General features: G+C 42.6%; 6 protein-coding genes across 8 annotated transcripts in view; 5 read left to right on the forward strand and 1 right to left on the reverse strand.

Moving 5' to 3' along the window:
• The first annotated feature begins 6,889 nt into the window (after positions 1–6,889).
• On the forward strand, positions 6,890–24,662 carry tnrc6ba (trinucleotide repeat containing adaptor 6Ba). Its single transcript, XM_063893347.1, has 22 exons — positions 6,890–7,177; positions 9,403–9,492; positions 10,457–10,478; positions 10,959–11,429; positions 12,009–13,961; positions 13,998–15,152; positions 15,289–15,453; positions 15,573–15,769; positions 15,919–15,993; positions 16,160–16,387; positions 17,446–17,571; positions 18,816–18,986; positions 19,446–19,559; positions 19,641–19,845; positions 20,183–20,344; positions 20,498–20,644; positions 20,787–20,930; positions 21,106–21,198; positions 21,282–21,497; positions 21,797–21,864; positions 22,112–22,251; positions 22,365–24,662. Exons 2-22 carry the CDS (start codon positions 9,436–9,438, stop codon positions 22,909–22,911), a joined length of 6,456 nt encoding a protein of 2,151 aa, XP_063749417.1. The 5' UTR covers positions 6,890–7,177; positions 9,403–9,435; the 3' UTR covers positions 22,912–24,662.
• A 2,048-nt stretch (positions 24,663–26,710) lies between these two features.
• On the forward strand, positions 26,711–37,177 carry csnk1e (casein kinase 1, epsilon). The gene is given in 12 exon segments (XM_063894032.1): positions 26,711–26,973; positions 29,201–29,298; positions 29,777–29,887; positions 30,326–30,474; positions 32,370–32,598; positions 33,216–33,386; positions 33,613–33,761; positions 33,847–33,907; positions 33,910–34,044; positions 34,493–34,638; positions 34,982–35,043; positions 35,500–37,177. Coding segments are annotated over 10 exon segments (1,260 nt in total). The 5' UTR covers positions 26,711–26,973; positions 29,201–29,222; the 3' UTR covers positions 35,015–35,043; positions 35,500–37,177.
• Positions 37,178–37,877: 700 nt separating this feature from the next.
• Positions 37,878–51,306, forward strand: tmem184ba (transmembrane protein 184ba). 2 transcript variants are annotated; one of them, XM_063893617.1, is made up of 10 exons: positions 37,878–38,205; positions 38,303–38,346; positions 41,196–41,432; positions 42,226–42,391; positions 44,994–45,084; positions 45,183–45,350; positions 46,154–46,323; positions 46,640–46,834; positions 47,053–47,079; positions 48,035–51,306. In XM_063893617.1, the coding sequence occupies exons 3-10, from the start codon at positions 41,196–41,198 to the stop codon at positions 48,265–48,267; spliced, it is 1,287 nt and encodes a 428-aa protein (XP_063749687.1). In that variant the 5' UTR covers positions 37,878–38,205; positions 38,303–38,346; the 3' UTR covers positions 48,268–51,306. The 2 variants fall into 2 exon arrangements, with proteins under 2 accessions (XP_063749687.1, XP_063749688.1); XM_063893618.1 differs by lacking the exon at positions 47,053–47,079.
• A 2,567-nt stretch (positions 51,307–53,873) lies between these two features.
• On the reverse strand, positions 53,874–60,110 carry maff (v-maf avian musculoaponeurotic fibrosarcoma oncogene homolog F). The gene is made up of 3 exons (XM_063893284.1): positions 59,979–60,110; positions 55,977–56,059; positions 53,874–54,944 (listed from the first exon to the last, which is right to left on the reverse strand). Exons 1-3 carry the CDS (start codon positions 60,064–60,066, stop codon positions 54,501–54,503), a joined length of 615 nt encoding a protein of 204 aa, XP_063749354.1. The 5' UTR covers positions 60,067–60,110; the 3' UTR covers positions 53,874–54,500.
• A 1,894-nt stretch (positions 60,111–62,004) lies between these two features.
• Positions 62,005–65,136, forward strand: tomm22 (translocase of outer mitochondrial membrane 22 homolog (yeast)). The gene is made up of 4 exons (XM_063894147.1): positions 62,005–62,303; positions 62,821–62,939; positions 63,107–63,224; positions 64,085–65,136. Exons 1-4 carry the CDS (start codon positions 62,214–62,216, stop codon positions 64,157–64,159), a joined length of 402 nt encoding a protein of 133 aa, XP_063750217.1. The 5' UTR covers positions 62,005–62,213; the 3' UTR covers positions 64,160–65,136.
• Positions 65,137–65,649: 513 nt separating this feature from the next.
• dmc1 (DNA meiotic recombinase 1) overlaps positions 65,650–69,549 on the forward strand; it is a 4,264-nt gene continuing 364 nt past the window's right edge. Inside the window, exons 1-13 of one of the 2 annotated variants that reach the window (XM_063893436.1) lie at positions 65,650–65,999; positions 66,633–66,677; positions 66,776–66,922; positions 67,056–67,123; positions 67,535–67,587; positions 67,700–67,741; positions 67,841–67,913; positions 68,185–68,276; positions 68,378–68,451; positions 68,649–68,763; positions 68,898–68,958; positions 69,037–69,153; positions 69,509–69,549. The exon at positions 69,509–69,549 is cut by the window's right edge and continues 364 nt beyond it. In XM_063893436.1, the coding sequence (XP_063749506.1) occupies positions 65,937–65,999; positions 66,633–66,677; positions 66,776–66,922; positions 67,056–67,123; positions 67,535–67,587; positions 67,700–67,741; positions 67,841–67,913; positions 68,185–68,276; positions 68,378–68,451; positions 68,649–68,763; positions 68,898–68,958; positions 69,037–69,153; positions 69,509–69,549 (991 nt within the window). In that variant the 5' untranslated portion in view covers positions 65,650–65,936. Of the gene's footprint in view, positions 66,000–66,632; positions 66,678–66,775; positions 66,923–67,040; positions 67,124–67,534; positions 67,588–67,699; positions 67,742–67,840; positions 67,914–68,184; positions 68,277–68,377; positions 68,452–68,648; positions 68,764–68,897; positions 68,959–69,036; positions 69,154–69,508 lie in introns of both variants that reach the window. The other variant, XM_063893435.1, reaches the window with a different exon arrangement.

Consider the following 69,549-nt stretch of genomic DNA (forward strand, 5'->3'; position numbering starts at 1 on the left):
TGTCTCCATGCTTTAAGTTTCAGACAGCTCTTTATTTTTCTCATACTGCCTGTGCTACAGCACCTCTTTTCACCCTCTGTCTGAAACCAGAGCCCAGTCTGCTCTGATTGGTTAGCTGGTCAGCTCTGTTGTGATTGGTCAGCCGCTTACAGATGTCCCGCCCCTTAGCCTATCACGTACAATGTCTTGGAGTGCTAGCCAGTAGAAGCTTTGTTCCTGTAGAAAACAAAGGAGTCGAATGGAGGTATTTCAGTCAGGTGTGTGAGAGAGAAACTCCCTCTTGGGGGAACACGGGGATTTTAGCCTTTGCAGACCATTTACATGCATTAAAACCTATATAACACACTACAGGAAAGGGAAAACTCCATAAAGCATAACAGGGCCTCTCTACGGAAGATTGCTGCACTGTATGTAACATTGCACACTATATAAGGAGGAGACCCGCTGTGGTTCTTCCTCTCATTCCTTCCATTTGTCCTTCTCCTCGTCTCCCCATCCTCCCCCTTGGCTCGGGGTGAGGAATGCTACCCAGTGGTGGCCGGGCATCGAGCCACGAGGACACAGAGATGAGAGGAGAAAAAGGGATCAGAATAAAGAAGCCGGAGAAAAAGAGAAGATGAACGAGCACTGCATTAAAGACATTTCTCTCCCATAAACCTCTCTGTTTATAGTCCCTTTCACAGGCGCTCACTCTCACTCAGGCCACAAGATACCCACACAGTTTGACCACTACTTAAGCACACACAGCATTGACAAACACACACACACACACAAACACACACACACACAGCTTCACAGTGGGAAATGAAATGCCATATCTTAAAGGTAAGTGAGGACGCCTGCACTGCCGCTGCTGCTGCTGCTGCTGAGGTGCAGAAATGAAAGATTTGCTGAGAAAGCCAAATCGACTCCACCCTGCCTTTTAAGCTCTTATTTCTTTTGGTCGTCTGTGTGTGTGTGAGGCGTGGAGAGGCGTGTGTGTGCAGGCAATATACTGTAGAGGGATTTGTGTGTTTGTGTGTGGGCATCTGTGGAGAAATACTGGCAGATGTAGCTCTAGACTGCGGGTACAGAGGGACGGATAGAGTGTGGCTGCAAGTTTAGAGCAGAAGAGCCACGCATACAGTCCTTCTTCTCTTCCATTCTCTCTATTTCCTTTGTTGTGTTGTCTTTATTAGTTTGATTTAACATGAATGTTCATCTCTCTTGGTTCTTGGAGCCTCACTGAAGTCAACACACTCCAATCAGAAGTGTTAATTACATACATTTAGATCATTAAGCCTCCTTTTGAAAGGTCACGGACTGATGAAAACAAGCACATGGGGAATAAAGTAGGGTGTAATGCATTACTTGGTGATGTGTTTTAAAGCAGGGATTCCTTAATTAGGATTACAGGTAATTGTGCAGTTAACAGGGGGTAAAAACTACCAGTAGGAGCCCTAAGAGCCCGTTTCACCTGTTAGGTAAAGTGCTACTTGCAGCTAATTGTGTATTGCATTGTTTTTTGCATATCACAGTGGTAGGTACTTTTTATTCCAATATATACATGCATAGTGTAATTACAACTTCAGGGTCCATGACGTGATGCTATTGGGTGCAAGATGACTTTGGACTCCCATAGACTTACATTGGGAAGGAGATCGATGGATCATTTTTCTTTTTGCATCACAATCCCTGCAAAATGACTTATATGCATGTTTACATTTCGTTATCAAAGGGCTTCACCACAGACACGCTGAGGCGGACCAGAGTCAGGTCGTTGTTGTGCTTGTCCTACGGGCCCTGTGCATGCGGAAGATCAATCAATCAATCAACACACTTTATTTGTGTAGCACTTTCTATACATAAAAGGTAACTTAAAGTGCTTAACAAACCAAACAAAACCAATCCCCCCTCGCTCTCCATAGACAGAGCAATACAGAGTAGTACAAACACTTGAAATCACTTAAAATGTGAAATTGAGACGTGATGAGTCTTTAATTTGTGCATGCAAATTAAAAAGTTAATGATGTGCGTGTTCCAGCTGCAGGACTAAGGACATGCCAACTTAAAATGCATGCAGGTTAGTGCAGATTTTAATTATTTTCTCCCCTCAAACATTTCCTCACAGCTTCTCTCTGGCAGCCCTCAGAGGCTCATGTCCAGCAAGAGATCATCACTTAGCTATTCAGGATCCTTATGAAACACTGACAACCAACCACAGATATCTGGAAGCATTTAGAAAGTTGTATAATTAGATCAGTGGCTTTAGGCTGCAGTGGAAAAATGTTCACGGTAATGACAGAGAAGAGACAAGCGCTGGCAACGCACGGGCACAGCAGCTAATACCACACATCTTAAGATAATTAGAGAATGGAAAGGCCTTTTTTATATTCCTTTGCATGCCTCCTGCACTATTTGATTAATTGAGAATGCAAGAATGTGTGTTAGTCACTGTTTAGTCTTGTGTGTTAACCCCTGACCCGACCAGAACACCTCTGAAAACCTGCAGACATCTGCTTATCTAAACTGAGCTTACACACTCGTTCAGACTCCAGCCGTCCTTTTTCCTCCGTCAGAAGCCAAACTCGGCGAACAGGAGACCTCTTTTCAGACTCAAACAGGCCGGACAGGCATTTCCTGTGGGCGCCGGGACCTGGGAGCAGAGACATTCTTGGGCCAGGCACCTCCACTTCCTGTCTCTCCTTGACACACAGTCTCTCACTATATTTATTTGACGCTCTTATCCACAGTAGATTAGGTTTAAAATCAGAGATTACTTAGCTGAGTGCAAGGTCAAAGTCTCAGATAAAAGAGGGAACAAAACAATCCTTAATGATATGATCTGAGACAAATAAATGAGTGGCGTTAAGATATAGATAATGCGTATAAAAGCAAATAAACACAGTAGAAATGTCATAGAAGTTCATTTAAGAGCAGGTATGAGTGTAGAATAAGGTATATATGTGTTAAAAACTGGCAAACAGTATTATATAGTAATGTTTTTTCACTTTCACGTGACATTCTTTCAGTCCTGACCATTATCACTAAATATTTATATATTTCTTTACAGTTTTTACTTTTGAAATGTGAGTTTACGTTTTGCCTCTTGTGGTTTTTTTTAGGAGAAAAATATAACATTATTTCTTTTATTTTTTTCACTTTTCTGAAAACTAAAGTGGTAATTTTTCACAGAATAGGATATTTTAATTGTTACCAACGATGTTGATTTAAATGCAATTTTTATTTATTATTTTAACATGTTTTAAATCGTATACTCTTTCCAAAATGTATTCCATTAGCATGAATGGAGCCGAAAATAGAAGAAAAGAAAATGACCCTATTAAAGCAAAAGAGTCACACTCTAAAATAAATACTTACAACTGTAGATAAAGTTTAGATATCTCCAGAAAACAGCTTTCCATTTGCATGCGGTTGTTTTTGCACTGCTTTAAGTATTGGAAGTCAAAATAAATAAACCAAAAGCTCAAATCCTCGCCTCTCTATTTGCTCCTTGTGTCTTTTTTTAACAGCTGCCTTCACCGGATAGAAGCTTTCATGCTTTGAATGTTGGGGACATTTTTCAAGTGTGTATGTGTGTGTGTGTGTGTGTGTGTGTGTGTGTGTGTGTGTGTGTGTGTGTGTGTTTGTGTGTGCATGTGCATGTGTGTGTGTGTGTGTGTGTGTGTGTGTGTGTGTGTGTGTGTGTGTGTGTGTGTGTGTGTGTTAACATGCATGTTTATGTGCACTGTGGGGTGTTGGAGTGAGTGTGACAATCACTTGTGTCTTCCCAGGGGTCAACAGCTGCACCCAAGTGTTAGACAGCTGGAGCATGTGGAGGACAGTGTGTGTGCTGTAGGGGGGTCGTCGTAAATCTGAATACATACATATGTTAGTTATAGGTAGAAGTGTATTAGCATCAAATATACTTACAGTACCTAAAGTAAAAGTACTTGTTATGCGGAATATCCCATTTCAGGATCATGTACTGAATGGTACTGGATTATAATTATTGACACGTAAACCTACTACAATCCATCCTCACTGATTTGTTTATCATCCACATCTTTAATCTATCAAATACATTTAGAAGGGGAAAAAGAAGTCACTTTTTTTTTGTGATTTTATCGATTGGATCTACCAATCATTTTCTGAATGAATCCTTAATCATTGGTTTATAACTCAGGGTCACGGGTTCCTCAACATTGCAATTACAAGACACAAAACGAATCTGAAATGACAACAATAAAAATAGTCTTATGGGCTGGGGGATGAAACTGTCTCTGACTCTGGTGGTTTTATGTCCTGATGCTGCGTAACCGCCTGCCAGACAGATGGGGGTCTCTGATAATCCTTGGGGCTTTCTTCCTGAGCCCCTGGGTGTAGAGGTCATCCATGGATGATATAGTCCTGGTGAACATTTCCCAGTTTTACAAAAAATTCCCAGTTTGGGATAAATAAAGTACTTCTGATGTGCTGTGAATATGATATAAAACTGAGAAAAGCAGGACATCTCCGTCTTTGAGGGGCTGAAAAAGAGCATTTACTGCGATTGTTCACATGAAAAATGACTTTAAACTTTGATTATGCATTTTAATTTAATCTCTGTCAGCAGTATTTTGCTTTACATGGAAGATATTTGAAACCCAGTTTGCAGCTGTGTGTTCCTGCTGCCCTCTAGTGGCTCATTATGAGCATGACACCTCTTCACATACAACCGTAGGTGGGAAGTAACTCAAGAACATTTACTCAAGTACACTTTTGAGGGACTTGTACTTGTGTATTTACATGTTATGTTACTTTGTACTTCTTCCCCACTACAAGTCAGAGGTAAATAGGGTTATTTAATACATGTAACAGGCTTCTATTGGCTAGCGCTCCAACACATTGTACGTGATAGGCTAAGGGGCGGGACATCTCTAAGCGGCTGACCAATCACAACAGAGCCAGCCAGCTAACCAATCAGAGCAGACTGGGATCTGGTTTCAGACTGAGGGTGAAAAGAGGAGCTTCAACACAGGCAGTATGAGAAAAATAAAGAGCTTTTTATTAAAGCATGGAGACATGTCCCAGTGGAGGAACTAAATACTGATACCTCAATTGAGTACATACTCCTATATTCCCTTGAACTTGCTGCAACACCTGATTCATGTCTAATGTTTGCTTAGCTGCCGTTTTTCATTCAGCCTGAGGGTCTGGTTCGCTCCTGCTCCAGTGTTTCTGCAGGAATCATCTGCAGCGTGTACATGTCACACAATCGGCATTCAAAGTATGCGAGTAAAGGACTGCGGTCACCGCTATGAATCATAAACAAAGCAACAGCTGTGTCATCCTGCAGTCACTTCTGCAAAAAAGTCAGTTAAGCATTAACTCCGAAGTCAATCTGAGGTCAATTGGTTTTGTATGAGATGAACACGTTCCTCGTTTTTTGTTTTTTTAAATAATTGACTCGAGGTAGTCGAATATTAATCCTCGTAAATAGGTCACATTTTAAATTAAAGTCTAATTTCATTATCATCATTACATGCAAAGGGATTAACCAAGCCAATTGTGATTTTCGTCCATTTAGATTTGAATTTCCTGCAGTGTTTCAGTAAAGCTCATAATGTTCTTGAGCATTCAAAGTCACTTTAGAGGCTGTTGTTTGCCCTGTTCTTTTTTTAATACGTGTTCCTGTGATTAGCATATCTCATTGAGGTTATTGACACTTTTTTCCAATGATGTGAAACAAACATTGCAGAGAGACCCTCATCGCCACAGAATTCTAGATTGTATGAGCTCCACTAGAAAGGTATTTGCCTAGCACTGTCTGTTTTGTCGTGTTCTCCACCCCACCTGTACCCGTAATCACAACAGGTGTTTGCCGGTGGGCGTGGTTAATGGCTGCTGCTGTTGTCGGCTCCGTGGTGATGGAGCCAAGGGAGGAAGTTGTAGATCTTGAAGCCCAGGAGGCTGCAGCGGCTCGGCTCATCCGCCAGCAGCGCCTGGCTCTTCACAAACACATGTGGGTGCAACATGGCGCATGTCTCAACACCTAATATGTTACTAATGTCACTCAATTCCTCCTTTTTATCCAGGGTTGTGTACTTATTTGTCTTTATTTCTATTACTTATGTGTGCTTTTCTTCTCTAAATGTAATAAGTAAGCTTATTCTTTATTATTGCATGCCTTTTTTTTTTTTTACCTGCAACGCCACTTTTTGCTGTAACCCTGCAGTATAAACCCGGAAATGTTGAGTACCTTGGGTTTTTTTAGGTTGCTGAAGATGAAAAATCAATTTCGGACCTTTTTATTATAAAAAATGGCAGTTTTTACTCCCCTTAATCTTAAAAATCGACCCAAGTTCATCAAAATGTGTCCACTGGAAGTACAAATATGGCCAATTTCTCGTAAACACTGCCAAATTTGATCCTATAAATGTCAGAAAATTATTAAACCTGCTCAAATAAAAGTAAAACAAGTATTGGCATAAAATTATAAGTAGCAACAGTAAAAGTAGTCATTGTCTGATTGGTCCATTTCAGAATAATATCTCTGATATGTTTTATAATGATTGATCATTAAAGTGTTCTCAGAGCTGGTAAAGGTGCAGCTAGTTTGAATGGCTTTGTATACTGCAGGGTAGCTGCTGGATTTACTCCAGGTGAACTACAGTCAGATTTAAGGGCTGATTATATTTCACATCAGTAATCCTAATCTGTAAAGTAACTTCAATAAATACATGTAGAGGAGTAAAAGTACACGCTGAATTGTAGTGAAGTAGAAGGACAACAAAAATAAATACTCAAGTAAAGTACAAGTCCTAAAATGCATGAAATGTAGAGTTTAGTTTTCCAGCCAAAGTGTATGAAGGTCAGAATGCATCCCTCTCTCTCTCTGCAGAGCTGCCATTGGAGGAGACGCTTCATACTGAGCAGCAAAATGGCCGCCCGTCAACCGACTGACTCCACAGCGCTTTGAAATTTAAATTCTTCTGCACATTAGGGTTTACACTATTACAACGTTAGTACTTATTTACGAACCTGTAGCTTGTACCACGCGTGTATTTTTTTCATCGTCTGCCTGCCACTTACTTGACTGTGTCGTCGCTGTTTTTGTCGACGAATGCCTCAAAAAGCAAGAAGAAAAAAAATCGCACTGAAGCACTTTAGCTAAGCTAGCTAGCAGGTTAGCTTCTTTTCATATGTGATTCCAGAGGTGAGTACACGTGAACTGGGCATATGTGTAGTGCTTATCAGCGTGTTTAACATCCCGTTATGTGTATTTATGTACATTTGCATGCACAATATCTGCAAGATAACTGTGAATGAAATGCTACTGCGCGAGCTGTAACCGTTAGCCTGGCTACTTGTAGCTTCTGTAACTTAGCTAACTGAGCGATAGCACTGATGTAGCAGCAGTTACTATGGTTAGCAGAGGGCGATTTGTAGCTCAATGCTCGGTGTATTTGCTTTTACTGACCACTGTGTACATGCATAACATTATTAACAATACTTACATTTGCTTGACAGCTGGTTTATCTTGTTTATTTGGGTCTTTTTCTGTGTCTGCGTTATTTTTTTTGGAGCTAAAACCACTCCTTAATGTTAGCCATCGACGAGTAACCAGCTGCTGTTAAACCTGATTAAACTAAATACAATATACAAAATGTGGTTGGATAAAACCCCTAACTGGTTTGTAAAGCGTGCATTTCAAGCACCTTTAATCATCTGTCCTTTCGTTTTCCTGACGATTTTCCATGTTAAGCTAGTGGTGTAAATTAACTAAGTACATTTACTCAAGGATTGTACTTGGGGACAATTTTGAGAGACTTGAGTATTTACATTTTTTGCGTCTTTGTACTCTACTACAATTCAGAGGTAAATAGAGTATTTTACATCGACACACATGAGTATCATAATTATCTGGTTGAGAGGCCTGAGGTCAGAAAGGCTGCCAGTTTCACTGTCTGTGAATCTGCTTGTGTGTTATGATTTAAAGCAAAAACGAAACCAAATAAAGACAGACTATCAGGGCGTAGCACTACAGTAATGCACGACTGTGTGTGTAACCTGGTAATCTGAGTTTAAATATACAGTTGGATTGTGGTTATTTCCATGTTTTAATATATTGTTTTATCTAATTGTTCCTCCTATCTCGAGTAGGTCGTTAGTGTATAGCAGCACATAGGGCCAGGTTATGGAGACAGTCAAATATCACAATATTTTTGACCAAATACCTCGTTATTGTGATGCTTTCACAAAATCAGTAAAAAATAATCACCAGAAATAATGTGGACGTATTAACTAGCCTAAATGGTTTAAAGAAATAATAGAAAAGCAACAAGTCTAGCAAATTAAATTACATCTCTGTACTGTAATGCTGTCTTTAAAGCCAGAAAAAGACGAGCGCATATCTAGTCTGGTATTACGAAATTGAAATAATATCCATATAAAACTGTGCCCTACCAATGGTAGCTTTACTAACCGCCCACTATTTTAAGCTTCTGCAAATTATGTTTGTTGTTTACCTTCCTAATGATCATTTTGCGGTAGTGGCTGTAGCAGGGAAGCCTGAAGGAACAGGATGTATGTGTCGGCAACATGGCGACTTGCTCACTAGATTTAGCACCTGGTGAAAGTGACTTTTCATTGATGCAGCTTTAATTTCTGCTGGTTTTCCAGTAGTGTAACAGTATTTCAAATCAAGTTAAGCCTTGCTGGCTTTCCAAATGTTACCTAACACAACTTTGACCGTAACAGAAAGACTAGGCATTAATTAAATATGTTTTATTAATATATACCGTCGCAATTGATAATTACAACCTTGTACTTAGTCAATCTAACCCTAGAATAACACAAGAGTTTATCAATGTTTATCCACATCCACTCTTATATTGTGGATCCTTTTGATAATGCAGTATTTGGTGGTTTTGTTTTGCACACCTGTTTGTGTCACAGCTGGTTACAGAGCTTTTTCTCAACCTCCATTTTAAACACAATCAAACCACAAACTCTGGCTGTCAAACCTTCAGCCGGTCACTTATTATATTTCCCACTGGAGTCACTCTGCTGACAGCATTGAGTTGGCTGACTAAATCAAGCCGCTTGTAAACCGTTTAAATTGATTGAGTCTGATCAGCTTACGGCCTCCTGCATGCGTTTGATAGGGATAATTACTGTCTGTTGACCACATGTCCAGCAGTATTCTTAGCTCTAACACCTGATGGCTGATTCATCCGATCAAGCGTGCCGTTTCATTGTTGCTTACACACAGGGATGGACGCTCACGTGGCCATGATCCATGTTATCTTTTTACCTTGTTTCTTGCCGCAGTCATCACTAACTATTGGCCGATGTTTTTTGAGCTATACAAAGCAGCACTGTGCGATTTTTAAAATGGTGACTGTGTGACCACATTTTGAAATTCCTTTTGTCCTCCAGAAGAAAGGAGAACCAGGACTGGAGCTGTAGTTCATGGAAGACAAGAAAAGGAAAAAAGACGACAAAAGGAAAAGGGAAGCCTCTCAGAAGGTGAGCATGTTCAAAATGACTTCCACGCTCCTAAAGCTGGGTTGGATATGATTTTTAAAAATGTGGTGGCGTCGTGTTGAACAGCAGTTCGATAAGCTTGAAAACAGCACTATTTTCCTGTAATCTTCCTAATTTCTTCATAAATGGGGATGTTCATTTTTGTGATACTACTGTCTTCATATATTCCAGTTTAAAAGCTTTATTTCTGAGCCCTTTACATTGATATAAAAGGGAACTGATCCCATTATGTAGGAACCTCGATGTGTTAAGTCCAATCACAGAATAATGTGTGTATAGGTGAATTTTTAATAACGTTTCTACCAACCACACCTGTAATTGTCGGCAATAGATGATTCATTTAGTTGCACCTAACAGAGTAGTTGTTGTTAAGCCACTGCTTTGTACCAGTTGCATTGCTTTTATTCACATCCATATACTGTCATGTGTTGGTAAATAACAGTCACATGTTTTATAGTGATATACATGTGCTTAAAATGTTGTGTATTTGTTATACTATTGTTGGCAATTCAGAAGGGAGGTTTTTCATTCTCAAAAAACCGTTTTGACAAATCACCTATTAATTTGTACTAGAAAACATACATTTGCATTGAATTGATTTAAAAATAATCTGTAGAACCAGAACAAGTTTTAGGTTTGGTCCCTGTTTTAAGAGTATGATTAATAAAAGATGTTGAGACGACTAAATCCTTACGCTCTACATTAATGTTTTCATTGCGTCTGTCAGTGTTACGTGAAAGGACAAAACAAGTCTCAACAGCATGATGTACTTAATATCTTGGCAGTAGACTCTAAAGAAATATTTCATTTTGTGTTTTCTCTTGTCTTATATTATTTGAATCTTTCAACAGAGCAGGTTGATTTTTTACTGAGGTTTGACATTCGACTGAGTGGTGTGTTTTGCTTTTTCGGGTTTAATAATGAACTTTTTTTTTTTTTCATTTAGGTCACAGAACAAAAAAACAAAGGTAAGCAGCACAATAATTTATGTGTACATGTTTTGACATCGAAGCCACTTATTTGCTATTTTTCTGGGCCAAATGGATTGTGATAGTTTGCAAATTAGCCACAGTTACCAAAAGTAATGCTGGTTAAAACTGCACGGCTTGTCCTAACTGGCTTTTGCAACACTTGTACGTTAAAGACAAAGTGAATCAGTCGTTAAACCAAAGCATCGGCATCGGGGAATTATTTAGGCATCTTCCCTTTCCTTATCTGTTTCTGACCAATATATGGACAGTGCTCACATGAACAGGAAATTAAATATGCACTGTTCTCTTGAGATGCATTTCCTAGCTTTGCTATCAGGGACTGATTTTAAGCATGTTCTGTTTCCTCTGTTTCAAACCAATAAATGGACAGCGCCTGCATTTACAGGAAATAAATCGTGATTTCTTGAGATGTATTTGGTTATATGCTTCTTAATTTCACACTCTTCCTTCCTGCAGTGCCAGACTTGACCAAGCCGGCGGTTGTCCAGTCTCCTGCCACTCAGAGCAGCTCTGCCTCCCCCAGCCCTGGACCCGCCCCCTCTGCCTCCCCATCCCCAGCCACCACCTTGGGCCCTGGCAGCGCTGCCACCCCGTCACAGGGCGGCAACAATGCCAAGCGCCTGGCGGTGGCCAACGGACAGCCCACCTCCAACACCATTTCTTCCTCCACCGCTGGCGGCCCCGGCGCTGCTGGAAACGGCAGCGCGAGTAGCGGAGGCGGAGCCCCGGCGCCTCAGCAGCAGCAAGCACGCTACATGCCGAGAGAAGTGCCGCCGCGATTTCGCTGCCAGCAGGACCATAAAGTGCTACTGAAGAGGGGGCAGCCGCCACTGTCCTCCATGCTGCTCGGAGGGGGAGGAGGCGGAGGAGGAGGAGGAGGAGGAGGAGGGGGGGACGGCCCCAATGCAAACATGGCTGCTGTCTCAGGTATTTGTTAGCAACGCTGAAGGTCACTTTTGGAGCTGATGTATTTGATTACACCGCGATGCACAATAAAGCACCACAGGAAGTCAGTTCTGCTCGTGGCCATCAAACTCTTTTACCAAACTGGCACGAGGACTTACTTAACAAATGCACCTTGGGCAAAGAATAGCACCTACAATGGTTTGGCTTATTAAGAACTAAGTATTCCTGCTCTTTTAGTTTCTATATTCATGGCTGAATGCACTTATTGTCGATTTGGATAAGAGCGTCATGTTAGAAAACTTTACTGTGCAATGCGAACTAATGTCGGGCTGTATAACTCTAGCAAATATTAAACTATTTAGATGGCAAAACATCACAACACTTTGGCACTATTACTGTATTACACTGGACACGCTTTAGTATTGTTACACTACTTAATAAATTGTAATTTGTATCTTTTTATATAAATATTTAAAAAATATATTTCTAAGAAGCAAAACAATTCCCCTCAGGATAAAACATATTTCTGATATTGAGATTTATTTTATTATTTCTTCCTTTCCGTTCCTAAAGTTTCTGTCTTTTTTTACTTTGTTTCAGATCCTGGTGCAGCTGCCTCCTCATTGGCCCTCAACTCATCATCAGTTGCTGCTTCTACTACTACTTCTAATTATGCAAATTCCATGTGGGGGGTGACCTCCTCTCAGGGCAGGGAGAAGGTGATCGTGGATGGCAACGACCTGGAGGAGTGGCCCAGCATTGCCGGCAATGATGGTGGTGGAGGGGCTTCCTTCACCGGGGCCGGAGGGGGGGGTGGCAGCGGCGGCGGCAGCAGCAGCAGCAGCAGCAGCAGCAGCAACAACAACAACAACATAATGCCTGTGAACAGCATCAGTGCCTCTGGCAACCAATCCTCACCCACTTCCTCGTTCTCTTTGCCCAATGAATGTATGCAGTCGTCCAACGGCGTGGCGTGGGGGACGGCTGCCTCCCAGGGTCATCTCGCAGGAGGGGGTGCAGTAGCTGCAGTCGGGCCCCTGCTACAATCGCCCTCCTCACTTTCCAAAGCCTCCGCTGTGCCGGGGAGCCATGAAGCCAGTGGCCCCGTGGACGGCAGCAGCGGGATTCCAGGTGCCAACTTCAATCCAAATGCCAACCCTTCGGCCTGGCCAGCCCTGGTGCAGCAGGAGGGGGAAGGAGCTCCGTCTTCCTTCCATCACCAGGGCCCCGGAGGGTCCTTGTCTGCCAACAACCCTGCCTCCCTGGGCCTGGGAGGAGGCGGGGCAGTCGGGGTGCTGGGGGGTCACCCACCTTTATCTGTGAATCAATCAAGCACCCATCAGCGGCAACTTCACCAAATGCAATCCAGAGACCGAGAGATGGGTGGGGGGAAGTGGGACAGCGAATCAGCGGGACCAAAAATCGCCGGTGGGGGGGAAGGAATTGGGGGAGGAATGGACCGTGGAGGAGGCGAGATGAGTGGGGGAGACCACGGCCTCGCCTCCTCCTGGAGAGGCCAGTCTTCTTACCCTGCAGCTAACTCCAAAACGGGTGCCTCAAGGACTGATGGATGGGAGGGGGGCGGAGCTGGTGGATTCGGAGCTGCTGAAGGAGATAACGGAACCTCGAGTTGGGGGTATCCGAGTGCCACTAGTGGGGCGAGTGCTTGGGGTAGTGCTGGGAACAGCAGTCAAACCTCTGCGGTATCTCAGGGAGGGTGGGGGTCATCGGGAGTCGGAGGTGGAGGTGGAGGTGGAGATTGGGGAGGGAGTTCAGCTTCTGCTGCTAGTGGAGCTAATTTGGGAGGCGAGGGGGTCGGTGGAGTCTGCAGCAGTAACAGCAGCAGTAGTGGGGGCAGCACAGCCGGTAATCCCCCCGCCCCCCCTTCATCCTCCTCCTCATCCTCAGCAGCCGCCACTACTATGACCAGAGCTTGGGACAATCAGAAGGGGGAGGGTGAAACGGGGGAGTGGGGAGGTGGAGGACAGGGAGCACAGGGGGGATCCTCGTCCAGCGGCGGAAATTCCAGAAGTGGGAGCGGGCGAAGTCACAGTCGTCCTCTCCAACCTGCACCTAACGCTGAAGCTGCCTTACAGACCCTGCTCAGCCGGTCCGATCTGGACCCCCGGGTCCTGTCCAACACGGGCTGGGGCCAAACGCAGATCCGACAAAACACGTCCTGGGACTTTGAGGAGCACGGAGGGAAGAGTAAAAGTGGATCGTCGTCAGCTACGGCGAAACACGCCTCCTCCGCTCTCGGTGGTTCCTCTCAGTACTCGGGTGGACCCAGGACTCTAATCAATGAATCTACGGGGGGTCCGGGGGTCAATCCTTCCCTTGGTCCTTCCGCAGGGTCCTCCGGAGAGGGCTGGGAGAGCAGCAGCAACAGTAGCAGTAGTGGGGCCTCTCTTTCCGGGAGAGCCCCACCGCCACCTTCAGGCCACAACATGAGGAACCTTGGCGTCTCACAATCTGGGCCCACAGCGGGACCTGGGATGGGGTCCGGGGGAATGTCAGGACACAGCCAGCAGGGGAAGGCTACAGGCTGGGGGGGTGGGGGAGGAGGAGGAGGAGGAGGAGTAGGAGGAGGAGGAGGGATGGGAAGTGGGGATGGGCAGCAGGCTAAAGGCTGGGGGAGTGAGGAGTGGAGGGATGGCAGTAGAGGAGGAACTGGAGGAGGAACTGGAGGAGGAGGAGGAGGAGGAGGCTGGGGGGATCCTGGGCAACAGGGAGACCCGGCGAGTGCAGGCTGGGGAGGAAACAACAACAAGGAGGAGAAAGCAACAGGCGGGTGGAAAGAAATGGGAGGGAATGGAGGAGGGAGTGGGTGGGGTTCAGGACAGAAGGGGGGGCCAGGTAGGGACTGGGGAGAGCAACAGTCCAAATCAAATAGCGGAGGAGGATGGGAGGACGAGAGGAAGAGTGGAGGAGGAAACTCAGGTGGTGATTCGGGTTGGGGGAGCTGGGATGAAGGGGCTCCTCGGAGAAACTATGGAGGAGGGATGGGAGTCGGTGGCGGCGGTGGAATGGGAGGCTCCAAACCCCATCAGAGTTGGAGTGGAGGAAACAAAATGCACCAGATGCCAAACAGCCAGCCGGGCCCCGTCCCGCAGGCACAACTGCAGCAGCAACAATCACAGCCCCGCAATCAGCATCCTCAGAGAGCGATGGACCAAGGGGCCATGCAAGGGGGCGGTGGGAGAAAACCCATCTCCCAAGCCCCGAATCAGAACCAAAGCTCAGGCTGGACCTCGGGGCCCATCCCTGGCGGCACCGGAGGAGGAGGAGCAACAGCAGCAGCAGGAGGAGCAGATGCAGGAGGTGGATCTGAGCAGAGTGGCTGGGAGGAGCCGTCACCGCAGTCCATCAGCAGGAAGAATGAGATCGATGATGGAACATCAGCATGGGGAGACCCAACTCATTACAGCTACAAGCCCGTCAACCTGTGGGATAAGAACAGCGCCCCCGCCGGGCAGCAGCCACCACCGCATGACCAGCAGCCTAATGTGCAGGCTCAGCAGCAGCAGCAGCAGCAGCAGCAACAACAACAACAACAGCAGCAGCAGCAACAACAACAACAACAACAACAACAGCAGCAGCAACAACAACAACTGCAACAGCAGCAGCAGCAGCCGCAGCAACAGGCACCGCCAATACAGCATCAGCCTGCAAGACAAGCTGCAGGGCTCGGAAGCAACAGAGACTTCAACCCTGCCCATGGACCTGCAAAAACTTCAGCTATTGGTAAGATAGTATTCAATCTGACCTTTTATAATGTCATCAAACTACATAAAGAAACAGTGGCGGCTCAGTTAAGGGTTTAGGATTAACCAACATGACGCTCCAGGTGGCTCCATCTCACCCTGTCTTCTGTGTGCAGGTCCGTCAGGTTGGGGTGGTAATTCTCCAGCTAGCCCTTCAGTAGACAACGGCACGACTGCGTGGGGAAAAACAAATGATGCCCCTACCGGCTGGGGAGACCCTGATGATGCTGGAGGGAAAACAACGGGCTGGGGAAACCCTTCTCCCAACCCCATCAAACCTGGTAAGAGAATCTAATGAAAACTAAAGATGATGCATTACATGTGAAACATTATCCTGCTTATTAAGAGACCAGTAGCAGAAAACACAGTGGTATTCACTCTGACGCCTTTCCTCCTACAGTTTCAAAGTCTATGCAAGAGGGCTGGGGGGATAAAGAGGTCTCTGTGGCGGCGTCACGTCACTCGAGCTGGGAGGATGAGGAGGAGGGAGGCGGCATGTGGAACAGCGCCGGATCCCAGGGCAGCGGCTCGTCTTGGGGGCAGGGAAGCAACGGGGGCTGGGGACAGAGCCACCAGGGGAAGAAGCCCAGCAGCAAGGTGGGTGGAGGAAATACATCTTGATAATAAAGGAAACAACAATATTTATTTAAAAATCCTTGGGTCTTGCAAACCTTCCTAATCTGTCATTTCTCTTTTCAAACTCCTGTAGAACTTCATTGTTTGCTCATGTGATATTTGTTTCTTAGGGTCCAATGAAGCCAGGTGGAGGGGACTCCTGGATGAGTCCCATCAACAGACAGTTCTCCAACATGGGGCTTCTGGTAAGATCTATTATTTTTTAGAGTTTAATATCTGGTAATGTGATGTTAATTTCTTTTATTTAGAAGGTGAAACATGAAAATCCCTCTAAACCTAGATGCTGTGGTTTAGACTCTTTTTAGACACTACTTCCTACATTACATTTATTCTGTGATTTATATCTGACAGAACGATGATCCCAGTGGCCAGAACATTGACTTGGCTCCGGGTTCCCTGCAGGAGAAGAAGATGGAAGCGGAGAAAAGAGCCATGGGGATGGGAATGAACATGAACATGAACATGAACGATTACAACGGAGACATGAGGAAGGTCGGGAGAGGAGGAGGAGGGATGGGTTATCGTCCACCTGGATCCAAAGAGGCAACACCTGGAGACGCTGGATCGTACTATGACAAGGTAACGCCTCACTGCCATCTTTATCGGCTTTTTGTCTTCTTTGTCTTTCTCGTCTAGATAACCTTTTGTCCTTTCTTACTATTCCATGTTGTGATTCTACCTTCTCTTCCTGATCTGCACCATTCCCTCCCTGTTTCAAACTTCCCCCACCCACCCCTTCACCTCCACTTAAATTGGTCTCCCATTGGCTTGTCACTGTGACAGACCATGCCTCTGACCAATCAGGATTGGTGCCTTGGGGAGGAGGGTCCTTGCTCTCTGTACTCACCACCCACTGTCTACAAGCCCCATTCCCTCTTCAACCACACTATTCCCTTTAGACAAGTAAGATTACCTCTCCTCTTGTTTCTGTCCTGCCTTTTCTTTCTGTGGGTTCAGTGTACTTTAAGTTCTTGTGGATTTTGAAAGATAATCTCGCTATAAGAGTGGTGCAGGAATGAGTCCTCAAACCAGGAATTAGTTATCATTTTAGCACTTCTGGTTCCCTCGTCCAAAGGGCAAAAGGTATTCAGGAAAGTGCGTTGGTTTGAAGCAGGAAATAAGGCCTGTGGTTAACACAAGCTTATACCTGATCAGGTTTTGTTCTACGACGTGGCAAAATACCCCCCTGAAGCTTGTATGACTACAGCGTTTGCTATCAAGTGTCTAAGTCAGACGACTAAATGTCATCACACTAAACATTAGCCTTTAGCTTAGCGGTGGCTACGTGAAGTCATGTGACCGTGATGTAGTTCCTTTGTAGCCCAACATTAGCTCTTTACTTTGTGCTGATTTGTGTTAATATGTGGAGACTGTCCTGCTGAACAAGTATCATAAACCTTTGTTTGCCAAAGATCTTACTTTCTGCAATATTCTGAATTCCCATTGCTTTTGTCAGGGCACCAGTGCAATGCTTACCTCAGGGTCAGCCTACACATCCTCCCTGCACCGCTCTATTAAACCCCTGATCTGTCGTCCTCCAGTTTGTCGTGTTTTGTGTCGTCTGTACGTCTTGTCATGTACATTTCTCCACTGCTGTGCGTCCTGTCATGGTTTAATTGTTACGTCTTCGATCACAGGGCGGTCACAGTATCTTCGGCAACAGCGGAGGGATGGCTCAGTCAAGACACCCGCCAAGTGTGCCACCCTTAAACCAGTCCCCAGGGATACGAGCGCAAGTGCCTCATCAGTTCCTGTCACCTCAGGTACCTTATCATTAATGAGATCAGTCTGTGTGACACACACACACACACACACACACACACATGCAGCATGATAGTTCTTGCTGTGCACACACAGACTTTCCCGTCAGACTTCTATTAACTGATAATAGAGCTTTAGATTAAAGAGAATTGTTGAACATATTTATCTATGCTATCATTTATAGATTTATCAGGATTAGTCAGACTTAAATAATCACAATATTCCAAGAAAACTACAATTGGTGCATCTCTTTTATTCTGTGATCAGTATTCTTCACAGCTCTACGTATTTCACAAAGGAAGTTTGTGGGTTGGCTGACAGTGTTCAGCAGCGTTGGTTTTTAATCGAGTCATCTTCACAGTTTTATTTTTCTGCCAAGTAATCAATTTAAATAACCTGCAACATGGAAATGAGTTCAACTTGTTGCAATGCCTCCATTCCTGCAGCTCCTGTTGTTAGGATCGTCGTTTACCTCTACGTAGAGGGGAAATGTTTCAAGTTTCAAGGTTTTATTGGTCATATGCACAGCATATACAACGTATATGTTGGCAATGAAAATGTTATGTCCCATGCTCCTCCAACAGCTCAACATACATGGTGCAAATAAGATAAATAAAATAGTGCAAAAAGAGAGAAGAATATTTACAATATCAACAATACAGATTTGAGGATGTGAAATATATACATATGTGGAATACATTGAGAGTATTTAAATACTTTACACTGTTGAATGAGGAGGTATGGACAGATGCATATATTACGTATAACAGATGTATATGGCAGATATGTATAATATATAGATATGTGTACTATAAACAGATATGTATGGCAGATGTGTATAATATATATATATATATATATATGTATGTATGTGTGTACTATAAAAAGATGTGAGTAGACATTCACAGAGCTCAGGAGTTCAGCAGTCTTATAGCCTGTGGTATAAAACTGTCTCTGAGTCTGGTGGTCTTGGTCCGGATGCTGCGGTACCGTCTGCCAGACGGCAGCAGACAGAACAGATTGTTGCTGGGGTGATGGGGGTCCTTTAATATCCTACCGGCTTCTTCCTCCACCGCTGGGTGTAGAGGTCCTCCATGGATGGCAGCTCCGTCCTGGTGATGTGCTGAGCAGTTTTCACCATCCTATGCTAATCGGGGGGTGGGAGCGCTAAGCTAATATGGTCGCTAGTGGTTACAGCACTGAAGCGTTTCTGTGGTAACAGGTGTGCTGTGTTTCTGGTCTCCAGGTGCCAGGCTCCGTGCTGAAGCAGATGCCACCGCCCAGCGGGAGCGTGGGGGGTGTCGGCGGCGTGGGAGGAGTGGCGGGAGTCGGGGGAGGTGTGTTCCCTCCACAGCTGTCTCCCCAGCATATTGCCATGCTCAGCAGCATCTACCCACCGCACATCCAGTTCCAGCTGGTGAGAATCAGCACCTACACATCTCTCAGTCATTGCAGAGGTCTGCTGAGGCCAGGGAGAAAGGGAGGAATTATGACGTCATTTCTCAGTCCGGCACAGTGTGGACACAATAATTAGAGAAACAGCTGGGTTTATGTCTACGACAGAAGATGTGTAGCTTTTTTGCAGACTTTACATCATGAGGGAGCTCATACCATCAGAAGTCTTAATTTTAATTCCACAACTGTCAAATAAAACATGAACACTTTGTGATAAAGATACAGAATCTCTTCCTGGTAAAACTAAACTAAAAACAGCATAAATCCACACCAGCTGCGACCATGTATGCAAATGCATCCACACGCTTGGAGAAACGAAAGCATTCTTGTGGTGTCTGACCACGTGGGACTGTCATTGAACATCTTGAAAATTTGATTTGCATCTCACTCGTCTTGTTTCGGTTTGTCCGTGTTTATTCAGGCCTGTCAGCTCCTCCTCCAGCAGCAGCAGCAGCCTCAGCAGACGCCACAGCAGCTGCTGCAGAACCAGAGGAAGTTTCCACCAAATGTGCGGCAGCAGGCTGACCCTCAACAGGTAAACATTGAACTCACTCCTCTTATCAGTTCTCAACTTCCTCCTTCCAGCTGCTGACTTGGTTTTGTCGTCTCCCCTCAGCTGGCCCGGATCATGGCGATGCTGCAGCAGCAGAGGCAGCAGCAGCAGCAGCAGGTCGGAGGTTTAGGCGGCAGCTCCAAACTCTCCCCCTCCCATCACGGTGGGGTTGGCGGTCCCAAACTGCCCGGGGCCGACTCCCTGCCCCATCCTGGCCTGGCTGCATCTGTGGCTGACCTACACCAGAAAAACCTCGGACCTTATTCCGGTGAGTGCTTATTTACAGAATATTATTTATTAAAAACACATGTTGTGTATTTTCCTTTTCTAAATTTCAAAGGTTAAAGTTGCAATGTGTAAGACACAGCCAGGTTTTTAGTTAAAAACTTTGAAAAAATGTACTTTCACCATGGCTGCGTAGTCCATTGATTTGATTGAAACAGTTGTACAACTAATATCATAATCTCTTATTGCCCGTCTGATCGTTGGCTTTGTTTTATTTCTGTTGATGAATTTAGAGAAGGTTGCAATTTTATTTATCTGAGCCAGCAGCTGTTTCCATCATTTGGAGAGACGTAACCCTCTGTTTGGGTCTCTGTGAGTAGGCTTTGGTTCTGGGGTGAACCTCCCGGGTCTGGACCTGGGCGGCTCTGTGGTGGGGGGTCCTATGAAGGACCTGGGGATCCAGCAGTCCCGCTTCAAATGGATGATGGAGGGCCACTCGTCCCCGGACACCTCCTCACCTGAGAACGCATTCCACAAAAACGGTGAGATCCCTCTCTTTGTTGAGTGGCTTTGACGAGACCTGATATGAAGGCACGCTGAGGCAGGATCTGCGAATAGATCAGAGGAGAAGTCGCACATTGATTTAAAACCATCTGTTCTTCAGTGATGTGTCAAACATTTTCACCACCACACAGGTCCCGTCCCCCCTATGAAGATGCCGGGGGGTTCGCCCTACTCTCAGTACGACATGATGGTTGGAGACGGGCTGGGAGACAACTGGCATCGCACCCCCGGAAACAAGATGGGCCCGAAGCCCCCCCCCACGCCCAGCTGGCCCCCTGGTGAGTTATTAAAGTCGGAGAGATAACCTGAGCTAAAGGATCCCACAGGGTTAAACAATAGGTAGAGATGGACCAGTCAGTAAGGGTAATAGTGCTTTGTTAAAACTGACTTTAAAGAACCACTTGTGTGTTTCCTCTTCAGAGTTCCAGCCGGGTGTTCCCTGGAAGGGGATCGACCGGGTCGACCCTGATACTGACCCCTACATGACCCCAGGGAGCATGATGGGAAACGCAGTGTCCCCCAACCTTAATGATAGTGAGCACCAGTTGTTACAAGACAATACTGGTGAGCGTCTCACTTTCTTATTGTATTTACAGAGTTTGATTGCACCATATCCAGCAGATGGGTGGTTTAGCTTCTTGATTTGATTGTTTGCTATAAACAATTGTACTTCAAGCAAACAAACAAGTATCCCTAGTTCTGAATGAGTGACTAACAAAGTTGTTTGTCTGTTTTGCAGATTCCACCCCTCCCCTCAACACCTTGCTGCCTTCACCTGGTGCCTGGCCCTACAGTGCCTCAGACAGTCCCCTCAACAACGCACACAACTCAGGTAACCTCTCACTCATTCTGCTGTATTTCACTCCCAGTATAAAACCCCTGCAGAGCCTCATTGACTGTTCTGTCCTCCTGCAGCAAAGTACACAGACTACAAGACCAGCTGGCCCCCAGAGCCCATCGGACACAAGTCCTGGAAAGCTAACCGTGGCAGCAGCCAGATGTCCCAGATGTCCCAGATGTCCCGCATACCTCCAGGCCTCGCCAGCCAAAAGCAGCCATCGCCTTCCCCCTGGTCCGGAGGAGCACCTCGCCTGGCAGGCCGCGGCTGGGGCGGCGGCTCGAGCTCCACTGGTAATGTCCCGACGCTTTTAGCATGTTTATTTCATGCTGTCCCTTGCTTGTTGAAACATCTGATTTAAAATGTTCACAGGAAGTAAATCAACTGTAGAAAGAACTCGGCGCTCTTTGGAACTGAAGTATCCATTTATATTTGATTTGTAAGAGTATAAAAAAGCCTCCGTGGAAGCACTAGGAAAAGTAATTCATCATTTATTACATTTGAGAAGCCGAGAGGGAAAGCAGATGTGTTTACAGGGAATGTGGAAAACTCTCATTCACATTTCCTGTTTGTTCTCTTTTTCCGTCTGTAGCCTCGACCTGGAGTGACGGCAGCTCCCGGGAAAGCTGCTGGTTGGTGCTCAGCAACCTCACACCGCAGGTAAACACACTCACTCACACACACACACACACACTTTACAAAAACAACTGCTGAAATGCTGTGAGGGAAGGGCGAGCAAAATTCAATTCATGAGTTTAGGGGCTATGCAAATGCAGCTAAAGATTAGCCCCTAACCCTGTAAAGAATAGTCTCATCTCCAAATCCAAGAGAAGTCTCTGCCCAAATATCCGCTGACCTGCTGAATCCCTACGAATTATAAACTATTGTCCATCTTGTGTTCCTGCAGATCGACGGCTCCACTCTTCGCACCATCTGCATGCAGCACGGCCCTCTGCTGACCTTTCACCTCGGCCTGACGCAGGGCACCGCTCTGATTCGCTACAGCTCCAAACAGGAGGCCGCCAAGGCCCAGAGCGCGCTCCACATGTAAGACTAGAGTGTTCTAGTGTATTTTGCACATTTGAGTTGTCCAGAAATATTTGTTTATTTGACGCCGCACACCATGAAAGAGATACTGACAGACCTTTTTTCTGCATTAGGTGTGTTCTGGGGAACACCACCATCTTGGCGGAGTTTGTGAGCGAGGAGGATGTGGCTCGCTACATTGCACATTCCCAGGCAGGAGGAGGAGGCAGTAACGGAGGAGGAGGAAACGCTGCCAACTCTTCAGGCTCCGGGCCCACAGCCTCCTCAGCTGTGGGGGCCAACGGTAACGGAGGAAGCTGCGATAGAAGTGGTGGAGGAGGTGGAGGCAGTAACGGAGGAGAAGGAGGAGGAACAGCAGGAAATGGAGGCACGGCTTCCAGCTCCGGGTGGCAGAGTCTGGACAGCACAGGCAGCTCATCGGACCAGACCTCCACCCAGGGGCCCGGGTTGGGCGTCTTCTCCCAGTGGAGCAGCAACGGGACCGTGGTGGGCGGGGCCGGAGGCGTGGAGGCCGGAAGGCAGGGTCTGTGGGGGGGGATGAGCGGGCCCGGGTATCCCAGCACCAGCCTCTGGGGGTCCCCGGCCATGGAAGATCGTCACCAGATGGGCAGCCCCGCCTCACTGCTGCCGGGGGACCTGCTGGGCGGGGGGGGCGACTGACACATTTTTAAGTTGTGATGTCACACTCTGTATTTATTTACATGTAGAGATGACATGAATAAAAGCTACATTGGTCACCCAGCAGTCAAACTACACACACATTCGTTAAGCCGCTTTAACTTTAAATGAAGACAACAGTAAAACTTGAACTTGGAAATCCATTCATCTCTGTAACTGGATAGCTCTTCGGTCTTTTTACTCCAAATCCCATTGTTCAGAGACCCGATCACTCAGGCATGCACTGTAGACAGGCTCAGCCAGAGTCGTACAAGTTTAGCTATTGCTGTTTTTAGTGTGCCACAATTTACTTTCTTTTGTATTACTATGTAATCTCAAAAAAACAAAAATGTCAGACTTGCAGACTGAGCCCTCATAGACCTGGCTGGCGTTCTTCAAAGTTCTCATGTTCGGAGGGGAAGGATCTGGAGTTTGTAGAGGAAATTTTTTGGGGGCACAGCGCCACACTACTGAGTCAAACGGACGATCAGCAAAGAGAAGAAGAGCGTCTTTTTTTAAGTAGGTACCGACACCTTGGTGGAAATATGCCATCAACATGGGACCCAGGGTAAAAAAAAAAAAAATCAAAACAGAAACAACATTAGCCAAACTTGCACTATATGCCTCTGGGTTTGTTGTTGACACATCCGCCACAGATCCCTCCATTCTTTTTGAAACAGAGCTACAAAACAGGACGACTTAATGTTACAACAGCAGTGGCCTTGGCTCACAACCAGCGGCCACGTCAGCAGCCTTCACACCGTTCATCAGTTCCACACTGCTCTTATATTTGACAAGCAAAATTGTATCTCCTCATTGATGTACGTCGAGTGTTCATCTTTATTTTCTGTTTCTGTTTTAAAAGAAAAATGTGAGAAACTTTGTGGAAATTCAAAGATGTCCTCTTTTTTTTTTGCCCTTCAAACACTGACCTCGCTATTGTATTTTTTCTTACTCGAGAAATCAAGTTGGTTATTATTATATATTGTCATGATGTTAATGATGACTCCGATCACTTATTTACTCGCTGTACAAGGTGCCCTCCTGCCTGCCTGTGTGTGCATGAAAGGAGTGATGACAGTATGACCGAATGGAGGAGGATGTGATGAAGATGATGATGATGGTGATATCGGGAGTGTCTGTGTTATTGCTACAATGTTGAATGTTTTTTTTTTCTTTCTTGTCCATGAGATTCATGGTGTGTGCGTGTGCGTGTGTGCGTGCGCTCTTGAACACTTATTCTGCTCCGGTCAGGGAAGTGAATTAATCTGACGGCTTACATTTGAGAGAAAGTGTGTGTGTGTGAGTGTGTGTACATGTGCTCGACTGTTTGGATATTGTAATAGCTAAAAAGTTCAAAAACATTGGCACTATTGCATACGTCTCTTAAGTTTTTCGTGCATTTTTTTTTAGCAGCATTTCGTTCCTGTTTGTATTTTTCTTTTTTTTTCTGCCAATTGCAATAAGAGAATATTTTGTTTTTAAGACGAAGTAACCAACTGAAGGCATTTCTATTAAAAATGCCAAATCCTACCATACCAAGCTGAGCTGGAACAGTGTTTTACAGACACGTTAAAGACATTACCTGTGATGTTTTACTGTTTTTCTTTTTGTTTTGTTATGTATCAATTTAAATTAAGTCAGTCTTTATTATCACTCCTGTTCAGGATGTTTTCATTTATTTCAGATGTTACAAAAAGGAGAGGAAATTAATTTAAAGCAGAAAAGAACAAGATAATAAAGGTTGAATTGAAGTCTGTGGTGGTTTGTTTTTTTGTTTACCTACACGTGTTTACCTACAGGATGCTATTCATAGATTCACCTTTGCTGTTTCAGGTTAAATGAATGATTTAACATGTTGTTCTGTCCAATAGGACTGCACAGTCAGCTTTGTGCCATACACTAAATAGCACAATGTCCTGGTTAACTATAATGTGTGTTTTGGACCCAGAACCATATTTTAAATCTCCTTGTTCTTGTTAATACTGCTAGAAAACATGTCAGGTTTTTAAGCAGTACCTAATTTGTCATCCCATCCCACAGTCATGTTTTATTCAGCTTTAGGTTAAGTCATTTTTGAAAAGACTAATGGAAGTAATTATAATGGATACCCTCAAGTTCAACGTTTGCTCTCTGATGTACTGCTATAGGAAAGAGTATTTTTAGGTTGGCAAACTTCGACTGACCTGGGTTTAGAGAGGAGTTTTAAGCATTTCTTACAATACCTATAACTTAAGCCAGTCCCATACAGCCTGCAATATTTAGTTTATCTGGGAAGTCATTCAGAATAACTAATACAAATATGTATATAACAATCAAAACAGAACACACATTGTAATTGCAAGCTTGTTATTTATATACACTGTAATGTATAATAAGATTTGCGTTTAAAAAAAAACATGTATATATTTGAATACACAGAAGTACCAGTATCTCATCTGCTTCTTGTCACAATTGAACTGGTCATTTTATTTCCCAATGAGCTCTCAAGAAGAAAATGGGATTCTGCTGTAAAGGTAAGATCATTTCAAAACGAAAGACTACTTATTTTTGTTACGTGCGTGTTGGAAAATACACTCGAAAGGTTTATTTTTCTTAGTGTATGTTTCAATGACAGTAAGCTAGCTGTTAGCATTTATGCTAAATTAGCGGTTTGTTTGCTAACGCCTTCTTCAGAGGGATTATTTTTAAACCATATTTTAAATATATTGTATATTTGTCCTTGTGCTAAATGTTGTTATATTAGCTCGATTTTAATTTGTCTATAAAGTGTCTTTGAGCACCTGACAAAGCACATTGTTATTTTTACTTACAGGTAGTCATGGCAACTCGTTTTAGCCCAACAGACGTTGAAGGAATTAGCCTAATGTAGCTAGTGCAAGCTAAGCTAATAAGGGATCGATCCACTTTTAGCTGAGATGTTATAATTGAGTAAAAGTAGTAACACAACAATGTAAAAATACACAATAAGAACAATTAAACGTCTTTGTACTCTAATTGAAAAAAATATGGGCAACAAAATATACTTAAAATACAAAAGGTTCTCATTCTGCACATTTCGGGATAATGTATATTATGTTTTTATTTATAATGATGTGTACATTCATGCCACTTTATAATTTAGCAGCCAGCTGGTTAAAGGAGGACTTTGTTTATTACACTTTTACTATAAATGCTGCCTCTCAGCACTGCGGTCAAGCCTCGGAAAACGCCTGGGCTGTAAAAACTGCCTTCAAAATAAAAGTGCTTACTCTTACTTGTCAATAACAAATATACATACCTAAAATATTCATATATACTGGAGCAAAAATTAAGAAATATGTACTAAATAAGGAAATCCATAATCATTTACTCCCGCATTATACGAATCCTTTCTCAAATTAAAAACTTAAGGATACATATATGAAGACATATCTGATCATAATTGAACTTTGCATTTCCACTGGGTGACTAATTACAATTGGTGTTGATAACAGGCCATCACAGCAAGTCACTCACATTCTGATGTACAGTTTCAAAATAAGACACCTTTGAAATCTCACATATGAGCTATCGTCCGTCTGTTTTTAGATAAGAATGAAATAACAACTGTCCATTATCAAATACTCATTTCACTTCAGGGTGAAATGAGAAGCAGCAGCTTCAATTGTAGTGGTGCGCTTGTGTGCGCTTCATTCATGCCTGCAGTAGCGGCGCTGTGCCTTTAAGAACATCCGGGTATCTCCTCCAGTCTGTGCATGACATCATTGATATTGTCAATGGTGTAAATGAGAGAGAGAAGGTGGGGGGGTGTGAGGGGGGAGAGAGAGAGCACAGCAGTGAGAGAGAAGGACCTCAGTGTCTGCTTACGGCATTTTTCCTTGTGAAAAACAAACAAATATCCTGACAGAGAACCTCCTCGTGGCTTCAGTCTTCTGTATTTTTTATTTGGAGGGGGTTCGTTTTTTTTCGGAAGTGTTCGGGTTCAGGTCTCCGAGGTTATGTGCCGTCCGAAGCCGCTTTGGAGCGTCGCTGTCCGGGGTCCTGAGTGAGACACAGCCGGCCACAGGAGCCTGACATAACCCGGTGAGGAGGAGGAGGAGGTGGGGTGGGGGGGTCCATGTTGGCTAGTCAAGGTGTCTGGAGGCGTGTGTGTGTGTTTGTGTATGTGTGTGTGTGTTAGTCAAATAGGAATGTGTGTGTTTGTTAAGCAGTCCTACCTGTGCATTGAGGGTGCGGTTTTAGGAATTATCACCACATTTGATGGTCATTCTGGGATGTTTTCCCCACCATTCCATATTCTCCATTCTGCTGTGCTATCTACTGCAAATGCATGGCTCTCTGAAAACATCACGCCTGTTTTTTTTTGCAGCGTTTTGCAGCATTCTCAGTTTTGTAACACAGCAGCTCTGAGGAGAGATGAGGTAAAGGGTTTGGTAATGTGCAGCAGCCTTTATTTTCCGCTGCACAGTGCATGTATAGAGTGGTGTTAAAGCAGCCAGGCAGCAGTAGCACAAGTACAATGATATAATGCATTTACAGATCTATTACAGTGGTTGAATTACAGTTATTTCCTCACTTTTAGACCCTGCATGGTAATGTGCAGCATTTTCCCCTGCACAGTGCAGTGTGGATGGGGTGTAGGTCTTCAATGCAGCCTAAAAGATCTCAGTCAGCATTTAGTGCAATGTCAAACCGGCTTGTAAATGTCGGAAAAAAACAAACCCCTCACTTTTAACCCCGGCTCTTCAGACGGGTACAGAAAACATGACTCATGCTAAATCCGTCAGGGGACTCCAGTCCAAAAAAACTGGGAGTTTATGCAAATGGTTATCCACAGGACCAGACTGCCTTGAAGTGCTTTTGGAAGAGAGTGTGAGATGCTGATCCCCCCCCCCCCCCCTTTCCTACAGAATAAATCAGGTTACACAACTTCACACTTTAGCTAAACTACCAGAATGTAAAATGTATTCCTCTGAAGTCGGATGTTTCTAACTTAATAAAACATGGCCAACAGAAGCAGGGTGGTCCTGCTGCTCCTGGAGCTTTAATTACAACATTGAAATCAGACCCTACACCTGTGCTAAGATACCGGCATCAAGTAAATTAGAATTCAAATAATGGAATTCATGGATTTTGTAATACATTTGAATGCTGGTTCTCAGGTTCTGCATGGTCTTGCACCCTAATATCTCTCTGATATGAGTGTGAGCTACAGTCGGACCCCTCAGGTCTTGTTTAAGTCTCACTTATTTATTATTTGATTTTAATTATGTGTGGTATCCTCTCATGGCTTATACTCAATGTAGTAGTTGCCAGTTTGAAATATTTTCATTTTTAGTTCCTACTTTCTTTATGTTTTTAACTCCCATATGTCTTTTATTTGATTTGACTTTATGTTTACTTATCTCCAATATTTCATCAATAAAGTAAACATAGTGTTTGTGTTGCTCTCGTGTAGCGGGTTGCTTGACTTTTTCAATAAATAATATAATAATAGTGATTCTATTTTAATATTTCCTGTCTTATTATTCTTTATTTGCTAGTTGCTGATAACAGTTTTTTAAATGTCCCCCTGTTTTTACTCACATGCATCATTCCTTTGTGTTCTTTCTGTATTTACTTTAGTTTCAGGTTGTATCTCTGCACATTAGATAATAACAATCAACACTTGCTTTTGGTTTCACTCGACATGTCTTATCAATTCTAACTAGTTGGTAACTCATCTTCGTCTTAATTTTTTAAATTCTTACTTCTTTATAGTTTAAACTATCATTTTATCTATCATAACTATCTTTTATCTGCCTTTTTTTAGTGTGTTACCTTACAGAATCCACATGTTGTTATTGGCTTCAACTTTTGTCGTTGGTAACACATTTTGCTTTTACCAGGAACTCCATGTGCTACAAAAAAAAAATGTTCTCCCACTCTGCATAAAGTCACATAAAGTCACTTCTTATTTGGAAGTGAGCAACATTTTCATCCCTACTTCCAGAGATTTCACTCTGCCCTACGTTTCTCTGCTGAGCTTCAGTGATTTGTGCTTTTTTATTCTCGTCTCTGCCGTTTCCAAAAGCTTCCCTTTTCACTTTCTTTCATGATTCAGCCGTCCCAGGGCTTTGAGTTTAAACTCTGCAGCTTTGCACCACTGTCCTTTTGCTCTATTGATCACCTCTGATTGATGACAGCTTTGTGTGTCTTTATCTGTGTGTGTGTGTGTGTGTGTGTGTGTGTGTGTGTGTGTGTGTGTGTGTGTGTGTGTGTGTGTGTGTGTGTGTGTGTGTGTGTGTGTGTGTGTGTGTGTGTGTGTCAGTGAGTTGAAAAGCTCAGGAGCCATGGAGCTGAGGGTGGGGAACAAGTACCGCCTCGGGAGGAAGATAGGGAGCGGATCCTTCGGAGATATTTACCTCGGTGAGAATTCACGCTGTTTCTGTTAACCTGAAGTAGAATCAGGTTTATTACCAAGTAAACACGTACACATGGGAATTCACTTTGATGCATGCATAAACACAGTAAGATGATTCAAGCTAGGAAATCAGGGCAAAATAAGAACTGTTATAAGTAACTGCTTGTGTTTTTTTTTACCAATATTTATTTTCTATTTTATTTGAATATGAATTGCTTATTTTAACTTTTTTATTATTTTATTTTATTTTATCCCTTTATTGCTTATTCTTACTTTACTTCCAATTCTATAATTCATTTTTTAAATTATATTATATATTTATATTTTATTTATCTATTTATTTTATTGATATTAGATTATATATTTTCTTATATTCATCTATTTATTTCCATTTCATTATATTTATTTACCTATTTATTGATTTATTTCATTATATAAAGGAGAAACCCCTGGAAGTGCTCTGATTGTGATTTGTCCCACCAGGCTCTAACATCGCTACAGGAGAGGAAGTGGCCATAAAACTGGAATGTGTGAAAACCAAACACCCACAGCTCCACATCGAGAGCAAATTCTACAAGATGATGCAGGGCGGAGGTAAGGAGCATGGCAGGGTTTTTGAAAGCTGTACTACGGGGCGCCGAGAGGGAGCGGAGAGTCTAAGCCTTAGACTCTAAGGGGTTATTTAGAGCCGCTCAGGGGAGTTATGATTGCAGCGTGTCAGGGCCTTAGAGGTGCATTCAGGGTCAATCGAGGACACTGAATGTGGTCTGTAACTGGATTTAAGGAGAATTGAAGACAGTTTAGAGTTTTTGAGAGACATGTATTAGCATTGAGAAGTAGTTTTGGCCGTTGGAAGGTGATGAAGCTTACATTCTAATAAATGAATATGTCTTTTATTATCCATGGAGGGGAGAATTTATAAATGCTAAGTGAGAAAAGAAGATGAAGAACTATTTAAATGAAAAGGGAATTAGATAGACTGTATGTTATACTTACTAATTCTCTGATCCCCCCCCCCCCTTCCTCCCTCAGTGGGAATCCCGTCCATAAAGTGGTGCGGGGCTGAAGGCGACTACAACGTGATGGTGATGGAGCTGCTGGGCCCCAGTCTGGAGGATCTGTTCAACTTCTGCTCCCGCAAGTTCAGCCTGAAGACCGTCCTGCTGCTGGCCGACCAGATGGTGAGACACACTGAACGCAACACACTGTAAACCCCCCCCACCCTCACCCCAAGAAATAATAAGCTAATCAGGGTTTTTCCTGAGATAGAGAGCCATTTATTACCCAGCTCTGAAGCAGCTCATTACTCTGAGAGCTTGTTGAACTGCAGTGCTTTCCTTAATGGAGTCTTTATAGAGAGGTTCCTAAGGGCATCTCAGGTGAAACAATACTCAGACAGTGAGGGTAATAGAAGATGGAAAGGGACCCTTTAAAGGGGCCCCATTATGCCTTCCTGTAGTGTGTTATATAGTGCATGTAAATGGTTTGCAAAGGCTAAAATCCCTGTGTTCCCACCAGAGTGAGTTTTCTGTCCCAGACACTAGTACTACTGCGCTCCAACACATTGTACATGATAGGCTAAAGGGGCGGGACATCTCTGAGCAGTAGACCAATCACAACAGAGTCGGCCAGCTCACCAATCAGAGCAGACTTGGCTCTGCTTTCAGACAGAGGGTGAAAAGAGGAGCTGCAGCACAGGCAGTATGAGAGAAATAAAGAGCTTTTTGAACATTAGAGCATGGAGACATGTCCCAGGAGAGACGCTACATACAAATATGACCCTGAAGTAAGTATAATAAGTGTTTTAATTAATGACCAAGTTATGTTTTACCTCGGAAGGCGGGTTAGTGTTCTGTGTATGAAAACATATATAAATTTGATCGGATTAGATTTGTAGAGAGCATCGTGCAAATAAAGACTTGATTGGATGATGAATGGCTTTTACTCATCTTGTTTGGTGGTAGATTTGCGATGCTGGAAGCCTTTATATCCCATAGTTATATGTGTGTTTGCTCTAAAAGTGAAAGAGAGTTTTAAAGGCAGTCAGTCTCGTTGCCCAGTGAAATAAAAGTTGAGTCATTGCTATCGATCAATAACCCGGCCAGCCTATCAGCAGATATCTAGAGGTCCTTTAATGTTATGAGACAGTTAATGTAAGTTATTGCTGCTTTAGAGGAGAGGAGGGATGCTGCAGCAGAGAGGGCGATTAGAGAAAGAGGTCAAGATTACGCAGAGAAAATGGGACAAAAAGAACAAATGTGAAGAATGACATATGAGGGATTAAAGAGGCTCATAAAATCCAGCACACTGACCCCCGCGCCGAGGATTAGGCCGTCTTCTGGATCTCCCGCGTCCTAGATTTCGTTTGACTTTTATGGAGGAGCTGTACGGTCAGAGATAGCTAGAGGATAAGCTTTGTCTTCGAGCCGGGAAACAAGCTTCAGAGGTTTAGAAATATTCCACAATTTCAAATTATCCACTTAGTTCCAGATTAAAAATAAACCACATATTGAAATCTGCGTAACCTCCCAGCCCGGGGTGGACTTTAGTGCGAGGAAAGGTGCACATTTAGACAGCTGTGGTCTTTTTAAATAAGATTGAAATGCATAATCAATACCCTTTTTTCCAGGGGTGGATAGAAACAAAGTACATCTACTCAAGTACTGTACTTAATTACAATTTTAAGGTTCAGTTTATGCTACTAAATACTTTTACTCCACTACAATTTAGACGCCAATATTGCACTTTTTACTACTCTACATTCATTTCAGAGTGTTTAAATTACCTCCACATTTACCAGCTGTGACAAAAACACATCACTAATCATAATAGTATCTCAGTTACTCACTATATATAAGATTCGGAGATGGTTCATTACACAGAACGAGTACTTTTACTACTAATACTTAAGTACAACTTGATGCTGATACTTTTACTTGAGTAAGATTTTGAATACAGGAATATTTCTTGAGTAAAAAGTGCTTCTTAGACCCTGCTTTTCCCCCCAATATAAAGCACACACAGCTCTAACTCTCCTTGATCCACATCCTCTTCTCCAACTCTCCTTTCTCTCCAGATCAGCCGGATTGAATACATCCACTCCAAGAACTTCATCCACCGAGACGTGAAGCCCGACAACTTCCTGATGGGACTCGGCAAGAAGGGCAACCTGGTCTACATCATCGACTTCGGCCTGGCCAAGAAGTACCGGGACGCCCGAACGCACCAGCACATCCCGTACCGCGAGAACAAGAACCTGACCGGCACCGCCCGCTACGCCTCCATCAACACACACCTGGGCATCGGTAAGATGTCACACACAGAGGGTAGCCTAGATATGTGTGAAAGTGTGTCTGCACAGCGAAATGTCAGGAGGATTTGAGCAGGGTAGTTAATGACCATCGATGACTACATTTTATAAAGACTTCCAGCAAATCTACCAGCAAGCTATATCAGCATATCATTTATTCTAAATTGGGAAAGTATTTGCTAACTAAAAGTACTTACCTATCTGAAAACTTAAAGGAAGAGGGGTCATTTAATTGTGATCCATTTGAACAGCACTTTCATTTCTTTTGATTTGCATTTTAAGAGTTATATAGTTACAGGAAATACATATCAAACTGAAATACATTAAATAACTTAATAAAAAACCTCAAAAAAGCTGACAAAAATATAATAACAGTAAAGAATAAATTACATAAATTAAAAATGAATAAATACAAAATATGAAACAGACGATAAAAATAAAAATGACCTCCACGTTTTTTAAGTAACTTTTTTTCTAAAATGCATCTTTATTGAATAGGACCGGACTCTCTGAACATCTTTCTTAAGCTTTCCTTGTCCTTCTCACTCTTTCTTTATCTTTTCTTCTTCTTTTTGTATCTAACACTCCCCTCCCCCCTTCTGTCCTCCACAGAGCAGTCGAGGCGAGACGACCTGGAGTCCCTGGGCTACGTCCTCATGTACTTCAACCTGGGCTCTCTGCCCTGGCAGGGCCTCAAGGCTGCCACCAAGCGGCAGAAGTACGAACGCATCAGTGAGAAGAAAATGTCCACCCCCATCGAGGTGCTGTGCAAGGGATACCCCTGTGAGTGAAGATATAAACAATGACAAAACAGAAAGGCGACTTTAAAGAGTGTTTTTGCAACATTTCTGTCGCATTCCTTCTCAAAATATGTGCAGAATCACTAGAATATAAATGGCAATCATGATTCGCACCCCACTGACTCCACTTTCAGTCAAATTCCTTCTTACTGTACACACTCTGTAGATAAGTTGATTCTGACTCTGATTTCTCTCCTGTGTTTCTCCAGCTGAGTTTTCCACCTATCTGAATTTGTGTCGCTCGCTGCGGTTCGACGACAAGCCGGACTACTCGTACCTCCGGCAGCTCTTCAGAAACCTTTTCCACCGACAGGGCTTCTCCTACGACTACGTCTTTGACTGGAACATGCTGAAGTTTGTGAGTGGATCGTACACATTACAAACTCCCATTGTCCACTGTCTACCTCTCCATCACACATCTGAACTCTTCCTCTGTGTTTCAGGGGGCGAGCAGGACGACGGAGGATGGAGACAGGGAGAGGAGGGAGGGAAAAGAGGGTGAGGAGCGAGCGGAGGAGGTCAGAGAGGAGCCGGAGGTCGAGCTCTGCCGCCCGGACCAAACCCGGCAGCAGCCAACCGAGTCAGGAACGAGGCGGACCCTGCGCCCTCCAACCCAGCCCCGCGGGGGGTCCAGCAGTCAGGTCAGGAGGGGGTTTGTGCTTTTGGAGAACCGGAACACACGGAAAACACAGCCATGTTTTTGCAGTGTGTCCCTGCCTGAAGTACTCTTTGGCGTTAAAGTAAACCCCTCTGATTGGCTCGTTTAAAGTCAAAGTCAACACTACGGTCAATTTCTCCGTGTGTGACACAAACAGGGAGATCTACATGCCGTTTCTCCCCGTCCCGCTGTTATGTAGAGTTGTTTCCTCTCACGCAGGTGCAGGAATTACAAGATGTTGGCTTTTTGGCTCTAGTCTTTGCAAAGTCTTCAAGTGCAATTTTCTGGTCAAGGCACAGGGAACGTGAGGCAACGCACCAGTCAGCAACTTCAAATCTAGATTTCTGAATGTTGGTTGGGTGTGTCCGTGCTTTTAAATTAATGTGTGTGTGTGTGTGTGTGTGTGTGTGTTTGTGTGTGTGTGTGAGCAGGAAACCGCTCTCCTCAGGCGGGGAGAGCAGAGCGGGCCGAGCGAGAGAGGAAGGTGGCCATGAGGCTGCACCGCGGGGCTCCAGCTAACGTCTCCTCCTCCGACCTCACTGCACGCCTCGACCAGTCTCGCTTAACTGCCTCACAGGTAGGGAGAGGGTGGCATTACGTACAATTTGAAATGCATAGTAGCTACAGAGTCCAGCAATAGATGGGGGAACACAAAGAGACACAGAGGGAACACAAAGTAAGGGCAAAACAACCACAGAACAATCACAAATGTGACATAAAATGACCATAAATAGAGACAACAAAACCAAGGTAAACAACCATGACGTCTTTGTGTCTTGCTCCTTTGTGGGAGAAGAGGTGGGGCTCTTACCTGTCTGTGCCCCAGGGCAACCTTTATGAGAGGAAAACCCCTCTTAAACTATTAACAGAACATACTTATATTCATATTCTGAAGCTTTTTATCCTTCCTCCACACACAGGTCAGTGTGCCGTTTGAACATCTGGCAAAGTGAGTTCCTCCTGGCGTGCAGGTCAGTGGCAGGTATGGACACGTCACACACACAAACACACACACCAACATGTTTGAACAGCTATCCATGTCCTTTGTCCTGACTCCCTTACCTCTTACAGCCAAGAAGAGAAAGAAATTGTTCAAACTGAGCTAGTATTGTTATTTAACTGCAATGATTAATACAAAAAATAGGAAGTAATTGAATAATCATATAGCAGATGTATGCTTGTTTGGATTATGCTGCTTCTAGTAAGTGTTTTAGACCCAAAAACCTGGGAAAATAAGGCCTAAAAAAGTTTTTAACATACCAAAATGATTTTAGTAGGAACTAATGACATGCGAAGGAATTCACAAAGCATTGAGAGACCGTCTAATGCACTGTGTGTATCATTACATGGGATTTGTTGCCTAAACAAACACACCTTTTATCCTATAATTCAGCCCAAAGTGACATTTCTCTTCTTCGTTGTGTTCCTTGTGCTTCAGCAGCTGCAGGGTGCTAAATAGCACTTCATTTTCGAGTGGATGAATGCAGAGATGAATGAGTTTCGGAGCAGGAGGAGGCGTTTCAGGCCTTTCAATTGGGAATGGAGGCCGTCCGTGTGTCTGTCAGTATGCTGTGTGTGGACAGTGTTGACTAGAGGAGCCGGAGAAACACTGAGATGTTTTTAAAAAAAACAGCGGGACACACAAAAAAACTCTTTGCTGGATCTGATTGGTTCTGCTTTTTTCGGGACGTGGCCGCAGCAGGAAGTGGGTCAAACAGGCCCCGCCCCCCTCGTCACTCATCTTCACCTGCCCATCGACTCGAGGCTCGACTAGCAAAAAAAAACAACCATCAAAGTGCACAAAACGGACTCAAAATTGAAGTTATTCTGTGGTTTACACCTGTGATAAAAAACGTAAAATCAGCTAAAAAACCTGCTAATGTTTCCGAGCTTCATCCGCTGCTTATGGTGTTCCTGACTATAGCAAATATGTAAACAACTATGGAGACAAACAGTGTGTTCGGGTTTAAAACCGATGGATGAAAGAGTGTGTGAGAGGCTGCTTTTCGTCAGTATGTGTCGGTGTCTGTCTGTGTTACTGTCTTAAGTGTTCGTTTTAGATTTGCTTTAGAAAGCCTAAAGGACGGAGGAGACGATGAATTATAGCAGAAGACTAGTCCCAATTCAAACTTCTTCTTCTGCAGCACACGTGGGAAACATAAAGAAGAAGGAAGGGGAGAGCCATGAGGATTGTACGATACGATAAAGCCTTTAGCTTGCCATGTATGAGAAGACTAGAGAAGGTTTTACGATATTCAACAAGTCTGTATTATTGTTTTTTACTTTAGTTTTTTTTTACTTCATGTACAATGTGTAGATACCTCAAAATGACCACAAACAGATGTAAAAAAAGATCACAAAGAGACACAACATCTACAAAAAGACACCAAATTACTCATAATAATGGCAAAGAACGATGGCAAAACAACCACAGACCAACAACGACTTGTTAAGTTATAAATAATTGTGGTAAACAAGTTTGTTCTATGGTTTTTTATGCTATTTCCTCTTGTTTTGTTTTATAATACACGGTAAAATGTGTAGAAACCTCCAAATAACTACAAAGAAACACAGAATTAGCCCAAAGTTAAGGCTACAAAAAGTTGCAAAACAACCACAGACAAACAATAACTGGAGAGAAATATAAATATTGATGGTAAACAAGTTTGAATTATTGTTTTTTGCTTTTATTTATTTTGTTTTGTTTTAAAATACATGGTCAAATGTGTAGAATCCTCCAAACGCCTGCAAAGAGACCAGAATACACACAAAATTACCCCAAAGCAAAGGCTTCAAAAACCCCGGATCAGATCATGTAAAATGTGTACACACCTTTTGCCAGAATGTGACAGATTGTTAAAGCTTGAGCTGGAGAGAGAAGAGAAATGTGGACCTCCTGACGGCGCTGGGTAAAGTGTGAAACACACATTTGTACATTGTTAACCCTTGGAGTCCGCCAGTGTTTTGTTTCCCAGTGTGGCGGGCAATGACGGAGAGGTTCCTGTTCATATTTATTGAGGAGTGTTTAGACCCAGGTGTGTCAGGAGGGACGGATTTCACCGATGGGATGGAGCTGTCTGACGTCCTGCACATTTCTTCTTCGCCATGCTTCAACTTTATTACTATGATATTTGTGTATATTTTCTGAATCAATAAAAGTATACACCGCTTATTCAGACGTGTTTGTTGTATATTTTTGTTTAAATTGTTTTAATGTACAAGGTATTTAAACATTTATTCTGGTTATTTCATTCTGAATATATTTCTCTATGTCTTTTTGAAGAAGCATAAGCGATGTATAACTATGACAAATAAAACAATGATAAAATTAAACAGACACATTTTAAATAATATAAATAATAATAATATATTAAATAATTGAATGAAATTATATATTGAAACTATTTATATATATTATTACACACAATATTAAATACACAAAATGCAGTATTCACTTTAATATACTTCAAAACGTATATAATAAATACAATTAAACAGTCGAAATTTAAATAATTATAATATAAAATCAACAAGAGTATTTCATAATAATTAATAATTAAAGTATACAAATTTTAATGTCAACATATATTCAAAAGATATAAATATGATGTGTTGTATTATTTTATTTCATTTTATTCTTTTTGTTGGTGCAATTACAGTGTGGGACTTCCTGTGCATCACCATCACCATCACCCACATGCTGAAAATAGACCCGCGCATGCTCAGTTTGCTCAATGAACAAACCCCGCCCTCTTTTGGGTTATTAACACTACTCGTGTGTGATTGGCTCGTCCTCCTGCAATGGGTGGGGCCTCTGTGACCTGCCGTTAATCCGACAGGGATTGAAGTCAGTGGAAAAAGAGCAACGGAGAGGGTTGACACAAATTATCGATTTAACTCCGAAAAACACGGATTTTTAACGCGATGTTGATTCACAGAAAGGAGTACTGAAACGATAGTAGGAAAGTTGCATAAAATGTGAATGTTTAGTCAACTTTAGAGGTGAGTTTGGGTCTTTTTTTGGTTGTCGGGGCTCAACATGGATGTCCGGGGAGCAACGGTGCATTTCTGAGGAGGAATTAAGGCCGTTATTTCTGGTGCTAAATTGGAGTCGAGGATTTTAAAGCGGCTTCCTTTCTATCAGGTGAGACTTTAGCCTCTAAAACACTTTCATAATACTGTACATTAACAACCCCCCCCCTTTTACCCCCCTAATTAAGTGTCTTTTTACTCAAATCCAGGTTTAAAACTCTAGTTGGTGAAGTTGTTGTGGCTGCAAACCAAGGTACGTTTTTTCCAACTTCGCTTTTTGTTTGTTTGTGTCATTTCCACATCACGTTTACACACAGCATTCATTAACAGTAGCACAATAAAATCACTGTTATGGAAGAAAAGCAGTGGATACATGTTTAACAGGGTTGTTGTCAGAGGTGGGAGAAGTAGGCTACTCATGTCTTGTTCTTGAGTAAAGTAGAAGTACTCAGGTCTTGTTCTTGAGTAAAGTAGAAGTACTCAGATCTTGTACTTGAGTAAAAGTAGAAGTACTCAGGTCTTGTTCTTGAGTAAAGTAGAAGTACTCATGTCTTGTTCTTGAGTAAAGTAGAAGTACTCAGGTCTTGTTCTTGAGTAAAGTAAAAGTACTCAGATCTTGTACTTGAGTAAAAGTAGAAGTACTCAGGTCTTGTTCTTGAGTAAAGTAGAAGTACTCAGGTCTTGTACTTGAGTAAAGTAGAAGTACCAGAGTGTAGGAATACTCTGTCACAGTAAAAGTATTCTAAATGTTCCTCCAGTGAAAGTAGAAAGTACTCTCCTCTAAATGTACTTAAAGTAGCGACAGTAAAAGTAGTCATTGTCTGATTGGTCCATTTCAGAATAATATCTCTGATATGTTTTATAATGATTGATCATTAAAGTGTTCTCAGAGCTGGTAAAGGTGCAGCTAGTTTGAATGGCTTTGTATACTGCAGGGTAGCTGCTGGATTTACTGCAGGTGAACTACAGTCTGATTTAAGGGCTGATTATATTTACCATCAGTAATCCTAATCTGTAAAGTAACTAAAGGGAGTAAATACATGTAGTGGAGTAAATGTACTTGTAATCCCAGTGCTACTGTTGTTGTTGTTGTTGTTGTTGTAGCTTTAGCTAGCATGATAATCCAGTCTGGTTTTCACCCATATCATTACTTATTTTGAATCATAAACACACACACACACACACACACACACACACACACACACACACACACACACATCACCCCTTTCCATCTGTTGCTTTGACCCCCTGCCTCTCTGACATATTATTCCCGTGTGTGTGGACTGACCTTTTAGCCTTTTAAATAAAACCCACAGATGTCCCTTTTGCCTCAGCACTGCATCATTTCACTGTCACTGCCATTTTGTGTGCGTGCGTGTGCACGTGTGTGTGTGTGTGTGGATGCCTTCACTTCTCCTTGTTGACATGTGGATTTGCTGATCCGTGGCAAACCAATACAAATGACCTGCCATCACACACACACACACACACACACACACACACACACACACACACACACACACACACACACACACACACACACACACACACACAGGCGAGACCATACCTCCTCTCAGCCTCACATATTAAAGTCTGAAAGCAGCCTAATTCATTTAATCGAAACCCCAAAATAAATCACTTGGTTCTTAATGTAATTAGTGTGTGTGTGTGTGTGTGTGTGTGTGTGTGTGTGTGTGTGTGTGTGTGTGTGTGTGTGTGTGTGTGTGTGTGTGTGTGTGTGTGTGTGTGTGTGTGTGTGTGTGTCGTCCTGTCATTGTCCTTGCTGTGTGTTTAGTGTGCAGTGTGTCTGGTGTTTGCTGTGCCACTCTGGCAGATGAGACATGAAGGGTCACACCGTCCCTCTTTTGTCATCGAGCATAAATGCCAGCTCTTTATTATTAGGTTTCTCTCTATTTCCGTCTGAAAGGATGTGTGGGTGTATTTGCGAACACAGCCCCCACTTCACTTTCATAACAACGATCGCCAGCATGCTCAATATGTCGGCTGTTTGTCAGTTTAAAAGAAACAAACGCTCCCTGAGAATATGACTGTGTCACCTTGGAAACGGCGTCTTACGAGAACGTGTCTTCTGGCCGCTTCAGTCCTCTTCAGGAGCTGGAGGTGGATGCTGCAGCAGAATATGACGTTCTTTCGTCCATCTGCATCTACATTTGGTCCGGCTGTAGGCTGTTCATCCTTTCTATATCTGAAAAACATGTTAGTGACGCTGTTCTGGAAACATTTTTAGGTCCATTCTGGTATTTCAGTCTTTTTTTGGTCTGCCAAACAATTTAGTGTTGAAAACAACGAAAAGGTTTTTTAGACCTGAGATTTGATTTCTCCCAGTGAGATCTCCTTAATGTGTAATCATCATACAAGTAGGTGTAACATATAAATGACTGTTTCCCTTAAAAGGCCTCAATGTAGGATTCATTTTATTATCCAACCTTTATTTTCTTAATTAATCAATTAATGGATTGGAAAAATACCAATCCAATGTTCTCCAAGTCCAAGGTGATGTCTTCAAATGTCTTGTATATTAGTCTAAAAGCAGATATATTCTCTTTAATATGAAATGAATCAGAGGAAGGCAGAACGTCTCCGTGCTAACCAAGAGAAATACCTTAAAAGGTGAATGCATTGTCAACATTTTCGGCCATTTTAATATGATCATTGCAGCTCTAGCCCCACTGTTCTAGTATAATAAAGAATGAACAATGCCTTTAAAAACCTGAAGGCCTTGCAGCTAATGACATGTTGTCTTCTGCTAACCTGGAAAAATGCAGAGCGCCATCCAGCTCCCACACTCCGCCCTGAAGCCATACCTCCACGGAGGATAGTAGATGTTGGGGCACGTTATCTGGCAGCGCTCCGGATGTAGGAGCATTCAAAACTCTGTTTGCTTTACATACAGTCCAACACCGATACCATTGTCCAGATGACACACACACACACACACACATCCTGTTGAAATGAGATTACACATCATATCGATCAGTGTGTGAGATCAATACCCCCGCTGATGATTGATGGAGGAGGAATACTTTATGAATTGAGTCACTGTTGGAGAGTTTCAGTGTTTCTCTGCTCTGTGTCCTCCAGATGCTGAATGTGTGGAGGCGAGACGTCCCCCTCTCAGAGCGGCTGGGGGGGGACTCTCCTCTGGCTGCTGCCCCACCTGTCCTCCCACCAACTGCAGCCCCGACAGGCCCCAACATTTCATGGCTCCCCGAGGCCCCGCTGCTGACTCTAGATCAGCCCACCTTCCTCATGACGCCCGCTGCTCAGGCGGTGTCCGGCTTCTTCGTCTGGACCGCGCTCATCCTCACCTGTCACCAGGTAACCAACGCAACACAGCAGAAGAAGAGAGCGGGGGGGCAAAGCATCAAAGGAATCTGTGTCTTTACTCAGCTGGCGATGCAGAGGTTGAGATTTGACTGAGTCTTTTCTGGCAGGTGTGTGAGTGTGTGTTGTTGTGCATATATGATGGGATCCTGCAGACACACACATCTGCAAGGGCAGGGGTTGCTTGGCAACATCCCTCGGCAGGTGTTTGTGATACAGAGCATGAATGTGCACAAACAGACACAAAGTGAAACCTGATCCAGGTCCCTTGGGAGACGTGTGTGAGACAAACAAAAAGCTGAGTCAAGGTTTTTCTCTTCCTCCCCTTCCTGTGAGGCGAGGGAGTATTTGGCTCTGATTTTGGTTTCTAATGGTGCGGAAACCCTTCAAAATGTGGCATATAATCCAAGGTGGCCTATCAAAGTGTACATTGAATGAAATGTGGATTATTTTAAATGAATCTATGTCCTTATTGTGACAAACCAGTACGTGTTCTCCGTTAAAGGCTGCTCACAAAAGCTGTGTGCAGCCTCTCTGAAGACGCCCTGTCTTATCTCTGTAACTACGTGTTAAACCCTCTGACGCGGGCTTACCGGTGTGCAGCCGTACTGAGAACAGGGAAGCAGCTGTTCTTACTCGTGCCACAAAGCTGTGGAATAATTTACTTTTAATCTAGCCTCCTCCTTAAAGTTCTTATCATACACACACACTCTTTAATTTATTAGCAACTATGAACATCCGACATTCAATCTGCTGATATTTAAAGTGTCCCTCCTCTCTGTCCCAGATCTACATGCACCTACGGTTCTACAGCTCTCCGAGGGAGCAGCGCCACATCGTGCGGATCCTCTTCATCGTTCCCATCTACGCCTTCGACTCCTGGCTCAGTCTCCTCTTCTTCACCAACGACCAGTACTACGTGTACTTCGACACCGTCAGGGACTGCTATGAAGGTAGGGGCATCATTTCGTCTTCCTCCTCAGTCTGTGGTGATGCGGTTTTGAGGCTTTTTGAAACTGCAAACTGGGACTGAGAGGAGTCAGAGTATATATTTGGGGATTGGTAATCAGTGGCGCTTTGTTTTTACTTGTGCTAGAAAATGTTTGCGGGTGGTCCGTCTGTTCGACCCGTACTCCTGAGTGCGATATCTCAGAAATTCCTGCAGGAAATATCTTCAAATTTGGCACAAACTTCCACTTGGTCTCAGGGATGATCTGATTCAAAGTCACGGTGACCTGTCTGAACATAAAGAACTAAAATAATGTTTACCAGAATTTTACACTCATTTCTAATAGGTTGAATGATGAGATTTGGCGGACGCATACTGCTCGGTTATAATTCTGGTGACGCTCTAGAGGTCTCTTGTGAAAGTTCCTGTCTTTAATCTTTAAATGTTCTGTTCAGAGTTTTTGTTTGAAGTATTTATATGTTTTTGGACAGATAATACAATTCAGTAGCAAATTATTTTGAGCGAAAGCCTTTTTTTACTTTCACAACTCCATGAATATGCCTCCGAAATGTGGTGTTGTTGTTTTGTAGTTGAGCTAGTGTAACGGCATGTCAACATGGATGAAAGGGCTTTTCTTGTCACTGTATAAACATGGACTGAGTTTGTTCGAGTCGGATCAGAACTTCTTCAGACCAGATGGGAGACACAAACAAAACAAAGGCTGCCTCGTGTTTCAAATCTCCGACGCTCTTTAAGGTTTGAATTGGCAGTAAGGTCAGCTGCTCGTCATTCCTCAGTCAGTTGATAAATATAGTCCCTTAGCACAGGCGTCACTTCCTGTGTTGAGCAGTGTGTGATGTCCGAGTGTCGGAACGTGTGGAGGAGTTTTCCTCTTTGGTTCTGCTTTAGACAGGAAGCTTCTTCAGCATCATGGCCTCCTCCTTATCTCCACCTCCCTCCCACTACCAAGCTTCTTCCTCCCAACTTCTCCTCCTTACCCTCCTCTCTTGGTCCTGTGTGCCCTCCCATTACCCACAATGCTCCTGAGCCCAAGCGAGGATGACCGACCTGTTGCATGGCAACCGCGCTAGCAAAATCCTCCCCACCAGCCGGCACGGCTGCATCGCATAATGAGTTTCTCTCCTCCGAACTCACTGTAAAACTTCCCGCTGCCTTTGTATGCGGGCCTACTGTATCACCGTGGCAACTAGCACTGTGCTGACGGTGTCCTTGGAGAGGATTGATGAGCGTGATGCAAACAGCTGAGACACACACACACACACACACACACACACGCTCTCGCTGCATGCTCAGCCTTGTGTTTGAATCAGTGACTCTGGCATCTGTGGCGTCCTTTCACCTGAGTGTCGTCTGACAGGCGACCGATGTCAGACAGTGGATAACAATAGATTTATGGTAGCACTTATAAGCTTACTCACAAAGTACATTCCAGCTTAAAAGACTTGAATATAACAAATAATAGTTAATAACAAACAAACATTAGCAATATGGGATCAAATCCAAACAGAAACTATGCCAGTAAAAGATCACATCCTATAATTGAAAAGGTTTTAGAAGTGCAATATTTAATATGTGGAATATTACAAATACAAGCTCAATTAATTCTGTGTGACAATTAACAGCTGGTTGAAGTGGGCGTGTGTGTGGAGTAGAGCAGAAGTCGGAGGGAGGAAAGGAAAATTAAAACTGATGTAACAAGAATCTCAGCTGCTTTGAGACACACACACACACACACACACACACACACACACACACCATGGTGCACGGCCAAGATATATCACAGTTCACTCTATTCACTCGTATACACTCTTACCCACTCACCCTGATTTTGTTCATGTGCACAGTCATAAGGTGTGTGCGTGTGTGTGTGTGTGCATGTGTGTGTGTGCGTGTGTGTCTGTGTCTGTTAACAGGATTAGCCTGGCTGTGTTTCTGAGCCCTTTTGCTTTTCATCCCCCTCTCACTGAGGCGGCTCAGAGGAGAGATAATCCTCCGCAGAGACAGAAGAGACAGTCAGGTGGAGATCACCTGTGTGTGTGTGTGTGTGTGTGTGTCTCTGCTCGGGGGCCTGCGTGGGATTCACTGTGGTGTTACAGATTCTCTGAGTTGCTGTTTGCATTATAGCAGCAATACAGTAAACACGTTCAGTCCTGTTCACGGGACGTTTGAAGATGGCTCAGCTTTTTAATGTTTGCAGCATTCCCCACAACGACAAGTCATAATATCTGATGAGAAACAGACCTATTAAGGGGCTACATAATGGGTTGGTAATAATAAAAGTAATACAAAAGTGTTCTATAGTTCCTCAAGCCTCGGTGTTTTCTGTCATCTGATGGTTTTGTCAAGTCTAATTAATGGAAAACAACAAAAAGGATCAGAATCGCAGACTCAGTTGTTGGAAAACTTGTCTTTATCGCACTCAATGCCCTTTCAATTGATTATAAAGTGACAAAAAATGAATCAAATCATTGTCCTTTGAAAGATAAAGATGGCTTAAGAAGCGCTACCATGATTATTTGAATAGGAAAGTATATAATGGTGCTTAGAGATCTCATCCCAACTCATCCCAACTCGTCTCTCCGCAGCGTTTGTGATTTATAACTTCCTGAGTCTGTGCTACGAGTACCTGGGAGGAGAGAGCGCCATCATGGCCGAGATCAGAGGGAAACCCATCGAGTAAGTCTTCCCTCGATATATTCTAAATGTTACTCCACTTAATTCCCCACAAATATCCGACCCAGCCTCAGGTGTAACCCCGGCGTTGTGCCCCTCAGGTCCAGCTGTCTGTACGGGACCTGCTGCCTGCGGGGGAAGGCGTACTCCATCGGCTTCCTGCGCTTCTGTAAGCAGGCCACGCTGCAGTTCTGCGTGGTCAAACCCATCATGGCCGCCGTCACCGTGGTGCTGCAGGCCTACGGGAAATACAAGGACGGAGACTTCAAGTAAGACAAGTGTTCGGATCCTTCACCTCAAGGTCCTGCACTGCTATTATCAGGGAAATCAGAGAGAAGGGGGAAGTAAAACGTTCCCTGTCGCTGCTTTATATAGTTTTTGAATAATATTGATGGTATGAATGCTTTTACCTGCTGTAGATATGTATAGATGGGTATTTTGCATCATATACTGTAACACCATCATGTGATTGTAGCTCTTCGCTGTCCTGTGTGACTCATTTATCTCTAAAAAAGTCACTTTTTCATGAGTTTCTCAGCAAAAATGCCCTTTTTTCAACGTTTGGACAATCATAAACTGCAGCGCTTTATCAGCTGATCCAAAACGGGGTTGGAAGAACGTGTATTTAGCTTAAGATGAAGGAGCTTTTTCTCAACAACACTTGTCAGTTTCTCAGAAAAAGTCTGAATAACCAGATGTGAAGATACATAGTTTTGGCTGGGTGGTACTGGGATGTAATAAACAGGAATAAATGAAGCTTGAAGGCAAACAATGTGAAGTAAAAGTACAATGTTTCAGTCTGAATGCTGTGCGGCCGACGTATAGAGTTGCATCCAATGGAAGTATTGAGCTTTTGTACATAAAAACAGCACCTGAAATGTCACTGAAACATAGAAAGCAGTGTTGAAAAACTGTAAGCACCAAGTTAAACAACAACCACAGCGAACCCCAGGAACATGTGGAGACTCCTGTCTTTTCTTGATGAATTCATGCTTTCATCCTGACCTCCATCAACATCCATCAGCTCACAACCTGAACCCCTCCTCCCTAACGACGGTGTTTCCCTCCTCAGTGTTTCCGGGGGTTACCTGTACGTCACCATCATCTACAACATCTCCGTCAGCCTGTCTCTGTACGCCCTCTTCCTCTTCTACTTCTCCACCCGCCAGCTGCTCAGCCCCTACAGCCCCATGCTCAAGTTCCTCATGGTGAAGTCCGTCATCTTCCTCTCCTTCTGGCAGGGTAGGAAACATTGTACACACACACACACACACACACACACACACACATGCTTTATATTGCACGTCTGAAATGTCTCCCTGTCTTTTACATCTTATCCTTGAGAGTTTAGGACATAAGAACACAAATTGAGCCTTTAAATGATTGAATTTTGAATCTGAAGTTTCACAAAACTACGTCTTAAATACACGAGACACTTTCGAATGTGACACCTAGTTTAAATCTTACATGAACATCCCTCAACATCAAACCTTGGCGCTGCCTTCAGCACGAGCCTCAGCCTTATCTTCATGCTGCACGTCTTATCGTTTGTGGTCAGGCATGTTGCTGGCCATCCTGGAGAAGTGCGGGGCCATCCCTCAGATAAACTCCGAGGAGGTGTCCGTCGGAGAGGGCACGGTCGCCGCCGGATACCAGAACTTTATTGTTTGCGTGGAGATGTTTTTCGCCGCTCTGGCTCTGCGCCACGCTTTCACCTACACGGTCTACATGGAGAAGAGCCTGGATTCACAAGGTGAGGGGGGGGGGGGGCACTGCACGTCTCACAGGAAGAAACTCAAGGAGCTTTTTTTCTCCTTCTTCTACTGCATATTTTCTACTTTATCTCCTGTGTTGTCCAAACTTTGATTTACTTTTCCCAGCTTTATTTTGTATCTGTTGCTTTTCTGTTGTCTGCTTACGGCTGCTCCTCCATCTTTATCTGTCCCTTTCCTTCTCTGCTGTGCCGTAAAGGATCTGTTCCTCCAAACGGAGACTTTGGTAGGTTAAACACGATGAATCCACAATCCCCCTTTTGTTCCTTAAGTGCTGTGAGCTAGTTGTGTCCGCCCAGAAGGTGTAAAGTTAGTTTTGGTTTCATCTTCATTTTTTATCGAAGTTTTTCCGCCTGCAACCGTTCACGTGGTCTCTTCCTTCCTGCCTTTTTACTCTCACTGTTTGCTCCACAATCCCCCTTTTCTCTTACGTGATGCTTCTGTTTTTAGATAGTTTGAATGTGGTTGGGTTGTGTCTTTTATCTGTGTCTGTGATATTGCCGTCTCCCTAAATCTTCCCATCCTCTTTACTCTGGTTTTGTTTACTCTATAGATCCCTAACGTCCCTTTTATGTCTCTGTAAAATAAACAAGTTTCCATTTCCGTTCCCTCTCCCTAAATCACACACGACCCCTTCTCTCCTTTTGTCTGTCTGTCCTCTAAATCACTGACGCCCTCTTCTCCTTCTCTAAATCACCTCCTCTCTCCTCTCTTCTCCCCCTTACCTCGCCTCTTCTTTTGATTTGCTCCCACACCTCCATAAATCCACCCTCTCTAAATGTTGTCCCCCTTTACTCTCTTATTCTTTTCTCTAAATCCCTCTTGAATACTTTACTCCTAACTGTCCTTTTTCGGCCCGGTGCCTCCCCGTCAGATGGTTTGAAGTGTTCATCCAGTCAGCATGTTACAGTAGAGAGAGGAGAGCTAAGGGAGATAAGCAATGATCTGCAGCAAAACATATTTAAGACTCCTAAAAGTTGAAGTGTTGTACCCTCTTTACGTTGCTGTCAGACGGCCCTTTGGGAACAGGGGAATGCTGGGTAATCCATGTTCTCTTCAAAGCTAACACACCTACAAACATCTTGCTGCTGCAGGACGTTGCTTTACTTCAGTCCCTCTACCTCCTACCTCATGAAACATCCACCCCCCCATGATGTCTAAATCTCTCCTGTCCCCCTCAGGCCGCTGCGCCCCCATGAAGTCCATCTCCAGCAGCCTGAAGGAGACCATTAGCCCGGGAGACATGGTCCAGGACGCCATCCACAACTTCTCCCCGGCCTACCAGCAGTACACCCAGCAGGCCACGCTGGAGCAGGGGGTTCCTCCCCCCCTCCCCCGGAACATCAGCGCCGTCAGCGGGCGCGGGGGCGACACCGAGAAGACCCTGCTGCTCAGCTCCGACGACGAATTTTAAAGCAGGGAGACCCCCCCCCCCCACACCGTCAGACTGTTGTGACAGCGGGTAATCCTCCTGTGTGAATGAGTAGAGAGGTGCGCTTGATTTCCTCACCATGGATGCGAGGAACACTTCTCCCCAGCGTCTTATCCAGTGGGAACTTCTTCTTTTTTTAAAGTTCCCCAGAAACTGAAAAGGGGTTCTGTTTGATCCTGGAGAGTTCACGAGTCCATCTCTTACAAACTTGACGTCTTAAATGCTCGTTTTCTGGCTCCGACCGAAGCGTAGTTTCACATTTCAGCGCAGCCATGTGGCATTTCAGTCCTGATGGATGTTTTATGTTTTGAGCCTGGGTTCATTTTGCTTTTTAAAGTTTGTTTGGAGACTTTGTCTGTTTTTATCACGCTCCTTTGACTGGAAATAGAGAATATATTAAAGTTTTTATGGAAGCTTTGAACTTTTAATCGTGTAAATCTAATATTTAGGCACTAATTCACAACCTTTGGTTCAGACAGAAGCGAGCCGTCCCGTGGTACAGTCAACATAAAGCGGTACGCAGTTATGAAGAACATGTAGATATGATTTACCCGAGGAGACCCTGGTGCCTTGTGGGATTTAAATGGCTGCAGTGTGAGTGGATTTAAAGGGAAACCAGTATGAGTGATGAGTTTCAGCTGTGTGAAACGATGTTGTTTTTGTGGAGCAGATTATAGATCAGGAGCGCAGCAGGATTACACTGCCGGTGTTATCAGGCGTCTTTCAGTGAGGATTAAAACCTCTGATGTAGGTTAACAGGAATATAGGTTACAGCTTTTCCATAGAAACCATATTCATAATTCAACTTGATTTCAAATGTCAAGCTGCAGACGTTTAAAGTCAAACTGGAAATTGAGTTTGAGTGTTTAAGGAAATATTTGAGCTTTATTTAAACTATTTTCCTGGACAAATTTGCAAATAAGTGCACTCTCTTTGCATTAAACTAATTTGGAGGGAGATTTGATCACCAGGACAGGCATTATGAGTCAATAATATTAAGGCTCTATCTCAGAGATATGAAGTGTGGTCTAAAAAAATTCAGTTTGACTTTAACATTTTTGTTTATTTCAAGGTAGAGAAGTGCAAATATCACCCATTCTATCACCAAAGTCATTCAAAGAAACACATTTTCTGTGCTTCTTTTCATGTATCTTGCACACCTTCTGTAGTCACTTCTTTATCAGCTCGTCAGGTTTTAGTTTTATACGTGTTTTTGCTTTTAAGTTTTTTGCTGAACAACTTTTTTTGTTGCACTTTTACAGTTTTACCCTGAAGATAGGTACAACGCTAAAACCCCTGTATATTAGCAAAGTAACATGGGAAAATATGTTATAAATGCATTAACAATATGTCCAGTCAATCTGCTCTCCGTTAACAATACCTTCATACGTCCTGGATGCTGTTTTGTTCGATTAACCCCAGCCGATTGCACATCATTTGAGTTCTTGAGTCACCTGAAGGAGTCATATCGATTCTGCTGACGTGTTTACTGCAACTGCTGCTGTAGCGCTGAGTGAACACCAGGGGGCCGGGTAGACACACACACACACACACACACACACACACACACACACACACACTGTTATCTAGCAGCAGACAGGCAGTTCTCACACACTTTAAGCTGTAGTCATGTAACTGCTTTGTCTGCCTCTTTCTCTTATCTCCATCAACAAAGCACTCACACACTCACACACACACACACACACTCACACACACACACACACACACACACACACACACACACACACACACACACACACACACACAGCTTTTTAAAAATTTCTGCTCCTGTCTCGTGATATTTGCTTTAGCTCAGTGTCTTATTTTGAGACCCTGCTGAGTGTCGTCTGGTTGTGTGCTGCGTTTGGACGTGGATACAGAGTGGATTCATATTTTGGACTCTGCTCCGCCTGCAGCTGAGGACGCGTGTTCCTCTCCACAGCTCGGGTCACTTCATTGTGATGCTTTAAAATACACTGTCCTCTTTTGGCCCATGTAAATGTGTTTTGTGCACTAAAATTGAGCCATCTTTATCCTACAAATGAGACGCCATCTCAGATTTTTGCAGAAAGAATTCACAGTGACGATATTGGAGTGATGTCCATTTAGAATTTCAAAATAAAACAATAGTATCGGGCAAATTCCTCTAAGTTTGACTTTATATTGTGTATTGTGTCTCTGTGTGTGTTGGGGGAGTGAGATAAAGCAGTTTGTGGAGGAAAAGGACATTATTTAAAAGGAGTTATATTATTTACAAGATTTTATTGTGCATTATTTAAGCGATAATGTACGACAAGCCGGTCTGAAATCACACTAAAGGGGTTTATTTTGCAATAACGACCCGGCCGCTGTACTTTATTACGCTAATTACACGCCTACTGACTAAAGAGATTCATAATATAGATTTTTAAAGTGTTTTTATTGATTTGTTTGTTTACTTTGCTTCAACTAAAACTCACTGATTGTTATCCGATAGAGCTGCGTCCATAGCAACAGTAGAATGCCGTTATCGACCAATCAGAATCCAGTATTCCACGAACCACACGGTATAAACAATTATGCATTTTTGGTTGAATTACAGCTACTAATGACAGGTTTCTTTGGCCTAATATTAAAGACTTTTACAATTTAAAACCAACGTATGTAAGTCGTACCACGCTTTTAAATGCCATATTTCACTCTCAAGCTTTAGCCTCTTTCGTCACACTGCTGTTATTATCATTTTGTGGTTTGTGAAATGTGCTGACGTAAAGGAACCTGAGGGAAACGCTGCACGCCAATGTTGTGAATCCAGTTTCTGGGTGCTGTCTGCAGGAGGAGGGCCGTGTGTTTCAAGAGTCATGTATGCTGTATCGGTGGAGAGAGAACACTAGTTTTGTATTCGCTTCAGAACTCTCTCTATTATTTCAACGACTGTTTTTGGTTTCTAGTACTTTGTATATGATGAAGCTGCTCATGATGCTATAATGTCCTGTCAAAAGGAGAAATATCTGAAGATATAATAAAGAATATTTAGTCTAATCTGGACGTTTACTGCTTGTTGATTTTCCTCTTGGCTATAAACAGTATTTATATCATGAAACCCTCGGTCGGTAGTTTCATACTCGTCTCACTTTAAAAAAGTACATCAAGGAGAACACTGTCATAAACCTGTAAAACAAATATCAATATTTAGTAGTGTTTGTCCATTTCCAAACATTCATGTATTTTTTGCCCCGGATTTGAACCCTTTAAAGGACAGTTTGAGTGTTTTTATGGATTAAAGACTCTATTTATTAAATGCTATGAGGTATTTTTTGCAGTCTTGGATATGTTGATAATAAGCAGCAAAATTACCTTTAAGCACTTTTATTTTTTTTACCATGAATCCAGGCATATAGGATGTATTTTCCATTGGGCAACGGTGAGGGCAAATGTGTTAATTGGGAGGAAAAGTATAAAAAATATGTGAATACCCTTTAGGGCTGGGGGTCTAATTGTATTTAAAGGATCTCAGTGTCTGTGTATGGGTACACAGTTTATTATAGGAGCTTAAAATGTAATAAAAGTATAAATAAAGACAGATTTAAGAATACTTAAATACCAAAGATGTCCCTAGAGAGGCTAAACGTTTAAATGTAATCTCTTTTAATCTCCACATTTCATCTTAAACGTCGAGTTGGTCTCCTGATGTAGAGAAAACTTGTGTTACACAACCACAAACACCACGTTACGTATAAGGAGTTCATTTTAACCCTTTGAATGTTACTTTTGTTTGAGGGTTTTTGTGGAAAAAACAAACCTTTAAATATTCTCTCTTAATTAAATGCCATTTGTGCTTGTATGCCCTTAAGTGGTCCAGAAATCCAGGAACAAAGCACTAATTCGTCCCTTTATGTAAACTTGAGGAAATCCGGTGGAAAATAGTCAACAAATTAAAGCTTTTTTGAAGCCTGATAATCGCAGGTTCTTCTGCTCAGTATTTCATGACCTAATTTAATCGTGCTTACTTTTAATGTCCTGGACACACTTTGTACTCATCAGTGTTGTATGTCTTCCCGTAATCGCTGCGATGTTTAATGGAGATTTATTTGTCTCTAAAGTATCTTAGTGTCTGTAATTTGGCTTCACAGTTTAGGAGGTTAAAGTCAAATGTAAGTATAAAATGTAAGAATATTAAAAGCCAAAAGCTTCTAGTGAGGCTAAAGGATATTTATAATCTCTATATTTCATCCTGGTTTCTACTTAAACCCTCGAGATTATCTCGCGAGTGACAACTTGTGCGACGCATCCACAAACACCATGTTATGTACAATATGTACAACATTTATTATAATTAATATATAAAATAGACAATGTACTTAAATTTTCACAATAGAAAAAATACAAGTAATAAATACAAAAAACATTTTTTTGTTTTGCAAAGTATTACAAAACATCCAGCACAGTTTGACAGATGTGAGACGTTTACATACTGAGAATAAATGCTTTGCCACACCGATATTCATATAGCTAAATATATGCCTCATATCTGCAGGAGTTACTCGCCAACACGGACTATGTGTTGCAGCGCCCGCTCATGATCGATGTTGCTAGCACGATTCAGTGGCCGACGCTCCATCAAACCAGTTTTAGCGCATTTTGGCTAAAAAGGTGTGAGATTTTCAAGTGAATAAAGCACCACCTCTTCTCCACCTGCACCACCTTTCCTACTTCCTGTTTCCATCATTCAACACAACAACTCCTCCGCCTTCATCTCTCCCATCCTCATCCTCATCTCCACTTTTTCCTTTAACATCCCGTGGATCCGTCCACCCAGCCGATACAGAAGTGACCTTAATTTGTTCACACAAATAAAACATACAATTCATCATCATAGAAAAATAATATCCCTCCAAGAATCCACTATGACAAGCCAGTACACACATGGCAAAAACACACACACGGAAATCATCATCATCATCATCATCATACAGCAATATGGCCATTGGCGTTGAGCATATCTTCTACATAGCTAATAATTAACATTTTTTTGTAAAGTAATCATCGTCGCCACACATTAACACAATAATTAGACATGAGAATATCCCCGGACTAGTCATAAGTACTTCTGAAAACACATAGAACATCACAGCACTCGTTAGCTTGTCTTTTCATAACGTCTACCTTTAAATACAAATAAAATATAGAATATATCTCTGATAAATGTCACTCAACATTTTCGTCTCTCAACGGCACGTACGAACATTACAAATACAGAACGGGAATGTATGCGGAGGGTTTTCTGCATCCACTCGAGTGTCGTTCCTACCAGATGCCACTCCGCTCTTTTGTAGCAAAAATGACCAACATGTGCTGTTGGGAGTCGACCAGATATTTATAAAAAAAACACAAAAAAAGGAAGCCGCAGCAGACTTCACTGCACAGTAGGGATTGTGTAATGAGCGATGCAGGATTACAGCTCAGAAAATATGAGAAATGAACAGTCAAACTGAGCGGTTACAGTCCGGTTCCCCTCTTAGGTTCTTCTACTGAAGGCACTGCATTAATGTGAGACATGTGGACACAAGCAGTACAAAAACGACACCCTCCCCCCCCCCCCCCCCCCCCCCCCCCCGCCACCCCACCCCACGAAAGGAAAAGCGAGGAAGTATCGGCAGATGAGTCCCCAAAAAAAGACGCAGAAATGTCACTGATCGTTTGCACACGCAGCGTTTCTCAACCTATTTCTGGATTCTCCCCGCGTCAGCACTTCCATCACAGCGCTCTCCTGGAACCGCCGGCATATCCAGTGACAGGCGGAAGCTCTGCAGTGGTGACTGACAGGAGCCACGCTCTCTGGGAGGCTTTGTTGCACAGTAACAGGGGCACGGGGCTGCAGGTGAGGTGGAAGCAGAAGAAGACCCCAGCAGCAGGACTCACTGAACAGTTTGCCATCGTCGGGGCGGTATCGCTTCAGTCAGAGTTTTTCCTGCGATGCCGCCTCGTTCACATGACAACTGCTGCGTCTTTAAATCCTAAAACAAATTTCAGTCGACTGTGGTGAGACAGTGGAGGACGCCCCCCCCCCCCTGTCCTCTGGAAAACTAAACATACCTGCGTATTTGAGCATGTGAACGAGGCGCAACGCTGACAAGTGCTTAGTATTTTCCTACTGAAGTCCTGTGTGTGTAGTTTGTGTGAGTTTGCATTGCAGGTTGTGTGTCCCCCCCCCCCTCCAGTCCAAACAGCTCCTTCTAGGATGGCTCCTGGTCTCTCTGTGGCCCCCGCTGTGCAGGGCTCTTGACGATGGTGATGACAGAGGCGGTGTTGAGGCGCGGCGCTGTAGCGAGGATGTTCCCCCCGCCGGCCTCCAGCCCCCGGGCGAACCTCTGCAGGGCGGCCAATCGAGCGCCGAGCCCCTCCAGCTCTTTCCTCATGCCGGCGTTCTCCACCCCCAGCCTCTCCACCTCCCGCTGCAGCTCCGTCTTCTGCTGCTCCAGCGCCTCCCGCTGCGACACGCGTTTGACCCGGCAGCTGGCGGCGTAGCCCCGGTTCTTCAGGGTGCGCCGGCGCTGCTTCAGCTTCTGGATCTCGTCGCGGGACATGCCCCGCAGGTGGAGGTTGAGCTCGCGCACAGTCAGCGACATGAGCTCGCTGTCGGATAGGACGGGCACGTTCTCGCCACACTCCTGCTTCACCTGTGGAGGAAGGGGGGGGGGGGAGTTAGGAGAGTGACCCAACAACAGGTAACAAGTCAAGCAGCTCTACTGAAGCGTGTGGAAATGGTATTACAACTGTCCTGCAACCAACATGTGCTCTTTAAAGGGGCCGCATAACGCTTATTTACAGGTTCTTATTCATATCTTTTTAATATGACTAGCGGGTAAAGGCAAACGAGAGCAGCTACAACATAGAAAGGAATGTTTATTAGCTAGGTCTTTTCAATATGGAGGAAATCAAATGTCACAATATTGAAGTTCAACTTGTTTTCTTTTAAAAAGGGCTGGAAAAAGTACACTGACATTTTATACAGGAGGTAAACTTTTAGAGATGTTGACTGACTGGCACTTGCTGTCGGGCCGGATGCTAAGTAGCTATTGTTAGCAGTAGTTGTATTTTCACTTTCTGAGGCTTTTATTTTGAAAAACAAGCATTCTGCTGAACCCTCTGTTAAAGAGGACACATTCTGCTCACTTTCAGGGTCATACTTGTATTTTGTTCCTCTCCTGGACATGTCTCCATACTTTAATGTTCATAAAGCTCTTTATGTTTCTCATACTGCCTGTGCTGCAGCACCTCTTTTCACCCTCTGTCTGAAACCAGCGTCCAGTCTCCTCTGATTGGTTCACTGGTCGGCTCTGTTGTTGTGTTAGTCAAGCTTAGAGATGACCCGCCCCTTAGCCTTCCGTTCAGGAAGTAAACAAAGGAGTCCAAATGGAGATATTCAGATATTTTAAAGTATCTAAAGCAGTCAAATAAATGTAGTGGAGAACAAGTTAGATTTCACTGAAGAATCAAAGAGGTTTTATCTTAACCTTTGATGATATATTCTGATGACGTGTTGGTCTTAGTTTAAGTTGTGATACCAATAACAGTTGAACACAGATGTAGGTACTGCACTTCTTCTCTTGAAAACGGTTTTCATTTCCCTTCTTGAAAACAGTCAAAAGTTCCCTCCTGACTGATTTTCCTGGGAGAATGACGTAGGTTTATTCCCCGCCACGTGTTACCTTCAGGGCTTTGCTGTTTCTCTCTGATGTCATCTCTTCGGCTGTTCCCCCCCGAGCTCCAGTCAACAACACAGATACAGACACTGCAGGAGAAAGGGAAAGAGGACACACAAAAAGAGGTATTTAATCACATGTGACTCTGGACTATCATGCTCTTTCAGTGTTTTCGTTCTACCATCCGCTCACAAGACAGCCAGTCATGCACGATAAAGAAAAAGGAGAAGCAGAGGAGGAGCGGTCATGCTTCTCTAAACGCGCTCTCTCATTAAACCCTGTGGTTCTGATATTAAAAGGAAGAGGAGGTTTTGAAAGCAAACATCTCTGTTAGCTGGAAGAGGGAGGAGGAAGTCACGGTGTGGCTGCCCTTCGGTTGCTTAAAGCAGGTGTCCAAATACTTCCTCTTGTCAACACAATGCTAACGGCTCTGAGGTCTCATTGTGAAAAACGCTCGGGCAACTTTCGTCTGACAAATGTCTCATTGTTACATTTAAGGGAAACAGTATCACATTAACCCACTCATAGAAAGCAATACTCATGCGTGTTGTCTTTCAATATGGACTGATAATACCGCAAAATCAATATTGTAGGGCGGCTTTAATCCTCAGTTATGTTCATATAATGGTGAAGTTAATAATAGAGCAGCAAAACAGTCTGGTGAGTTTAGAGAAATACTGAAACACGGCTTTAAAATCATGAAAACATGTTAGTGATATTACGATATCCCAAATGTAACATGATACATCGGCTCATATAATAATGTCAACTGTTTCAGGGGATATTAAATTAGGAGAAGCTGTTGGAACTGAGTTAGAGATGAGCTGGTAATCTTTGTCTTTGTGCCTTTTTCATGTACATATGTTGCTCATATTTTAAGTAATTTTATGAATCAGTAAACTTATAGAGGACATATTGTGCTCATTTTCAGGTTCATATTAGTGTCTAAATACTGAGAAATGGCATAACTTCTACAGAAACGGTTTTGTCCTAAAACCTATTACTCATTAGAATAAAAACAGCAGCCAGGTGGGTGAACAGCCTTAAATTGCTGCTTCCAGTAACCCGTGGTGAAAGGTGTGTGTTTGTTCAGGCCGTCCCGCCCTCACACTGTGTCTGGATGTTTCTCCAATTCTTCCTTCTGAGATGTTCACACACTCAGAGACACTGCATGGGGACTTCCTGCTCTCCTCTTAAGGTCAGCTCACAAATGTGTGTGTGGGATTAAAGTCCAACCTTTAACTGGGACTACTGTAACTCCCCCCCCCCCCCCCACGCTTAGTCACATCTTGGTAGTTTTTGCTGTGTTGGTAAAATGACTCTGCAGTTCTGCAGGAGGCTATTTTAGCTTCATCATCGCTCTCTCATCCTTGCTGACCCCGCAGAGCGGACTGGATGAGCAGCGTTGCTGTGTTGACGGCACAGAGCTGAAATATATTCTGCCCCTAACATTAAATTAACAAGAAGCTGCACTTGACATCATAAAACCACAGGGGGTTTCCCACACAGCTTTGGAAAGCAAAAGCAACAATATTTATAGATATTGCAACATTGGGTTTTTTGTGTTTTAGAGTGGGATTTAATTTAGTGCAGGGAAACCACAAGAACATGTTAACAGGCGAGGTTGCATTTGCACTGAAAGACAGAGCAGGCAGTAATGGCTCTGAGGCTGCTGGTGACCTTTCGACAGCTTTCCTGATGAGCTAACTCCTTTCTTTGTGAAGCAGAATGATCGAGAAGATATTGCTGTGCGGATGAATTTCACAACTTCTTGGTTATAGTGTTTGCTGGGTAACAGTGTGGTAAATAACATCTTTCACCTTCTCTTTCCTCCTTGGGGGGGGGGGTATGTTACAGTTAAACTCTGAATATTGGGAAATCTTTATCTTATTTTATGTATAAGATCATTTCAAGTTAAGGAGAGTTAGTTTTGAAAGCAGGACCCCCAAAGGATATAACACTTATACAAGTTATGTATTTTCATTTTCAATTTCACTCCTACCTCGCTTCCCACGTGAAAATAAGTGTATGTTTTCATGGCCTTTACTCCAGTTAGTTCCAGTACTCAACATTTTTAATCTAAAGAGGTAAACATTTGTTTAGCCAACATGACAAAGGATATAAAAGGCACATGATTTGTGTCCTTCTTTAGAAACATGGCAAACCAAACAAAACACAAGTTAACCATGCTTCCAGACAGGAAGGGGAACCACACAAGGAGCCTTTATAGTTAGGAAATATATTCCATCTGTTTCAGTTTTCAGGAATATGACTTCATATGAGTAAAATTAGCATACTGTATGTTGGCATACAACTCATATACAGGCAGTGTTGATCAGTGATCCATTTAAGCTAAATAAACCTCAAAGTAACTCACAGTTTGCCAGAGGTGGGAGAAGTACTCAGACGTAAGAGTCCTGCATTCTAAATGTTCCTCCAGTGAAAGTAGAAAGTACTCTCCTCTAAATGTACTTAAAGTAGCGACAGTAAAAGTAGTCATTGTCTGATTGGTCCATTTCAGAATAATATCTCTGATATGTTTTATAATGATTGATCATTAAAGTGTTCTCAGAGCTGGTAAAGGTGCAGCTAGTTTGAATGGCTTTGTATACTGCAGGGTAGCTGCTGGATTTACTGCAGGTGAACTAAAGTCTGATTTAAGGGAGGATTATATTTACAATTCATCCAAATCTGCCTAGCAACTAAAGGTATTAAATAAATGGAGTGGAGTAAAAGTACATGCTTTACCTCTGAACTGCAGTGAAGTAAAAGTACAAAGAAGTGTAACATCGAAATACTCATGTTCAGTTAAGTCCCTCAAAATTGTACTGAAGCACTTCTGAGTTAGTTGACCTGTAGTTGACCTATATTGACCTCATGTACGGCCAGCTTTGATCCACAGAGGTGGGTGAAGTACTCAGAAGTAGAGTGTAGGACAAAGTACCAAAAATGTAAATACTTAAGTAAAGCACCCTCAAAATAGTACAGCACTTATTCTACTAAGGTACTTCACACCACAGTATTGCTAGGTTTCCCTTGAGTAAACTATCTGAGTACTTCATCCACCTCTGCATAATGAGCATTTATAGGCCTCTAACCCATGTACAGCCAGTGTTGATCGATATAAATAACCCTGTTATAGTGGCCCAGAGTTTGCTGACAATAAACTGCATTTCCCGACATGCTGTGGTGAGTTCAGGTTGCCGCAATAGTGGTTGTCCAACAGCCGGCGGACTATAAACCGATGAGACGTTTCGTAAAGTCATGGTGATTCAGCAATAAAGGCTTCCTCAACTCCAGTAAGTCTAAACCCCAGCAAAACAATCGGTAACCACGTCTTTAAACATTTATCCAAACAATACAGGAATAACCACGTTAGTCCCTCTCTATAAATACCACTTTAGAGGACGTAGTACTTTTTGGTGGTACGCAACAAGTGAACGCAGCAAAGCTACAACTATAGCTAGTTAGCGTGGTTTTATACATTTTAACACCCTTATATCTATTCTGTTCAATATGAAATGATCCCACAATAAAACAAACATAAACATCCTCTGAAATGTGTATTTATTCGTCTCTCTACACCCAGAATCCACCCTTATCCTTATAGGGAGAGGAGCTGTATAGTAAACAGCCATCACGAGTGCCCTCGACATCCATTTTAGTAACGCTTTAAATAATACATTTCAATTGTTTTAAAACACGCACTTATAATAGGGAAGTGAGAACCTCACGTAGCTGTCAAACGTATATAACAGAGGTGTAAATAGGAAGAGCAGAGCCACGTTATACGCATGATCTTAAAACATGCTAGTGGTGTTAGCCGTTAGCACCAACGGTTTCTAAGCTAACCTAAAGCAGATTAAGGCAAACAGCTGCCTGCTCACTTGTCCTTGGTAATGTTGGGCAATCCCTATCGGATTCAAGTCCTCTTATGTCCCGCTGTTACCAAGGATGTATGTATTAATATTAAAATCTTTAATATTTAGTAAAAAAACAAGCATTTACCTGCTGGTCGAAGCGACGCTGGCGACAAAATGTCAGTCCGCCTTTTCCCGGAATTACTCCGCTGCTCTCTGAGGTTGGATTCTTTCATTCACAAAAAAACACAAGCGACAATGACGTCAGGTCAAAAGAATGAGGGCGGAGTTAACCCCGCCCCCGCGGCGTACTCCGGGAGGATGTAAACAAGGAATCCCTGCATCCCAGAACTTTTCCATGATCAGCCCCTTTTTTTCTTCTTTGCTTTTCCCTGCAAAACAAGTTCTCTGGAAAGAGATTAAAAGAGGCTGGGAGAGGCAAGTTTACGGTCACCATTTACTGACACTATTTATCATTAGAAGTACGAAATGAAAAGCAGAATACAACAATTAAAAACAAGTCCTTAAACTCACATTCCACAAACATTCCTCATTGTTTACAGAATAAGTGGCTTAAATGCTGAGAAGGGAATTTATGGCAGCATTTATTTCACTTCTGATAATTATGTCCAAATCTTTATTTTGATACTATATTTTAATATCTTTATTTTATTTTTATTTTTTTTAATGCTTTTTCCCAACGATCCATCTGGAGATTAAAAAACTGGGAGGGGCAAATTTATAGTCTCCATTTACTGCCACTCTTTAGCATTAGAGGTTATATCGTGGGAAAGTAAAAACCAAGGCAAAATACAACACAATTTAAGCTTAAACCCTCAAACACATTCCTCATAGTTTACAGAATAAGTGGTTTATTTGCTGAGGAGGACATTTATGGCAGAATTGAATTCAATGCTGCACCTCTGATAATCAATTCTTAAATGATTTGGTTTATGTATTTGAGTTATTATTTATTCATAATATTTTATACGTTTTTTCATACAATTTTATTGTTTTTTATTGGATTTTTTAGAGTATATTTTATGTGTTTAAAAAAATATATTCCTACTTCTTGTGTTCATATTTTTATTTTATTTATGTTTCATTTATTTACTTCTTATATATAGCAACTGTCCCACAAACTATTTTCCCTAGGAATTTCTGATGTCAAGGTTGTATATTCATTTGTCAGATTTTCCTACTTGATAATAACTATTTGTCCTTTTTGGTGACAACAGGATGTTCATCTTTCCTTGAACCTTATTTAGCTGCCACTAAAATGATGAATACAAATACATGGTGGAAAATATGTATCACAAATAGCCTACTTCAAAATATGTCTAGCTGAAGAATTCTGTAATTGGCCAAAGATATATTTCCAATGCAGTTGCAAATTCACATTGCACTTTGGGATCAGTAGAAAATGTGATTTCTGATCCATATTTTAAATACTTGAAGTGAAGGCCGTTTGTTGGTTTGCCTTTGTGCTGGTATGCTCCGTTTGAGCTGAGTTGACTCATAATGGAAAATGTGAATATCTTCTAGGTGATGTATTTCCTTCTTGTTGTCCAGCTCCAGTAAGTGGCGAACGGTGGAATAATTCTGCCATGACAAACACAAAATAGAACATATGAATCTATAACTCAAATAGGGTACTCCCTTTTGTCCTATATTGTTGGCTTTGTTTTGGGTGTTACTACTGATGCTTAATACATATTATATCTATTCATTAGTGACTGCTCTAACAAAGGTAATTCCATGTTTAGACAACAAACACATGTTTTTGATTAATAAGTGCTTTAGTTAGAGTCAGTTTTAAAATAAGTTGTATTTACTATTTCAAAAACATGAATTTGCCTTGATTTATATAGTGTATATAGTAATATTTTCACATATTCATTGTACTTGGTTTTTTGTTGTTGTTTATTTTGTATATTTATATTTGGTGGAAATACTTTGTTTTTATAATGGTTCTATTTTTAACATTATCCAACACTTAGTTCCTTATGCTTGCACCACCATTAACCAAAGCAAATTCCTTGTGAGTGTGAAGGTACCTTGCAATAAACTCGATTCTGACTGTGTTACATGGGTTGACGCCACAGGCTGCTATTAGACACCCACCTCGGCAAGAGGCGCTGTCTCCTCCAGGCTTCCGTACAATCTGACCCCTGCCCCACTTACGTCATCCGCCCCTGACGAGCTTCACGTTTTTCCCACTGTGACCTCGGACTGTCGTTGGATCATATGCACGCCTCCTCCTAGCATTAGCTTCAATGAAAGACTGCTAGGAAATCATCAGAAAAACACTGTGAACACATTGTCGGATTTACCGCTTCTTCTAGACACTTGTGAACAGCTTATTTTACCCGCTGTGAGAAACATGCCCGAAATTCAGGAGCTTTCCCCCGATGCGGGCCCGGTGTCTACCCGGCCCCCAGAGGACGAGATAGACGACGACGAGGATGAAGATGTAAGTGGCTAATGATACTTAGAAAGTTCTGTAATTGCTTTGAACAAACAATAACATTAAATTAAGTTTTACTAGCTTTTTCTAGCATGTTCTTCTCTGATCTAAGCTAGGCATGCTAACGTGGCTGTACCAATGCTAACTAGCTAGTTAGCCACCTGAGGTTATGACTGAAACTGTGAATCTGTGCTATGTTGCAGTTATACACTATTATTAACTAATTCAAGCTAGTGTTTAGTGTTATTAAACTATAAGGTTATGACAGTAGCTAAACAAGGGGTCCCTGGTTCACACAAGCTTTATAAACGTGCAGCAACCTGCAGGATGGAATACTGTATTAACCAAGATCAATGAGGCTACCTATTCTTCTGCATGCCTTTTTATATTCTTATTAATGATTGTATTTTCATAGTTATGAATGTTTATTATAATGTAATGTTAGTTGCTGCTTCATTGCTTACTCTTAGTGGTTTTGCACTAAAGCTTCATGTCTAAATGTTTATATATTTGTCACCTTCAGCTGGATGAGACCATGATGGAGAGGTTGTGGGGTCTGACGGAGATGTTCCCTGACACAGTCCGCACCGCTGCTGAGGTTTCTGCACAATGCTCAGTCTCACTGGCCAAGCAGTTTTACAGGTAGATCTCCTGATAACCCGTTTTATTGCAGGAATGTGTACAGTGGATCAAGAGATTAAACTGCTAATTCGTGGGTCTGATCCCAGCAGCAGTTGTTGGAAACAATCGGGAACAAAAGTTTCACATTTTTTCATAATATCTCTAATCGGGTTGTTATCTCGTTTCAGTTTTTCTCGCGCGGCGCTCTGGGTCGGCACTACCTCCTTCATGATCTTGGTGCTTCCTGTTGTGTTTGAGACGGAAAGACTACAGCTGGAGCAGCAACAGCTACAACAGCAGCGACAGGTGAGACTTATTTTGCATTCACGTTAAGCAATCAACACATCGACGCTTTATTGAAGTGTCCCATTTAAGCTTTGGAGGTCACTAATTTAAATGAAGAACATTAGTCTCTGTGCGGCAGGCGGGAACTTTTTTTCTTTTCTTTAATGTACTGCGGTAAATATGCTCTTATGGAATGGCTAACCCATAATGGATTAAAGCAGCATATTGTTTTGGGTAAAAACATGTTTCAATGTTGGAAATTATTACATTTATATTTTTTTCATTACATTTAGACTTTTGTGTTTCATGCCATAGAAGAGGATGAAACCCTCTTTATTAGTCACATACATGCACACAGCAGAGCACACAGTGAAATTGGTCCTCTGCATTTAACCCATCCTAGTACTAGGAGCAGTGGGCAGCTATTGTGCAGCGCCCGGGGAGGGAGGGGGTATTGGAGGTGTCTGGTGCCTTGCTCAAGGGCACCACAGCAGGGCCTAGGAGGTGGAGGTGAACTGGGACCTCTCCAAGTAGCAGTCCACATTCCATATTTCATGTCAGTTTGGGGACTTGAACCGGCTATCCTACGATTCCCAGTCCAAGCCCCTACTGACTGAGCCACTGCTGGAGTTATGGGAAAGGTTTGGGTCACACGAGTTGGAAACAATACCAAGCAACCACCTGTAATGTAATTCTAATATTAATGTGGCCTCATCTTTTGTCTGCAACTGTGCAGAGAAACCAAGGTCGAACAGAATGAATAGACGTACAAAATAGAAGCTGTTCAGTACCAGAACACTTTATTTAACCCCGGGATAATTGAGTTTTATGGCATAAATACATCGATGAACAACCTGAGTGACAGACTCCCTTTTTTCCAGATCCTGTTGGGGCCGAACACTGGAATGTCTGGTGGGATGCCGGGCATGATGCCTCCTGCACCTGGAAAGATGTGAGAAACATGAAGGGCCAACATGAACCTGAGATCTGCTGCCAGCGATACAGCCGGGGCCGGTCGCAAGGAGAGACAGAGAGAGCATGGAGAAGGGCAAAGAACTGCAGTTAAAAAAATGAATGGGAGGCAAAAGCTGCAAATAAACAGCATGACAGGCTCCCTCCAATGCACTGGATTGACCAATGGGATTGGAGGAGGAGGATGTGATGCGTTTCTCTCTCACTGTCTCTCCTTACTCCAACATCATGCAGAGACTTATTTCCAGGAGCACTGCTTCTATTTTCTTTTTCCTTTTTTTAAACAAATCTATCAACAAATAATAATGTTTTCTTTAGGGGATAGCAGATGCAAGTGGATGCATTGAAAGAAAAAAAGGTTATCAAATTGTCTGTCTTTGGTGTTTGCAGTCTGGAGAACGTTGCTTTACTCGCAGTATGTTTGCATTTTTGTTTTCATCATCATGCGCTTGCTGGTTACACTTCTACATGGAGAATTGTGTTAAAAAATATCTGACAGACAGGTTTGATTAAGATTAACTTGTATGAATGTGACCCTGAGGCGCATTCCTGTCTGTATGTTTGTCACAGTTCAAAACTGTATTATGTTTGTCAGTGCAATGCCTCTCACTTCACGGTTTTATCATACTGCACTGGTTTTAAGCAATGGATTGTATAACGCAACAACACCAGATACAATGCTGTTTAAAAATTCAAAGATTTCTATCCTTTTTCCATTGGTCATATGAAAGCAGAGATTGTCATTAAAGATGTGTAATAAGGTTTGGAAAAATCTGGTTGAAGAACTTTTGAAGCTAAATGTCTCAGTGTTACCTTGACATGTCCAATCTGCAGAGAATATTATTTTTTCTGTTGTCATCCATGTGAATTTACAATCTCTTACCTCTGTTTAGTATGCAAACCCACATCTCTGTTTGTGTTCAACATGACTACGGTAATTAAAACACCAAAACAATGGAAAGCTATGTGTTTACTTTCATCATGTGGGACATGTATTTGCTCAATCTAAATAAGCAAACCAATAAAGCATAAAAGTAGGATTTATAGAGGAGTATAGGGTTATCTTTTACCAATTTATTTTCAATTGTATTTTCAAAAGAGGCAAAGAAATATAAGACACAAATGCCATTTTTGTGGTCCCTTTAAACAACACTGAAAATGGGCAGTTCATTTTTGCCAGTATCAAATGCTGCATTCACTGCTATTTTTAAGCTTTAGTTAGTGTGAGTTGCATTCGTAGCGTGTTGGTGTGTTTGGTTTAAAACAGTTACTAATTAGCATTTGTGAGACAAATATGAACTCATTGTTTATTAATTTTATTGAATTGTACATGTCCGCAATTTCACAGACAAACATATTAGGAATCAAACCGTATAATTTACGTCAATGTTTTATCTTCACTTAACCTATGATTTTGCAATTTCCGACTGCATTTGAATTGGACGCAATCATATTTTCCCGCCAGTTGCCGTGTGCAAAGCTTTCAAGCACCACAGATAATACGGTGTTTTAAAACCTATATTATTTTTTGTCAGTACCTTAACATTAGTATCGTTCAGCCAACGTCGTTTAATAATTGAACTTATTAATTGAAGTCCTAGTTTATCCGGTATTACTGGTAGTTTAAAGAGCTAGCTAAGTTAGAAGTTTAACATTAAGGTATTCATAAAAGTAGAAGCTAACGTTAGCTTAGCTTAGCTTAGCTAGTAGCTAAACCAACACAATCTTTATAAACGTTTAGTTGTGTATACTAACGATCACATGAAAATGAAAGCTGCAGAGGACCAGGTTGTTGAAGATGATACTGGTTTCCAGGATGATGAGGTGAGATTATACTTTATATATTTTTTATTTTTGTACATTATAATTAAATTATAGAATTTAATGAATCTATACTAACTAACAGTGGCTTTCCCTGACTAGAAAATCCCCTTAGCTATAAACCATTATATAAGTTACCATCAATGCTAATTATGAGCCTGTCTAAGAGATCAAATTAAGAAACGGTCCATAAATCAATTTAATACATAGTTATAATTTAAAATAAAAACTGCAATTTAAGTGCAAGCAGTAGAAAAAAGTAATAGAACTTTATATATCTTTAAATTATGTATTAGGAGGTTATCAAATCATATCAAAGTTCATTTACATAGACCAATAACACAAGGCACATTTGTCTCAGTGGGGCTTCACAGATTAACAAACATGAATGACTATTAAAAGATAAATACAATTACAAGAAAGTGTAAAATACATATACAATAGATACAAATAATAACAAAAAGACAATTAAAGCAATGAAATACTATAAAATGTTGGACTCAGGAGGACAGACATTGTGTTACCATAAACCAGCCCTAATGCTTTTTCAGCACACTCTTAAAGTAATGCTAAATATTCTTCAATAGTCTGCTCCTCAGCAACTACCTCATATATATTTATTTTCCTCTGAAACAGGAGTCCTTCTTCCAGGACATTGACCTCCTACAGAAACACGGGATTGTGAGTAAACGGGGCTGAAACAAAATCAAAGTATCTCACTTCAATCAAATACAGTTATTACCATGAGAAGCTTGCTGTCTTCTCCCCTGTGACCGCAGAATATGGCAGACATCAAAAAGATGAAGTTGGTGGGTATCTGCACTGTGAAGGGGATCCAGATGACGACTCGTAAGGCTTTGTGCAACATCAAGGGTCTGTCGGAGGCAAAAGTGGAGAAGATCAAGGAGGCTGCTGGGAAAATGCTGGTAAAATGGGATTTTTCTTCACTGTCATTCTTCAACATTCAACTTTGTGTCCTCAAGACACTTACTTAGAAAATTACAGAATATTTAATGTATTAGATACTTTTATTTTACATTATAGACTGTTGGTTTCCAGACCGCCTTTGAGTACAGTTCCAAGAGGAAGCAGGTGTTCAACATCACAACCGGGAGCCTGGAGTTTGAGTTAAGATTCAAAGTTCATATATTATGTGTATTTTGTGCAATGAATATACAATATACTCGAGGTTGGAGATATCATGACATTATATGTTATCCTCTTTGGTTGTTTTATTATTGTGATATAGCTTAAATATGTATCGTAGTCTTAAAGTCTACTTCAGAGTTCATTGAGACTATTTCTTTATTCATAGGACGTTTTTACCAAAGCTAAATGAACAATTTGCTGTGTTGTTTAATCCAAATGACTATTGATTGGTTTGTTAGAGCACTAGCTATAATCATGACCAACACATTATCACATTATGGATAGGAAGGACCAATTCATTTGATATAACTTGATAACCTCACACTGTAATTCCAGTCCAATTCAAGTTAAAGATGTCAAAACTTACAAACTTATTTTCCTCTCTGCAGTAAACTCTTGGGAGGAGGCATAGAGAGTATGGCTATAACGGAGGCTTTTGGAGGTGAGATTATGTCTTCCTTTATATAAAAATGCAGTGCATCCTTTTATTGTTTAAATATCACACAGTTTACAATAATAACTACAAACTCAAACTGCTTTATTTCCCCCTGCAGAGTTCCGCACAGGGAAAACCCAGCTGTCTCACACTTTCTGTGGTGAGTAAAGAGCCTTATAAAGCATGCACTGCTACATCTTTCAGGTAAATACCACTTTTTAAAGTAAAATCAAACCCATTTGGTATGTTTTTTGTACAGTCACTGCTCAGCTGCCAGGAGAAAATGGCTACTCAGGGGGGAAAGTGGTCTTCATTGACACAGAGAACACCTTGTATCCTCATAATGAGAACAACCACACAGCACTGAAAGTGTAGTTGAGTTGATGTTTGACTGTATCGTAGACTTTACTGAAGAATCAAGCGTTAATTTGTTGTCCTAGAAAAAACCTTGACTATAGGTCATTTACAAAACGTGCTACCATATATTTATCTCCACTAGTTGTTCTAATGTGACTTTACAATGAAGGTTTTTGTGTGTTTGAATCATTTTTTCTTGTCCTTCTGTTTCACATTGACCTTGACTTGTACCTTGCGTGCTTCCAGTCGCCCAGACAGACTGAAAGACATCGCTGACAGGTTCAGTGTGGACCATGCTGCTGTGCTGGACAACGTGCTCTACGCCCGGGCCTACACCAGTGCGAACAGAGAAATCACTTAGATGGGAAATGTTGACACGTTTGTTGTGTGATGAGGCTCTCCTGGCAAGGTTATAATGATATGTTGTGTTGCTCCTCAGGTGAACACCAGATGGAGCTGTTGGACTTTGTTGCAGCCAAATTCCACGAGGAAGGAGGAGTGTTCAAACTATTGGTGAGTGAAAGAATGAACTCGTGTTTTCACATATTTTTCATATTTGTGGTTTTACTCCCCCTCTGTATTTTACACATTCTCTGTGCAAAGATATTTTAGGAGGAGAGTAAAAACCTTCTTGTTTATTTGTGTTAAACAACAGGCAGAAATTCCTTCCTAGCTGTCTCAGTATTTATGTCTGTTCCTCTCTGTTTCAGATCATTGACTCCATCATGGCTCTGTTCAGAGTAGACTTCTCTGGAAGAGGAGAGCTGGCTGAGCGGCAGCAGAAACTGGCCCAGATGCTCTCCAGGCTGCAGAAGATCTCTGAAGGTCTGAACCACGAGTTAGCTTTTGTGCAAAAATGTGAAAGCCTGATACAATAGCCTTTGTATCTCTCACATGGGGGTCTCAAATATGCATGAAGTGTACATTTAATGATGTATTTTATTTCCCTAAAACTTTAGAATACAACGTAGCAGTGTTTGTCACCAACCAGATGACAGCTGATCCCGGTGCAGGAATGAGGTATTCTTTATAAATTGGATAATATTTGTGTTGTCTAAAACTTTGAAAATACGGCTTATTTTTCTGTCTCTGTTTTAGCTTTCAAGCAGATCCGAAGAAGCCCATTGGTGGTCACATCCTGGCACATGCCTCCACCACACGGATCAGCCTGAGGAAAGGGCGTGCTGAGATGAGAATTGCCAAAATATTTGACAGGTAGTTCACCGCTTATATTCAAAATATCGATGATGCAGGAACTAAGCTCAAGCCACAAAAGAGTCTTGGACTTTGCTTTAACAACTTTTTGTTTGAACTAAAGTAATATTACCACAAATCTATCTTATGATTTGAGTTTTAAACAACTATTAATACTGTTTCTGTGCAGGCCCACTATTAAAACAGGCCTACTTGGATCTTTAAACAAACCTCTGGCAGTGGGATGATTCGATAAGATTTGTGAGCCTGCAGTGCATATTATAGATCCGATAAACTGTGGGATGTTTATCTAATATTATAAATGAAAACATTGTGAACTCACACTTCCTATTTATCTCTGCTTGATATCCTTTAGTCCAGATATGCCTGAGAACGAGGCCACGTTTGCCATCTGTG

The sequence above is a fragment of the Eleginops maclovinus genome, chromosome 10 (assembly GCF_036324505.1).
Source record: "Eleginops maclovinus isolate JMC-PN-2008 ecotype Puerto Natales chromosome 10, JC_Emac_rtc_rv5, whole genome shotgun sequence".
In the NCBI taxonomy this organism is placed as follows: Eukaryota; Metazoa; Chordata; class Actinopteri; order Perciformes; family Eleginopidae; genus Eleginops; species Eleginops maclovinus.

What these genes read in the sequence shown, in the direction of transcription:
- tnrc6ba (XM_063893347.1), top strand. Translation starts at nt 9,436, where the DNA reads ATGGAAGACAAGAAAAGGAAAAAAGACGACAAAAGGAAAAGGGAAGCC. An exon ending in ATCAGTTCCTGTCACCTCAG is followed by an intron (nt 17,572 to 18,815) that starts GTACCTTATCAT and finishes TCTGGTCTCCAG; the next exon opens with GTGCCAGGCTCCGTGCTGAA. An exon ending in CGGCGGCTCGAGCTCCACTG is followed by an intron (nt 21,498 to 21,796) that starts GTAATGTCCCGA and finishes TTCCGTCTGTAG; the next exon opens with CCTCGACCTGGAGTGACGGC.
- tmem184ba (XM_063893617.1), top strand. Translation starts at nt 41,196, where the DNA reads ATGCTGAATGTGTGGAGGCGAGACGTCCCCCTCTCAGAGCGGCTGGGG. An exon ending in ATCAGAGGGAAACCCATCGA is followed by an intron (nt 45,085 to 45,182) that starts GTAAGTCTTCCC and finishes TGTGCCCCTCAG; the next exon opens with GTCCAGCTGTCTGTACGGGA. An exon ending in TCCTCCAAACGGAGACTTTG is followed by an intron (nt 47,080 to 48,034) that starts GTAGGTTAAACA and finishes TGTCCCCCTCAG; the next exon opens with GCCGCTGCGCCCCCATGAAG.
- maff (XM_063893284.1), bottom strand. Translation starts at nt 60,066, where the DNA reads ATGAAAGAATCCAACCTCAGAGAGCAGCGGAGTAATTCCGGGAAAAGG. An exon ending in AGCGTCGCTTCGACCAGCAG is followed by an intron (nt 56,060 to 59,978) that starts GTAAATGCTTGT and finishes TTTCTCCTGCAG; the next exon opens with TGTCTGTATCTGTGTTGTTG. An exon ending in GAAACAGCAAAGCCCTGAAG is followed by an intron (nt 54,945 to 55,976) that starts GTAACACGTGGC and finishes CTTCCTCCACAG; the next exon opens with GTGAAGCAGGAGTGTGGCGA.
- tomm22 (XM_063894147.1), top strand. Translation starts at nt 62,214, where the DNA reads ATGCCCGAAATTCAGGAGCTTTCCCCCGATGCGGGCCCGGTGTCTACC. An exon ending in CTGGCCAAGCAGTTTTACAG is followed by an intron (nt 62,940 to 63,106) that starts GTAGATCTCCTG and finishes ATCTCGTTTCAG; the next exon opens with TTTTTCTCGCGCGGCGCTCT. An exon ending in AGCTACAACAGCAGCGACAG is followed by an intron (nt 63,225 to 64,084) that starts GTGAGACTTATT and finishes CCTTTTTTCCAG; the next exon opens with ATCCTGTTGGGGCCGAACAC.